The sequence below is a fragment of the Apium graveolens genome, chromosome 3 (assembly GCF_009905375.1).
Source record: "Apium graveolens cultivar Ventura chromosome 3, ASM990537v1, whole genome shotgun sequence".
Lineage (NCBI taxonomy): Eukaryota > Viridiplantae > Streptophyta > Magnoliopsida > Apiales > Apiaceae > Apium > Apium graveolens.
In genome coordinates this window covers 44,136,558-44,208,646 of record NC_133649.1, presented here as the reverse complement: position 1 = coordinate 44,208,646, position 72,089 = coordinate 44,136,558, and the positions used below count along the sequence as shown (strand labels likewise).

The 72,089-nt window shown below is 36.1% G+C and overlaps 1 non-coding gene across 1 annotated transcript; it reads left to right on the top strand.

The window, feature by feature from the left end:
• The first annotated feature begins 54,137 nt into the window (after positions 1 to 54,137).
• On the top strand, positions 54,138 to 54,244 carry LOC141715782 (small nucleolar RNA R71). The gene has a single exon (XR_012572532.1). It is a non-coding gene; the product is annotated as a small nucleolar RNA R71 (small nucleolar RNA).
• The last annotated feature ends 17,845 nt before the right edge of the window (positions 54,245 to 72,089 follow it).

Below are 72,089 nucleotides of genomic sequence, written 5' to 3'. Positions count from 1 at the left end.
TTACTAATTGGGGATCGGATTGTGGATCCGATAGAGCATCCTAACGCAGGACCGGATGATGTTCATATTGAGGATGTAGCGGTTGAGGATGTTGTCCTAGAAGGGATTGTTGCTGAGGAGGATCCCGTGGAGGATCCTGACAAGAATGAATAAAGGACCACTGAGGAATTGATGACCATGGTTAGGGATACTACCAGAGGTAGGATTGGCCAGTCACTACCGGAGGTTCGTTCAAGTTTGTAAAGATAGTAGCCCCTTTAACGCGGCTTACTCGTAAGACTGAGAAGTTCGAATGGACAGAGAAATACGAGAACAACTTTTAAAAACCAAAGCAAAGGTTGGTGACGTTGCCTATGTTGGCGTTGCCGGATGGAAAATGAGATTTTGTGAAGTGTAGTGACGCTTCGCATAAGGAATTAGGGTGCTTCATATACAGCACAACAAGGTAATCGCGTACGCGTCAAGACAATTAAGGGAATATAAAATTCGATATCCCCACCCATGAGCTTAGGCTCGTGGCAATAGTTTTGCCCTAAAGATTGGAGGCACTACTTATATGGAGAAAAGTGCGAGATTTACACAAGCCATAAGTGCTCTAGTACATTTTCACGCAGAAAGAGCTCAACATGCACCAAATGAGGTGGTTAGAGCTAATCAAGAATTATGATTGGGAGATTCTTTATCATTCAGGGAAAGCCAATGTGGTGGCTGATGCCCTTAGTAAAAAGGAGAGACTCAAGATAACAATGTCTTTGGGAAAGTTTATAAGAAATTTTGAGAAAATGGAAATAGAAGTGAAGGTAACCGGAGCCGGTACCGAAAAGCTGTTTGAGATTGCAATACAGACCGAATTTTTGGAAAAGAACATATTGTGCCAGAAAAAGTGATGAATGAAGGCAGAGAGTCAATGATTGGAGAAGAGATCCACACCGAGAAAGATGATAAGGGGATAGTGAGGTGTTCCTACAGAAATTGGGTTCCAAAAGTTCAAGAGCTTAAGGATGAGAACTTAGATGAGAGCCATAGTTTGAGGAATAAGATTTAGGGCAAACCCTAAATGTGATAGTCAGGGAGGTTGCCATCAAGAAAGAAAGAACCCATAACATAATAGAGTGGAAAACAAGGTTTTTAATGTATAAGATAACCCCGATTATGGGAGAAGGTTGAAACATTTCATACTAAGGAAACAGAAAGTCGAGTAAGGAAAGGAGACCCGAGATGGTACTCCTATACGACAATTTATGGACCTGTCTAGACAGAACTTAGACTATTATCCCCAACCACCACCCTGAGGAAACAATGCGGTGAGAAATTCTTTCAGGACCTTTAAGTCGCTAAGCTCTCAGAGTTCCAAGGAACAAGCTGACCCAGTCGAGGCAAGAGCCTGGCTAAAGGAAATACAGGAATCATTTGAGATTCTAAATGATTGACGAATCACAAAAGACTATTTTTGTCACTTACCCTCCTAAGAGAGAGGCCACCCGCTGGTGAAAGGCCAAGGAAGGTACGGAGCAAGAGATTATAATAAACTGATTTAAGTTCAGACAATTATTTTCAGGAAAGTACTTCCCAAGGTTATGGAGGTAGTGTAAAAGCTTTGGAGCTAGAACAAAAGCGGATGAGTATGATGAATTATGAATCTAAGTGGTAAAAGTTGTCAAGATTCGTTCTGAGGACACGAATCCAGAATGACGGGATGTTTGAAATCAATACTTATGTTGTGTTGGTTCATGAAATAAGGATAAGAGAAAGGAAAATAAAAAGAAATTGGAGTGGAAATGAATATAAAGGCAATAAAGTTTGAGGTATGATAAGAGAGTTAGGTATAAGGAAACCCTAAAGACTCGTAGCAATAGAAATAGAAAAGTATGCATTCGTCAAGATGAGGGTGATTCACCATGAGTTAAAATTGATGGTTGAGGGCATAAGAGATACATATATTTTATCCCCTGTAAGTTGGGAAGATTCGAGGAAACCTTGAGATAATTCGAAGGATAAATAATGAGACGCGGATAGACTGAGGAGACAAGAAAGTAAGAAATTAAGAAAATTGGATGAAGGAAGTGACCTTCAAGAATGTGAAGTGTAAGACCGGTGGCTTTATACCCAGAAAGGGAGACGCCAGGTATGAAAGATATCCCAACATTGAGGTGACTGTTGAGATAAACAACAAAAAATAAATAAGGAATTATTAAGAAGAAGTTCACGTTGAACACGACCAATATCTTTCAGAACATCCTTGTTATCGTTACCAAATTAGGCAAGAAAAGCGGATAACCGTTGTTATCTTTTGAAGGCCATATGGGTTGACCTCAGTTTGAATACAGATGTTATTGTGAAATTAGACATGTACTATCGAGGTGTGAATGATTGAATAAGACACCCTTATCAGGGATATATGACTTGATTTATCCATGGAAGGATGCATGTATTTTTTTTAAAGGTAGTAATTAAGGATAGAACATCGGTAACTTAAAATGAATCCTAGGGGAATGCATAAAGGTTGGCATTTCACCCTTAATAGGGACAGTATGAGTTTTGACAGTATGATTTGGAAAGGGTTAAGGTAACAACAACCTTTAAGAATCAGTGGAGAAATTTTTCAGAAGTATATAGACAATGGTTCTAGTATTAGTAAATGGTATTTTGATATGCCCTGTATATAGGGAATACAGGAGGAACGATTGGAGGATAACCTTAGAGGTTTTACAAGGAGAAAGGAAATATTCGAAATTCTCAAGAATAAAAATGTTGATAAAGGACATATGACATAATTATAATGATGCCAAGTGGGGCACGTGTTAAACCACGAGAAAGTATGGATCGAACCAGTAAAGGTCGAAATTGTTCAGGGCAATTAGGACCTAAGATAAAAGATGTTCTAAGTATGATTGAGAGTCAGTCGTGACAGTGATTAACCTCTAAAGATTGAGGCAATAACTTATGGAAAAATGGTGATATTTTTTTTTATTTACTCATCAGATATTAAAGAAAAGCATTTTCACATAAGCAGTGATTGAAATGAGGTAGAAAATTTATTTGGAGGTGGTTAAAATGACATTGACTATAAGGAAATTTTACTATCAGGAAAGGCCAAAGAGGTGGCCGACACTTTAAGTGTAAGAGGACAATTACAAGCGCTCGTGCCAGAGGAATACAGTGATAATGGTTGAAGCCATAAAGGTTGTATTATGGTTTGAAAGATTGACATTCCTTCTGATGACTGTGCAATACCCAACCGTAATAGCAGTTTGGTAAAGGTTTAATTTGTGTAATCGCCATGAGCGGGCTATTTATCTTAGAAGGTACTATCTTGAGAATGAGCCTGAACCATGTTTCAAAAAAAAAGGACTAAGCGAACCTTTGAGTTAAGTCTTCTAATTAAGGCATATGATTAAGAATGGTATTAACCTGCTATCGTTGCTTTGATTGAAACTCTTCTGCAATTTTATTTGCTTCATGTCATGTATGTATGTCAGGATCAGGAGTGTTCTTCATGAATCAGGAATGGTGATTATGTTACCTCCTTAGAAGGATTTGATACGACATGTATGGACTCCGTATGGTTAGATATTAAGATTTCATGGAACGTGAATTACGACAGTAGGTCAGTAGTGGACCATAGTAATGCAGCAATGATTCTGCGAGTAATGAGCTGGTTACAACCGTGAGAGTTGTATTGGAATGGATGTTGAGATTGGGTACCACTAATCGGGTCGTGGTAGTGTATAGGTTATCATTGATAGACTAGTTAAGTAGAGTATCTACCTATTGAATATTTATTTCCTCTTATGAAAAGAGAGTCGTATTACTATATGAGGAAGGTTGCGGTGCAAGCATAGAATTCTAGTAACGATGATGTCTAGAATGAGATCCCAGATTCGATTTTCGATATCGAGGGAGTTTCAAAGGTGATTGTGTATAAGCTCGAGGAAGAGCCTGGGTCCATAGAATGATGGACGGAATAGCAAAAATATTTAGGCATGTGAAATACGATGCTACAATACTTGATGTTGATATAAATACATATATGTTTTGTTCTCCTATGACAGACCTCTATAGTTCAGAGGTAGATTCCAAGCCAGATATTTTATGGCAATAATTTTTTTTTTTTACGTATATACAATTCTCTTCAGTTTGTTCTTTTCTCTTCTTTTCATTTCATATAAACTGAGAAGAACAACCCTTCTAGAAGGGGAGGTATTGCCGAATGACTATCTATCTGTGTGATAGAAGCCGAGTAGGATACCAGCTATTGTTTAATTGCTTGTCAAGTACTAAAGGCTGGCCACCTTCTGTACTAACTATGCGATATAACAAGTGTTCTTGATAATAGTGATCTCTCAACAAATTCCTTTACTTCTATATGATTGATCAAATTTTGGAAAATAGAAACAGCTGAAAAAGGAGTAATAAAGTTGTGGTAGTATTCGGAATGGAAACACATTCGTGATACTAAGGTTGACGTGGTTATTAAAAGGTTATAGAACGCTAACGAGCAAAAGTGTAACCAGTATAATATTATGTACGAAAGATAGTACTCTACGAACTGGAAAAGGATGGGTAGTGAGAAGCAAAAGCTATAATACTAGAAGCTATAATGAGAATCTGCGCAATAGACTTGAAAGAAATTGGAATGATCACTTAACGCGGATTGAGTTTTCTCACGATAATAAATCGTATGTCAGGTATCGAGATGTCGTCTTATGAGATTTTTGAGGGAAGACAATGTCGATCCCCCTTATGTTAGGATGAAGTTGTAGAGCGCAAGATGCTCGGACCCGCAGTAGTCCAAAGGACCAAGGATATAATAGACCTAATCAGAGGACGGCTGGTAGTAGCCCAAGATGGACATAAGAAGTATGTTGATTTGACATGAAAGGACAAGGAATAGGAAGTAGGGGACCTAGTGTTGTTATAGGTATTTCCTTGGAAAGGAAGGATGAGGTTCAGAAAGAAATGAAAGCTAAGTCCACGAATTATTGGACCCTTGGATATATTAAGACGTATTGGGAGGATAGAATATGAGCTAGCCCTAACCCCGAACATGTAGCAGGTCGTAACGTGTTTCACGTATCAATGTTAAAGAAGTGTAATTCAGATGCCAGATAAATAGGGGCATATGAGCGCATAGACATGCAACCCGACGTTACCTATATGGAGCAACCAGGAAGGGTTATAGAGTGAAAAGGAACAGGTGCTTAGGAGAAGGATTATCAAACTAGGCAGAGTTTGGTGGTGGGATCACAATGTGGGAAAATTTACTCGAGAGTTAGAAAGTGCAATGCTAAGAGAGTATCCCTATTCATTTTCTATCTGATTCCGGGACGGAATCCTTTTAAGGAGGGGAGACTGTAATAACCCCAATTTTTGGAAATTTTTGAAACCCTTATGAATAGTGTTTTTGCTGAATGGGAAAACTTTTCATGCCACACTATGTAGGGGTTCTGTTATGGATATTCTGAGATTTTATTAGTACTCTATATGGCATATAAGTGTATGTAAAGGTCGTCAGAATCCAATTCCGAACACTTTGATTTTTCCCGGAAATCCACTAGATACGAAAAGAATTGAGTATAAGGTAACAAGATAAGAAGGATTTAAATTAAAGGATTATAAGAAAGGTTAAGGGAACCTAAGTAATAAGATCCCGGGTATGATCCCTCAAACGATAAACGAAAATGAAAGTTAAGCGAACCGTATAACAGATCAGCGGTCATTAGGCAAACAATTAGGAAGTTAATCAAAGAGATTAGAGGGGATGATGTCATCCAACCAATGGGAAGAGGACAAAGAGGGAAGGATGACACCACATGATGACATAAGCATGACATAGGAGGGAAGGAAGTGTGGTTGAATTATAACCACACAAAATCAAGGTTAATTAGGTAATTAACCTAAAACAACTCAAAATTCAACCAACCAAGCAAACATTTCATTTTTCACCAAACAAAACACAAAAAAACTCCTCCATTTTCAAGGAAACTCTTGGCTTCTTTTTTTTAAAAATGAAGATCCAAGCTCCACCACTTACTATTTGGCAAGGTATTTATCTAACCTTCCCCATGGATAGTTACATACTTCCTATAAGTTTAAGCTTCTAATTCCAAGCCAATCTTTTTCTATAAATCAAGGAAGAAGATGGTGAATAGTACTTTCTTGAAATTAATTTTTGTGTTCTTGATTTCTTTGAAAGAACAAGCTTGTAGGAGGTTAGATTAAGGCTTCCATGGGCATTCCAAGGATCTTTCATGGATTAAAAGCTTCAAGGAAGGTATAAACTCCAAACCCTAGCTTTAGTTTTGAGTATTTAGGAATGGTTATGAGTATTATAGTATATGTGAAGCATGAAGCTTGTTTGTTTAGAGTTTGGGTTGTAGTGGTAGTGGTATGAATGTTGAATCTTGTTGATTTGTTAAAGGAATTAACTATAGTTTAAATTCATGATGAGAATAACATAAATAGGAAGAACTTTAGGTGTTGGGGCTGTTGGAGTGTGTTTTGGATGGATGTTGGTTGTATGATTGATTTGTGGTTGAATTGTGGTGGTTTTGGAATGGTTTAAATTTGGGAAATCGCGTAAACATAGCCGTCGTAATATCCGATTTACTTTAGACTGCTTTTGTTCATAACATCAGAACCCTTGAAATCACTGTTAGGTTTTGACCATTGCCATGTTTAGATAGTTCATATTACGAGCTTCGTTTTGATATGTAGTTCGTTTGATTCCAATGTACGGTTTAGGAGAAACGACCGTTTTAAGTAACGGCGTTTCGCGACCGAACCATTACCCCTCGCCTTACTTTGAAACCTTGGTTAAGGACCTTAAATGACTAATTGAGGTAAGAAACATTTATGTAAGGTGTAATAGGCAGTTGGTAAGACACTTGCGAAAGAATCCCCTTAAAACTCGTAATGGTTAATTTATTAAAAATGGTGGAGCCGAGGGTACTCGAGCGACTTAAGTAAATCGTTAAGCGCGAAAGCGAACGTTAGGACTCTAAATGGTTAAAGTCTAGTTTCTTAAGCGACCGGGGTTTAATTCCGACTTATGTTGTTGTTCATAGGTTATCGGACCCACTCTAAGCTTAAGTCTATCCGGGAGCACTCAGGCAAGTTTTCTACCCGTTATACTGTTGTTGTGATGTATACACTTGTATATGCATTATCTTGTAATAGATGCATGATGGTTATATTAGCAAATTCTTGTGATATATTGTAGCATGTGATATGGTACATATGCATGCCTGTTTCGTACTCTTGTCATATATATCTGTTGGTTAAGTTGATAATACCTATGCTAGAGAATAGCGGTAATTTGCATATACCCTTAGTATAGGGACCAAAGGTGAAAACATTTTCTAAAACCGGGAATCGAGGATCCCGAGTAGATTTTGTATATATATATATATTTATATATATATATATGGTTATAATTTCAAAACTATTAATCGAATAAAGGTTATTCGATAGCTTTATATTATTTATTGAATATTATTTCGAATATTCATCCGAGGACTTATGACTCCTTTAATATTATTAATTGAATATTATTTGAATATTCATTTGAGGATGTATGACTCCTTTATTTTATTTAATGAATATTATTTATAATATTCATTCGAGGTATTATGACTCTGCTTATTAGTTAATAATATTCTTTATTGTATTAAAGAATAATGTGTCGAAAATCAAACTTACTTTTTATTCAAATAAGATATTACTTTCGTATAAGTATATCTTTGATTATTTACTATTCATTTCAAGTATAAGTTTTCCAACTTCTACCTCAATTATTCTTTATGGGAATATTATTTAAATAATAATATTCAGATATTTCTTTTATATTGAGACTGATTTACTTTATTAAATCAGCATTATTCCAAACACTCTTTAAAGTGTTTTCGAGTCCTTAAAATGATTTTCAAAAGTTAGAGCGGATCCAAAAACTCATTTTTATATTTAAGATCCTCCTTTCGAAGGGGATTTAAATACTCGCTCAAAACCTGAGGGATCCGGCTCTGTGGTGTGTTTTATATTCGCAACAAGGTTGTTGTCTTGATAAAAGAATTTTTGATTACTTACCCAACACTCGGGAAGTAAAATTCTTGGAACAAGTTAATCCATTAACAGGCATCGCCTGGGAAATATCGGTAAGTTTTCCTTTCCAACTAGATATGACTTCTTGATGGAACCATATCAACAAGTTTCTACTTGGGGAAAGTGGGGACGAGCTTTACGTTTCAGAGTCATGGATTTCATCTGAACTAGGAGTGGCGTAAGTGGTCGAGTGGCGCCGGCCCAGCCTTATTATATTGGCCCAATTGGCCTGGAAGTTCCGCTAAGACGGTCCATTCCTTAGGAGTTCAGTGTTCGGTTGACAAGTAAATCCGACAGGTTCTCCTCTACATGTAGAAAATGGTGGGGTTGCACTACTACGACTGATCATCGTAAGTGGTCTTCCTGGCACGGCAAACTCCCGTAATGAGTTCATCATCCAATTGGATATTTCTGCAACACTACCCAGAGCACTTCGATAGAAAAGCTACTGTTGGGCGATTGTTGAGTGTGGGCAGGGTCAAGTTTTCAAAATGATGTTTGCATCAAATGAAGTATCTCGTAACTTCATTTTATTTTGATGATATTTTAAAAGATTTAATCTATTCAAATCTGGTCTTGTAGTCTCATCTATGTGATGAACTTTTGAAACTAATTATAACTTGAACGGTGGTAGTTCAAGTAGTATTTGGAAAAGATATAAGTATATTGGAGTATCTTGTAACTTCATCTTTTAACTTATATCTAGTTAATAGTTGTCTTATGAATGACAGAGACTTTCAGAAAAACGTTGAGACAAGGTTAGATATATGAGATCACCTTGCAACGATATTTTTATACAGTTATAAACTGGAACTTTGTGTATATTATGCATGGAAGAGGACTTCCAAGATTTTGAAAAGTATATATGTATATATACTGAATATTTTGCGACTTCATCGCATTAAGATATCAAACTTGGTTCATTTGTTTTGACCAAGACTTTCATGAGTACTATGAGAAGGCTCATATATTGTTAATCATATTATATATTATTTTGGTGGGCTTGTTGCTCACCCTTGCCTTCTTCTTTCATCACACAACATCAGATAGACAAGATGAACAGGACCAAGCTCCCGATTCGCAAGCGGTTAGAAAACGTTCTGCAGTCTTCTGGAAGCATTGATGCCGCTGTAGCTGAGGTAGGAACTACCAATAGGCTAGGCTTTCAACTTTTGATGTACCAGACTTATGTATAATATGAATTGTAATAATGGCAAAGAAAATGTAAATTTATTCAGAAACCCTTTTAAGGTGTATTGGCATATATTTGTGGAATAAAATGACTTGTGATTATTTTTTGGATATTCATCTCTGAGACTATAACTTGTGGTATGTGTGTTTATTGTGGGGTCACAGTACAGAGTAGTTGATTATTTATTAAGATTGGGTGTTATTAAGGGAAATGGAACTCGTGACAACCCGGATCCCCGACCCCGGATTTGGGGGTGTTACAATATCGATAAGTCATTTCTGCATATCGAGAATTATGAGATATCGACAAGGCAAATGAAGATATGAAGATTAGAGATATCGACAAGTTATTTCTACATGCAGAGATTTGAAAACCTCGACAAGCCAAGTTCACTTATAGAAAACTCAGAGATCTCAACAAGTCCATGTTACCTATTGAGAACTCAGAGATCTCGACACGTCAAAGTTATCTATCGAGAACTAGGAGACATCGACAAGTCAAAACACTTGTAGAGAACTAAGATATCTTAATAAGCCATTATACTTATCGAGATGTCAGTTCTCTATAACAACAACTGGAGATCTCGACATGAAGCTCAAGTACAGAATACAGACAAGTTAAATATTCAATATTATCATTCAACAAATGATCTAATTATTTAGATTAAAAAGTCTACAAAAGCAACTTGAAGAGTACAAGATCAAAGGCCAAGATTAACTAATAAAGGAAAGTCACAGATCTACAAGATATGCAAGGATTCACTAAGCCAGAAATGAAAAGCTTTAGAGATAACTTAAAGTAGGGTTTAGTACATCTTATTGCATGTTGTGTAATCCCGTGTTTACTAATCTATAAAGTAAACATTGGTCCTTTTCTTTTAATTTTGTATCAAACAGAGCTATTTTTCTTGAAAAACTCTCAAGAAAGAAGCTGAGTTCTTTACTTACAAAGAACCCAGGATTTGTAGCAAAACACTAGCTTGATTTTAATACAAAATTAAGTGAGTTTTGAAATATTATGTGCACTATTTTTTCACTTAACATAACATTACTGCATTTCTAATCTGCTTTGTTAACCAAGCAACAAACACTCAAAAAGCCTTAAAAATAACCAAAACACATTCACCCCCCTGTGTTGTATTCATTACCTAACTAGTGGTATCAGAGAAAAATCTAAAAGTAAACAGATGAAAATTCTTGGAAGAATGAATACACAGAAGATTAGCAGTATTAAGATACCAGCCTTGATAAGACTAACTACATATTATGGAAAAAGAAAATGATGTTGTTTCTAAGGATGACCAATTCCTTGCACATCTATTCTAAAGAATGGAACATTCACTCCTATAGAAAGGATTGAAAAATCTACAGATGGAGACATGGTCATCCCAGCACATTATGGTCCTAAAGATCCTTCTAAATACACAAAAACTGAAAAAGAAAAGGTATCTCTTGATAGTGTTCTGCAATTAATTCTGATAGAGTCACTTGACAATGTCATGTATAATATTATTGTCAATTATGATACAGCTAAACAGACCTGAGAGAAAATAGAAATTTTGTGTGAAGGAACTGAGGAAGTTAGATCTAACCAAATAAGATATTGGTGCCTCAGTATGAGGGTTTTATGGCTAAACCAAAGGAAAGTATAATTGATGTCTTTGAAAGATTCAATAAGCTGATTAATGACTTGCAGCTTAATGATAAATACTATGAAGCTGAGGAGGTTAACTTGAAATTTTTTTTCACCCTTCCTGACCATCTAAAACATAAGATTTCAGCCATAAGAGAAGGGAGAGACTTGAGCAGAATGACACTATAAATTTATATGGTATTTTAAAAACCTTTGAACTGGAAATGATCCAAAGAAAATCTTTAAGAGCTGGTCAAGGGCATATTATTAATGGATCAAGTACTCTAATTTTAATGATAGCCAGCCATATGATGATGAACAAGAAATCGAAACTCCGGTTGCTACAAGTAATGAGCAAAGAACAGGGAACCACATAAACAAGTTATTATTGAACTTGAAGAGGATGAATTATATACCTTGGATGAACTGGATGAGTTAGATCAGTCCATGTCTTACTTAGCAAGAAAATTCTCTATCATTAGAGTGAAGAAGCCAAAGTTCTTGAGAAAAAAGGGACAAACATCCAACAAGGACAACAGTTGGAAGACAAAGACACAGTACAACTCTGGCAGTAAAAATGGCTACAAAACATGATCTGTTGATAGGTCAAAGATCAGGTGCTTCAATTATGATGAATTGGGCAATTTTTCTAAAGAATGCAGGAAGCCTAAAAAGGTGAAAAAGGAGAAGGCCAATCTTGAATTGGAAGCAAAGTATGAGGCTCTTCTAAGAAAGAAACATGGTAAATATTATATTACAGAAGGAAAGAGTTGGGATGATTCAGATAATGATGATGATGAGGAAGTAGAAAACTATACACTCATGTCCATAGAGCAAGGAGAGTCATCCTCATCAAAAATACAGGTACCAACTCTTACCACTATTGATTTAAATGAAAGTCAATATAAGGTTACTGTTGAAAGGATGAGCATGGAAATGTTCCATATACATACTAGCATGATAGCAACTACTGAGGAGGTCAGTAGGTTATTAAAAGCTAATGAGAAGCTTGAGAGTGAGAAACAAGAGTTTGAGCTACTGCTTGTGGAGCTTGAGACAATCAAACAAGAGAATGAATATCTAAAGAACAAGCTGAAGTGTGCTAGTGAAATAGAAGCTGTGTTAAGAGAAAAGATAGTGAAGAATGAGGTGAAACTGAAGTCTTTCAGAAATGCATCCCAGCTAGTTGGTTAGTACCATGAGAGGAACAAACCATGTGCTAACATAGCTATTGGTTAGGATTATGATGCATTGAACAATAACAAGAAAGTTGAAGGTGACGAGGGAAAGACAACAATAAATGAAGATTTCCCAGCTATGCTGAGAAAGGTTGATTCACCACTGTTCAAAGCATGTGAAGTAAATTTCAGTGAAAATGAGTTGATCATAAAGCAAGAAATTGCTGATGAAGATAATGAGAAGAAATGCACAGAAACAACTCCAACTTCCAAAGCTGAAAAAAATCCCATGGTAAACCAAACTCCAAAGAAACTAATCAAGGAAGTTAAGGCTGAGAATGCAAGAAAGAAGAAGAAAAACATGAATGGGAAGGTTGGAATAAAAAAAGCAATAACTTTGTATTTGGTGCAGATGCTCTTAAGAAATAGTGTCAAAAATATGGTTCTACAAATTATCAAACTCACCTTTATAAAAAGGCTGTTAGTGAGCCAAGATTGGGAGCATGCAAGTATAATGAAGTAAAAGCTAATGATCCCTACTCATTTTGTGACAAGTTTGATTGCATACTGTTAGGAATGTATGTGCATTAGTTTGATGATATGTTTAACAAAATACTTAAGTAGAAATTTAGTGTCTGTAGCCTCAACGGATAAGACCACTTTGGCTATCCGTTGATGGTGTAGCTTTACTTAGAAATAAGTCTAGTGTTGTAGCATATTTCAGTCTCTGTATTTAAAATGTAATTCTTGGAAGTTGAGAGAAACTATGAGTCATGTTGACTACTAGATGATATGCAGATAGGAAGGCCAATTGTAAATACTTCATGCCTTGTAATTTTGTATAAGTGAAGTGGTATCAACGGATGACTTAAAGACCTTCAACGGATGAGAAGCTAAGCTTCAACGGATGTCTCTAAAGCTTCAACGGATAAAGTCATCAACGGATAACATCCTTCAACGGATGAGTGCATCAACGGATGAAAGCTTCAACGGATAACATCCTTCAATGGATGAGTGCATCAACGGATGAAAGCTTCAACGGATGTTCTGATGATTAGCCGTTGATAAGGGGTAGTTGTACCTACAAACAGAGGCACATGGGTTGTAGAGACAACTGAGATGTGGTAGCCGAATTTCAGGAACAACAGAAAAAGCAGCCGTTCTTCTTTAGTACAAAGATGCAATAGTCAACAAAGTACTGGAGTGAACAGGAAAAGAAGCAAGTGAAGATCTTATTTTATTATTGTATTTTATATTGTTCTTCACTTGTACACTTGGTAATATATAAACCAAGTAGAAGCTAGTAATTAGATGAGAGATTTTCCAGAGCTGTTTAGAAAAATATTGAGAGAAAATTCATCTAGTTTGTACTAGGATGCAGCTGTGATCAACATTGTTTAATCACAGATTTTCTAAAATACCATCTCTGGTGGAACAACAAATCCACCAGAAAAGTTTTTAAGGTCTGTTGTGTTCTTTACATTTGTGCTTGAATATGTATCTGTCTGTATTAGCTTAAAGCAATTCACACACTTGTTCTTCTTGAACACACAACTTTCATAAACTGCTCAAAACTTGAAAAAGTTTTGAGATTTACATTCAACCCCCCTTCTGTAAATCTCATTGTTAGTCCACTAGGAATAACAATTGGTATCAGAGCAGGCTCTTGACATACAAAGAGTTTAAAGATCTTGGAATCTAACAAAGATGAGTAAGAAGGATATTGGAGTAAAGATCCCAGTTCTTGACAAAGACAGTTATCACCATTGGAAGGTGAAAATGCACCTTCATCTACTCTCCCAAGATGAAGGTTATGTAAACTGCATTGAGAATGGTCCTCACATTCCCCACAAAGTAGCAACAGTTGCTACAGCCACAGTTGCTGTTGGTCAATCCATTCCAAAACCTAGAGCAGAATGGACAATGGAAGACACAGAAGAAGTCCACAAGGACAAGAAGGCTATGAACATTTTGTTTAATGGTCTTAACATGGATATGTTTGATAATGTGATAAATTGCACAACTGCCAAAGAGGTTTGGGACACAGTTCAACTACTGTGTGAAGGTAAAGAACAAGTGAAAGAAAACAAAATGCAGCTTCTCATTCAACAGTATGAATACTTTCATTTTGAAGAAAATGAATCTTTAAATGAAACATTCAATAGGTTCCAAAAGCTGTTGAATGGACTGAAGCTGTATGGAAGAGTGTACCAGGTGAAGGATTCAAATCTTAAATTTTTAAGATCCTTGCCAAAGGAATGGAAACCCATGACTGTCTCCTTAAGAAACTCTCAAGATTATAAGGACTTCACTCTTGAAAGATTGTATGGAATCTTGAAGACTTATGAACTAGAGCTGGAACAGGATGAGGTATTGGAGAAGGGGAGAAAGAAAGGAAGTTCAGTTGCATTGGTAGCTGAAGATGAGAGGAAATGCAGACAAGAAACTGCGAGATCTACATCAAACTCCAAAGATGGTATAAGAAATCAGGAATCAAGCAAGGGGAAAGAGCAAGTTGCTGAAAATGAAGACAACTCCAGCCAAGATGACTCAGATGGTATTGATGAGCATCTTGCATTTCTGTCCAGAAGATTTGCAAAGATGAAATTCAAGAAAAATACTAGAGCCACTAAACCTCACAAAAACACTGTGGACAAATCCAAGTTCAAGTGTTTCAATTGTGGTATAAGTGGACACTTTGCAGGTGAGTGCAGAAAGCCAACTTCTGAAAAGAAGAAATTTGAACAAGTAGATTACAAAAAGAAATATTTTGATCTACTCAAGCAAAAGGAGAGGGCTTTCATTACTCAAGAAAGGGACTGGGCAGCTAATGGAGATGAAGAGGATGAAGATGTGGAGTATGTCAACCTTGCTCTCATGGCTGATTCTGAAGAAAATGAAGTTAGTTCATCAAGCAATCAGGTAATCACTACTGACTTAACACAGCTTACTAAAGAAGAGTGCAATGATGCTTTTAATGACATGTCTACTGAATTGTATCATTTGCGTGTGTCTCTTAAATCTCTTGCTAAAGAAAATAGTAGGATTAAAGAGAACAATCTGTTTTTAAGTAATAGAAATGCTTTGTTAGAAGATAAGATGATTGACCTAGAGAAAACAAAGTTGCATTGTATATCTGTTGAAAATGAACTAGCTGAATCTGTTAAGAAAGTAGAAATACTTTCCAATCAATTAGAGAAAGAGCAAGAGGTGATTAAAGCCTGGAAGACATCTAGGGATGTAAGTGCTCAAATTGCTAAGGTCCAAGGAATTGAATCATTCTGTGAAACTGCCTGGGATAAAAATAAAAAGAAACTGGAATTAATTGATGGACTGTCAACGGATGTGGAATCAACGGATGATGAAAGTTATCCGTTGAAGGAAGAAAAGGAGCATCCGTTGAAGGTTCCTCAATCAAAACAGGCAGATGTTTCTAAAAGAGAGAATCTAAAGAAACTCAACAAAAAGTTTGGTTCAACTTCAAAGAACTTTGTCAAAGAAGAAGCAAGCACATCCAAAGATGTCAGTAAGGTGAATGTAGGGCACATGACCTTAGAACAGTTAAATAATAGGCTCAAGATGGTTGAGGATAAAAAGGAATCTAAAAGAAAATCCAACAGAAATGGGAAGGTAGGAGTTAATAAACACAACAATTACACACCTGATAGGTATGCTCCTAGAAAAAGCTGTGTGCATTGTAGTAGTGTTAATCATCTATCTGCTAATTGTAAATCCATTAAGAAGACTCCCATAACTGTACCCTCTTCTATGCCTAATATGTCTGCATCACCTCTGCATGCTATGCCTGTTATGTCTCAACAAAATCCTTATGCACATTTTGTAAACATGCCATATTTTAACAATCCTTATCTTGCTGCATTTAGTATGCCTCAAATGCCATACAATATGCCCATGTGGAATAACATGTTTGCACAATCAATGCCTAATAATTTTACAAATGTGCTAAATGATTCTGTGACTAACCCTACACCTCAACCAACTACATCTAAGACCAAGGTTGACTCAAACTTACCTAAGTCTAAAGATGCAGGAGGAATGAAGTCTAGGAGAAAGGCTAACAAGAATGGACCCAAGGAAACTTGGGTACCAAAATCAAATTGATTGATTTTATGGTGTGCAGGGAAATGGAAGAAATCTATGGTACTTGGACAGTGGTTGTTCAAGACACATGACAGGAGATTTCTCCCTGCTCACAGAGTTCAAGGAGAGAGCTGGCCCTAGCATAACCTTTGGAGATGACAGCAAAGGGTTTACTATGGGATATGGCTTGATTTCAACAAGGAATGTCATCATTAATGAAGTTGCATTAGTTGATGGTCTCAAGCACAATTTACTGAGCATCAGTCAACTATGTGATAGAGGGAATACAGTTTCCTTCAATTCTGAAGCCTGTGTTGTCACTAGTAAGAAAGACAACAAAGTGGTTCTAACTGGAGTTAGAAAAGGAAATGTGTACATAGCTGACTTCAACTCTACAGATGCAGAATCCATTACTTGTCTCTTCAGCAAAGCAAGCACAGTTGAAAGTTGGCTATGGCACAAGAAGCTATCTCACTTGAATTTCAAGACAATGAATGATCTAGTCAAAAAGGACTTAGTTAGAGGAATCCCTCTAGTTGAATTCTCAAGGGATGGTTTGTGTGATGCTTGTCAGAAAGGCAAACAAAGGAAAGCATCATTCAAAAAGAAGCTTGAAACAACAATTGATGAACCATTACAGCTGCTACATATGGATTTGTTTGGACCAGTCAATGTATTGTCTATTGCAAGAAAAAGATATTGCTTAGTGATTGTAGATGATTTCTCAAAGTTCTCATGGGTCTATTTTCTTGGATCAAAGGATGAAGCAAGTGAAATCATTATCAATCACATCAGGCAAGTCAACAATCATCCTGACTTGAAGGTTAGAAATATCAGGAGTGACAATGGAACTGAGTTCAAGAATTTGACATTAAGGCTGTTCTGTGAAGAAAATGGAATCATGCATGAGTTCTCAGCTCCAAGAACACCTCAGCAAAATGGGGTTGTTGAAAGAAAGAACAGATCTTTAATTGAAGCTGCCAGAACAATGCTTGAAGAATCAAAGTTACCAACATATTTCTGGGCTGAAGCTGTTAATTGTGCCTGCTTCACTCAGAATATTTCTTTGATCAATCAAGCTAAAGGCATGACTCCTTATCAGTTGTTCAAGAGAAGAAAACCAACTCTAAACTTTCTTCATGTCTTTGGATGTAAATGCTTTATACTGAGGAATCAATCTGACCATAAAGGGAAGTTTGATGCAAAGGCTGATGAAGGGATATTTGTTGGTTACTCAGCTGGAAAATCTTATAGGGTCTACAATCTAAGAACCAACATTGTTATGGAATCTGTGCATGTTGTGTTTGATGATAAAAAGATTGATGGACTAACAGATGAGGGACATAATGAGAGACTCAAATTTGACAACATTGAGATATATTGTGATGATAGTAAAGAGGAGACTGATGGAGATGACACTTCAAAAGGGATTCAAAACATGCCCTTGGATAATGCACAAAATACTGCATCCGTTGATAGAGGCAATGCAGTATCCGTTGAAAGACATAGTGCATCATCCGTTGAAGTACAAAATGAAGCATCCGTTGATCATAGTTCATCAACGGATAATCGATTTACATCATCAGTTGATAGAACTCCAAGTTCCCTGCAAAGGACCAACAACTCAGGGGGAGTTTCAACTAGTCAACACTCTGTCTCACATCATGACAATACTGAGGCCACCTCATCTAGAGCACATCTTCCACCACAAAGGAAATGGACCAAGAATCATCCCTTTGAACTGATCATTGGTGATGCATCATCTAAAGTGCAAACAAGAAAAGCCACTCAAGATGAATGTCTGTATAGTAGTTTTCTGTCTCAGGAGGAACCTAAGAAAGTGGAAGAAGCTCTATTGGATCCAGATTGGATATTAGCTATGCAGGAAGAGCTGAACCAATTTGAGAGAAACCAAGTATGGAAGCTGGTACCCAAACCAAAGAACAAGAGTCCTATTGACACAAAGTGGGTATTCAGAAACAAGATGGATGAAAATGGCATTATCATAAGGAATAAAGCCAGACTGGTTGCTAAAGGCTATTCTCAGCAAGAGGGAATAGATTTTGATGAAACATATGCTCCTGTTGCAAGACTTGAAGCCATCAGAATATTTCTAGCCCATGCAGCCCATGCCAATTTCAAAGTCTATCAAATGGATGTCAAGAGTGCATTTCTAAATGGGAAATTAGAGGAAGAAGTCTATGTAAGTCAACCTCCAGGATTTGAAGATCCAAATTTTCCAGACTATGTGTATTATCTGTTGAAAGCACTCTATGGACTGAAGCAAGCACCTAGAGCCTGGTATGAAACCTTATCAAAATTTCTTTTGGAGAATCACTTCACTAGAGGTACTGTTTGTTAGGTCACACTTTCACTGTAGAGGGGGTGAATACAGTGTTTATTACAATCAAATCAAACTTCAAGAACTTATGTAACAGAAAACAAACTTTATTTAAACAATAAACTCTGTTACAATCTGGAACTGTTATCTCTCAGTGATGAACAAAATATCACGAGAGCTGCTAGGGTTATAATAAATAATATTCTCGATAATGATAACACTTATAGTGTAAACCCTATGTCTGTGTTTATATACTACACAGTTACAAGATAATCGCTAATTGATATGGAATATAATTCTGCTTCCTAAAATATATCAATCAGATATCTTCTATTCCAAGTATTCCATTCTTCACAGAATTCCTTCTTCATGCATATCTCTTCTTATGTTTATCTTGATCTTCTTAACTTTAATCAGCTACTGTCCTTATCTGATCGTCCTTCAGCACTTAAGTTCTGATATCTATCTCCTGATAACATAAGTACTGATATCCCTTAAGTTCTGACTTCCAGTATAAGTACTGATCAGTTAAGTACTGATTTGTTCTGTTCAAATAAGATCTGAAATCTAAACATAAAACATATTAGCCATGACATTATCAAATATATCTAACAATCTCCCCCAACTTGTAAATTAACAAAATATACAAGTTTAACAGATATTTGATGATGTCAAAAACATTAAGTACAAATGCATGAGAAATAGACAAGATAACTACAACTTACAGTCCTTAAAGTTTTTACCAATTCAACTTCTGATAACAACTTCAATCTGTATAAATATCAGAATTTAAGCAGTTGTAGATCTTCGACTTGGCTTCATCATTTTCTGATCTCTCTGATGTCAGGAGTTGTTCTGAGATAATTCTTCAACAAACATTTCTCAGCATATCTGAGTTCATCAATCATTCTCCGTTTGACATCTTTAAGCTCTGCAGTATCTTCACCAGTTTGAAATATTGCAGCTCTGAGATCATTAATCTTTGCTTTTCTCAACTCCCGATCTAGTCTTATGACATAAGCTTTATTAGACTCTAGATTGAATTCAAGCCCCTTAATACCAAGATATGTTCTGATCTGTGCAGTATTAGGCTTCATATCAACAATATCACCATTGTGATTTCTGTACTTTGGAACATATCTGCTGTCAGACTTAACAGAATAAAGTCTTTTCTGTCTCTGAATCTGTTCCTTTAAATAGTTTGCAGCAGTCTCTGTTATTCTGTCATCCACTTGAAGTAAGAATAATACATGCTCCAATTCTTCAAAATACTTCAATGGAATGGCATTTTGTCTTATATGATAAACCCTACCATCTGTCATGAAATACAACATGATGTATTCTTTCAAGAAGATATGGTAAACCATCTGTACAGATTCTAGTTGATTCAATCTCTCAGGAGTTGCTCCAATACCTGGTTCACTCAAGGAAGTTGGATCATCGGTAGTGTTGTGTACTCTTCTTTCATCAGCACTTCCCAATCCAGTTTTATCTCTAGCTTCCTTTCCAGTAACTACTCTTGCTTCAAAACCACTTGAAGTAGTCTTCAAAGATTGAGTCTGTTTTGCTTTAGTGAATCCTGGTAGGAGCGTTTTAGATTTATTTTCTGATATCAAGTTAACTTGAGCACTGTCAGAGGTTACTTGCTTCTTCTGAATATCAGAACTTACAATTTCTTGACTCTGAACAACTTGAGCCATGTCAGAGGTTGTTTTAAGAACTCTTCTTGAAGTCAGAGCAAGATTATCTTTTCCATCAGTAATTTCTTCTTCCTCAGGAGGTACATAAGGCTTGATAGGTTCACCAACCTTTTCTTTACCCTTGGATCTTGGATCTATCTGTGGTTGTGATCTAGCCAAAGTTTCTTCAGTATGTATCCTTTCTTTGATCACAATGCCTTTAGGTTTTGGGAGTAACTTTTTACCAGAAGCTTCAGATTTAGATGTGACTTTCTCTGATTTAAGTCTGGCTTCTTCTTCCTTTAAACTTTCCAAGTCCATCCCTGGATTTTCTTGAAGAAATAACTGTCTTGACATTTCCTCATCAAGATCTAGAAGTTCATCAGAACTTATCCTTTTACCAGCAGCAGAACTTATTCTTTTCCCAGTATCAGAACTTGTTCTGTGACTAGCTTGTCTTGATGTAAACCTTCTACCTTGACTATGACCACCACCCATTCCAGAGTTTCCTTGGTCATCTTTTCCATCATCCTTTCCTTGCAGTGACTTGTTGGTTTTGCATTTGGACTTAATTACCTTCTCCCCCTTTTTGGCATCAGCAGGTAATAAAAGAGAGATAAGTAGTTCCACTGAGGTCTGGATTTCAGTAAGTTGCGATTGCTGAGAAGCTTGATTTGTCAGAATTTGATCAATCTGAGCTTGTTGCTTCTCTTGAGTTTTCTCAATATAAGCAACCCTGTCAATGGTAGGTTGGAAGAACTTTTTCTTATCAAGTTTCCAAACTTGTTCCTGTTTAATAAAGTTCTCCTGAATCTTGTGTAGCTCTGCATGAGTGTTGAAATGAAGACCTTGTAGATGTTTAGTACTCAATGCAGTGACTCTAAGCTGGGTTTTAAAATCATCAGAATGTAACATGTCATCAGCTTTAGTCAAGTGCTCAGCAAGATGTAAAGCATTTGGAACACATGAAACTGAGTTCCATTCCTTAGTCCACTCCTGACCTGCAGGAGTTTCACTCCAAGGTACTGGTGCATCCCTGATAACAAACTCCTTTAGCAGTTCAGACTTAGGAAGAGTCAGTAGAGGAGTATGTCCTGAAGGACCTGCTTCATCAGCATCTACAGTTGTAGCAGCTTCACCAGTATCTCCAACATTTGCAGCATCAGAACTTAAAGAATCAGTATCTTCTGATAAGACAACTGTATGAGTAGCAATGGAGGCTTCAACATCCTCTAATTGCTGATTTGATACTAAGTTCTGATCAACAGCCATATCCTGATGCTCACCTAAAATCTGATCATCATCTTGATGCAGAGAAGGTGTTAGTGATAACTCAGGAGTTTGAACAGCATCAGTAACAGGTGTTGTGGAAGGATTATTTGCTGTTGGAGCTTCTATGAAAAGTATTTCAGGCACAACCAAGTTCTGAATATCAATTTCAGCACTTGTGCCTGGATCAACAAGAGATATAGAAGGTGAATTAGCCTTGTCAGATACAGGTTCCTGAGATGGAGTTGATGGAGAAGAAGTGACTGGAGCAAATTCCTTGTCTTGTGAGATCAGAGATTCCAGATCCCCTTCCTTAGCTGCTTCCTCCTCATCATCTGAAACTGGCCTCTGTGCCCTCTGTTTCTTGTACTTCCTTGTTGATTTGGATTCCTTGGGAGTTGCAGGAACCGTCATACGTCTAAGCCTCTTGAGAAGCCTAGAACCCCCAATTGCAGAATCCTTCTGAGAAGTTGCCTTCTCAGCTTCATCTATCATAGGTTCTGAAGAGGGAATCTGATCCTCAGAATCTGATTCATCTCTCAAAGTAATCCTCCTCTTCTTCTGAGATGTTTGAGGAACAGTCTTTGTTCTCTTTGGCTTAGAGGATGTAGGCTTCACAGTAGGTGCTGAAGAAGAAGGTTGAGCAGTCTGTGAAGTGGAGAGATAGGATTTGAGATAAGTTCTGAGGGTAGGTTGAGTAGAATGAGAGGTAGGGACTGAGGTTGATGGATTTTGGTTATGGTGAGTTGGTTGAACATTTGAGTAAACAGATTTGTAAGTAGCAGGATCAGCATTTACCAGAATCTGTTTCACAGACTGAGGAATCTGTAATTGTCTCACCATTGATTTCTTTGTGTCAGCATTTATCAGGTCGTTAAAGTACCTTTTTGCAACCTTAAAAGGTGGGGTTTGAGTGCTGACTAACTGGGGTTCAGCAGTACAATACGTATAAATAAGTTGACAGAATCTAGCAAAATAAACAACATCTCGATCCTCTGTCATCCTATCCCCAATAAAACCAATTATTCCAGTTGCAAAATCAAAATGAGTTTGATGGATAATAGCATACCCGATGTGCTGACTCAGAATTGGGATGGCATCAAAATTTGAACACTTGTTGCCAAAAGCCTTGGTGATGCAATCGAAGAAGAAACTCCATTCTCTTCTGATATTAGCCCGTTTCAACTGTCCAAGTTTCGTCAGACTCTTTTCATATCCCAAATCAGTCATTAACCCCCGAAGTTCTGATTCCTCTGGTATAGAGAAGGTACAATCTTCTGGAAGATGTAATGCTCTTCGTACTGTACCAGGAGTGACTACATAGGATGAGTCACCCACTTGGAAGATAATACTGGGAGTTCCTCGTTTACCACCATCATCATAAACTCCAGTCCTCCAGAACCGCAGAACTTGTTGACTTGAAAATAATTCAGGCTGAGTTAAGGCGTACCCAACCTCACTATGTGCAAGAAGATCTTGCACAAAATGCAATTCAGATGGAGCTTCAACATGATCAAGAATTGCAGCATAGTTGTTTGGAACAAACTTTGCTCCATCAATGATGAAATCCTTTGGTGCCATGTGAAAAAATATTGAAATTCAAGTATGCCTGTTAGGTGTGTGAGATAATGTCTGTATGAAAAACCAACGTGAGAAAGAATGAGAAAGAGAGTAAAAGTAAGAAGAGAGATAAAGTATAAAGAAAGTAAAAGATTAAAGAAATCTTCTCTCTGTTGTTCTTATACTCGAAGAAAAATGTTACCGTTGGACACCTGTCAGACATGCAGTAATAACGGATAGTTACTGGGCTCGAGAAAACAGGAATGATTACTTATCCAGTTGCCTTGATTCAAGGAAAAACCATTTCAGTTATCAAGAGACACAGGTTTAATTCAAAATTGAATCTGTTAGCACTGATTGAATTGTTTTTCACTGCAACATTAATATTCTGAAAATGAATCATGTTAAAAATGACCGAGATAATTTCGATGAATAAGTGCTGACAAAGAATCAGAACTTAAATAAAGACAAAATTTAAATGGTCATCAGAATATCAAGCAGGATTTAACAACACAGATAAAATAACTCAGAGACAAAATCTTGAAGTAAAAACAGTTTTCATTAATATATCAAGTCAATACATATATGAAATAGAAATTACATCAATACAAGATTTTCCCTAAGCTTCTAATCCTAACGTCAACAGCTTTAGTCCTTGCTAAGAAGCCTGACAAAGCTGAGGATGAAGAAGAACAGGAAGAAGATGAGATTAAGTCATTCTCCTCTTCCTATCTTCGACAAACAAGATAGCGAGTCGAATGATTCGCTCTTGCTGACGGATAGCTTCCCGCCTTTCCTCCTCCAGGCGCTCCAGATGGCGATGGTAATCCATCTCGAAGAATAGAAGGTGAGCCAGCACCTCCTGTGGGACAGAGTCCCAGATCTCCTCAGGAATGGCTGTTATATGCCACTCCTGCTGCCACTCGGCACAACTGAGCTCCATTGTGAAGGTTTGTGTGTTCAAAAACATGTTGTATCGAACCATTGTGTTTTTGACAGAAGAAGGAGGATAAGTGTGTGAGAAGAATGTGATGGAAAGACTGATGTGAAGTGGTTGCATATATAGGCATGAGAATGCCAAGAGACACAAAGATATTGAATGCAGACAGGTAGAATTAATTCTACCTCGTCTCCCTAGACTTTGAAAAAGAATAACAGTCATTGGAAAAGGAATGTACACATGTAACAAGAGTGAACTGTTCAAGGACGAGTGCCATTATGTTTTAACCATAGACTATTAATCTTCCACTTCAACATTTCGAAATTAATCTGAGACTGTTACCAAATTTTACTCACAGATAAGTCAAGTAAAGGGTTAGACTGAGAAATCAGAACTTAGACCTATACCAGAACTTAACAGTTATCAGAACATAATGTCTTAACTCGAACAAGGAATATCTATCTTAGTAAATACTCATACAAGTTCTTAGTTATGAACGTCAGAACTTAATCATCAGAACGTGTAACTAGAACTTGTCCTCAGAATTTGTGCAGAAGTGACACAATGACTGTTTATCTAAAATAACATAGACCACCACAGAAATTTCATCATTCATATGGAGTGATGTGTGTGTGCATTAAGCTAAATAACAGACAAAGAGTAAAGTCTGATCTATTTCAGTACATCTTAGAAATAAGTCATAATTAAAATTTTGCTAAAGAGCTGTCATTATCCTGAAACCTACTGATAAATGAGTTCATGCATGAGTTCACCTCTACTGTTTTTGTGCTAATTTTATGCATCTTTTGAAATTCTATTTTACAGAGGCTTCTCAGTGTAAGTGAGTCACGACTGTTTATCAGAATTTATGCTATTATCAGAGTATTTCTCCAGTAATCATAGAGTGTGAAAAGTCACCAAGAAAATATTTTGCTTTTCTAATGCATATTTACTTAATACCAGCAATGCACTTGGGTCGTCCCTTTCACATTTTTACTCTAGATCTCAAAGGAGTACCTGATATTATTCTTTGATTATTGTTCTTCTTTTGATAAGTGAGGTTTATCAGCACTTAGTACATTCAGCAGTTTTACTAGAATCAGAACTTAAACAGATGAGTAGCATTATTCTAATTTGTGACTTAGTAATAAGATATACAAAGTAAACTTAACTAAGCTCAGTTATCAGAATTTGCTTGTGTCATAAGATTTCCACAGAAATAATTACTTCTTTCATGGGATCATTTGTTTATTGAAGACTAGTAGGTCAGTATCTAGCACAGTTATCCTCATAGGATTGAATAGTTACTGAAACAGACATATCACTTATCAGAGTTTAGAAACATATATCAGACAACAGTCAGTACTTAAAGACATTTATCAATTAATGCACAGAATATACAAAGAGATTAATTCTGTAAATACTGATCATAAAGTCTGATAACATAGAACAAGTTTAAGCAGATTTAGAGAAAGAACCTGAAATCATTCCAAGTTCATTTACCAATTTTGAAAAGGTAGCTTCACACAGTGGTTTTGTGAAGATATCTGCTACTTGTTGATCTGTGGGAACAAAATGCAATTCCACTGTACCTTCATCCACATGTTCCCTGATGAAATGGTACCTGATGCTGATGTGCTTTGTCATAGAGTGTTGAACTGGATTACCTGTCATAGCAATAGCACTTTGATTATCACAGTAAATAGGGATTTTGAAATACGTTAACCCATAATCTAGTAACTGATTCTTCATCCAGAGAATCTGTGCACAGCAGCTTCCTGCAGCAATATACTCTGCTTCTGTAGTTGATGTGGAAATTGACTTTTGTTTCTTGCTATACCAAGAAACCAACCTGCCTCCAAGAAATTGGCAGCTACCACTTGTGCTTTTCCTGTCAATTTTGCAACCTGCAAAATCTGCATCTGAGTAACCTATTAATTTAAAATCTGATTCTCTAGGATACCATAATCCTAGATCAGCTGTTCCTTTAAGATACTTAAAGATTCTTTTTACAGCTGTTAAGTGAGGTTCTCTTGGATCTGCTTGAAATCTTGCACAAAGACAGGTAGCAAACATGATATCTGGTCTACTAGCAGTTAGATAGAGAAGTGAGCCAATCATACCTCTGTAATCAGTAATATCTACTGAATTACCAGTATCCTTATCCAGTTTTGTTGCAGTGGCCATGGGAGTGGATGCACTTGAACAGTCTTGCATTCCAAATTTTTTCAGCAAGTTTCTGGTGTACTTAGATTGACAAATAAAAGTTCCTTCTTCACTCTGCTTGACTTGAAGGCCCAGAAAATAACTAAGTTCTCCCATCATACTCATCTGATATCTTGACTGCATTAGGTTGGCAAACTTTTTGCAAAGTTTGTCATTTGGAGACCCAAAAATAATATCATCAACATAAATCTGGATCAAAAGTAAGTCCTTGCCATGGTTGAGATAGAACAATGTTTTGTCAATAGTTCCTCTGTTGAATCCACTTTCCAGAAGAAACTGAGCTAAAGTCTCATACCATGCTCTAGGAGCTTGCTTAAGTCCATAAAGTGCTTTATCAAGCCTGTAGACATAATCTGGATGTTTGGAATCTACAAAGCCTGGAGGTTGTTCAACATATACTTCCTCTTCCAATTCTCCATTGAGAAAAGCACTTTTCACATCCATTTGAAAGACAGTAAACTTTTTGTGAGCAGCATAAGCCATGAATATCCTTATGGCTTCTAACCTAGCAACTGGAGCAAATGTTTCATCATAGTCAATTCCCTCCTGTTGAGAATATCCTTTTGCAACCAGCCTTGCCTTGTTCCTTACAATTATGCCATCACTGTCAGTTTTGTTTCTGAATACCCACTTTGTACCAACAACCGATCTATTCTTGGGTCTTGGCACTAAGGTCCAGACTTTGTTTCTTTCAAATTCATTCAACTCTTCCTGCATTGCTTGCACCCAATCAGCATCTTGAAGAGCTTCTTCCACTTTCTTTGGCTCAGACTGAGAGAGAAAAGAATTGTAAAGACATTCATTCGAAGTACCTGTTCTAGTTCTGACACCTGCCTCAGGATTTCCAATTATTAAATCAGGTGTATGTGATTTTGTCCACTTCCTTGCAGATGGAAGATTTTCTCTAGAACTGGATGCTCCCCCATGATTCATGCTGTCTTCGGTTTCATTTTCTGATGCTCCCCGTGAAACTATGCTCTCTGAGTTGGATCCTTCAGTATTTAGATTTTCAGCACTGTCAGTACTTGGCTTATCAGAACTTGACGAATCAGAATTTGAAGAGCCAGATGTATGTTCTGATGCTTCTTGAGATGTGATAATATCTTGAGTATGCTCCCCCTGCATTGGTGCATCTTCCTTTGACGTAGTCACCACAGTTTCAATAACATCAGAGTTTAATCCATCAGAATTTACAGTATCAGGACTTAGACTGTCAGGACTTGAGATATCAGAATATGAATCTTCATTTTCAAATCTCAGCTTATCATGATCAATGCAATCTTCAAGTCCAGTGATCTTCTTGTCATCAAAAGAGACATTGATAGATTCTATGACCACTTTTGTTCTCAAATTATAGACTCTGAAGGCTTTTGTAGAAAGTGGATATCCTACAAAGATTCCCTCATCAGCTTTTAGATCAAACTTGGATAGCTGTTCAGGATGAGTCTTGAGAACAAAACACTTACATCCAAATACATGAAAGTATTTGAGATTTGGCTTTTTGTTCTTCACCATCTCATATGGTGTTTTTCCATGCTTGTTAATGAGTGTTGCATTTTGAGTAAAACAAGCAGTCTGCACAGCTTCAGCCCAGAAATAGGTTGGAAGCTTTGCTTCTTCAAGCATTGTTCGTGCAGCTTCAATTAGAGTTCTATTCTTCCTTTCAACAACTCCATTTTGCTGTGGAGTTCCAGGAGCAGAAAATTCCTGCTTTATTCCATGATTTTTGCAGAACTCTTCCATTATCAAATTCTTGAATTCAGTGCCATTATCACTCCTCAAAATTTTCACAGAATCTTTGATCAATTTATCCAGATGTTTGACATGATCAATCAGGATAGATGCAGTTTCACTTTTTGTGTGCAAGAAATACACCCATGTGTATCTGGTGAACTCATCTACTATGACCAACGCATATTTCTTCTTTGCAATAGACATGACATTCACTGGACCAAATAGATCAACATGAAGTAGATAATAAGGCTCAAGAATTGATGATTCAGTTTTGCTCTTGAACGAAGATTTTCTTTGTTTAGCCTTCTGACATGAGTCACAAAGACCATCAGGAACAAATACTGATTTTGGCAGTCCTCTCACAAGATCTTTCTTGATCAGTTCATTTATCTTGTTGAAGTTTAAATGAGAGAGTTTCTTGTGCCAATTCCAGCTTTCTTCAGTTGAGGCTCTACTCACTAAACAGATTGCAGAACCATCAGAACTTGTTGAAAGCTTAGCTTCATAAATGTTACCACGCCTGAATCCCTTCAGAACAATTTTTCCTTTAGATTTACTAACTATTTCACAATGTTCTGCAAAGAAATCAACATGATAACCTCTGTCACAGATTTGACTTATACTCAGTAAGTTGTGTTTAAGTCCTGAGACCAGAGCTACATCTTTAATAATGACATTCCCAAGATTGATATTGCCATATCCCAAAGTTTTTCCAATGTTGCCATCTCCATAAGAAACACTTGGGCCAGCTTTCTCCACAAAGTCTGATAGCAGGGCCTTATTTCCAGTCATATGTCCTGAACATCCACTGTCCAGAACTAAAATATTTTTCCTGTTGCCCTGCAATCAAAAAGACCACTAATTATTAGTTTTAAGGACCCAGACTTGCTTGGATCCTTTGGCCTTTTTAGGTTTGTTAACATTTGCAGCGGATTTAACATCAGATTTTATGTTAACAGTTTTCTTATCAGAACTTATACTAGAAGGAACAACAGAAACTTTCTTTAAAGAAGGTTTTATTTGATAATAATCATAGTACAAACTATGATATTCCTTACAAGTATAAATGGAATGCCATAAACTACCACAATGAAAACAAGGATTTTGTGGTTTGTATCTAACAGACTGACTCTTAACTCCTGACTTTGTAGATAAGGAGTTAATATTCTTATTCTTCCTGCAAAAAGAAGCCAGATGGTTAGAACTTCCACAGTTATGACATGCTTTCCTAGGAGCATCAGGAACAGATTTATAGTTATTGCTTTTATTCACACCTTCCTTTCCATTCCTGTTTTTCCTAGGTGATTTTACCTTGTTTGCATTCTTAACATCTTTCAGCTTATGCTTAAGCTGCTTCTTTGTCATTAAGCCTATGTTAACTTCAGCTGTCTTTTCCTGTTTTAGTTTGTCAGAAGCTAATTCCTTTTTAACTTCTGATTTCTCATTTTCGGATTTTTCAGTTACAAACTTAACAGGTTTTAACTTCGGCTTTTGCTTATCAACAGGCTTAATTTCTACAGTTCCTTTTTTATTTTCTCCATAGCCTAAGCCCTCTTTCCAGTTTCCACTGCTTAGCAAATTTTGAGTTGTTTTGCCAGAGTTAGTCCAAGTTCTGATAATCTCTCTCTCCTTTTCTAACTCAGTTTTTAGAGATTCATTCATTTTTAGCACTTCATCCCTAACATAAAAAGCATCATCTCTATCCTGCTGAGTTTGATGAAACATGACTAACTCTTTTTCTAAGAAATCATTTCTTTTCCTAAAAGCAAGATTTTCAGAAGTTAATCTTTCACATGTTAAAGTTTGATCTCTATAACTAACAAACATGGTTTTAAGATATCTTCTCAACTCATTAATATCATCAGTATGAAAAGCATAAGTAGTCTGAGGTACCTTTGTTTCAGCAGCTTCAGAACTGCTCTCAGAACTTGATTTATCAGCATTTGCCATCAATGCATAGTTCTCCTCACTTTCAGAGTCTGAGGTGTCTGTCCAGCTTTTCTGCTTTGTGACAAGAGCTTTGCCTTTGTCATTCTTGGTCTTCTTGCAATCAGGAGATATGTGGCCTTTCTCACCACAATTATAACATTTAACATTAGCGTAATCTCCTCTGTCAGACTTTCCTCCTCTTCCTTCAGATCTTCTGAAATTCTTCTTATCAGAACTTATGCCTTTCCTGGAAAACTTCTTTCCCTTCCTGAACTTCCTGTATGCAATCTTTGTGATTCCTTTCACCATAAGAGCACACAGCTTCATCATCTCCTCATCAACATCAGTTTCAGGCAAGCTTTCAGAATCTGAGTCATCATCAATCTCAGAACTTGATGACTCAGTATCAGATTTTATGATAAGAGCTTTACCCTTATCTTTCTTTGAGGAAGGTGGTTTGGGGGATTCCTCTTCAACCTTGAGAGCAACTGTCCTTGACTTTCCTCCTTTCCTCTTGCTTCTTTGTTCCATCTCAAGTTCATGAGTCTTGAGCATTCCATAGATTTCATCAAGAGTTGTTTCATCAAGATTGTAGTTGTCTCTTATTGTTGTTGCCTTCAAATCCCAACATTCAGGAAGAGCTAACAGGAATTTGAGGTTTGTATCTTCAAGATCATACTCCTTATTTACTAATGACAAGTCATTCAAGAGTTTGACAAATCTATCATATACATCAGTCAATGACTCATTAGTCCTAGAGTCAAAGTGTTCATACTCTTGAGTGAGTATTGTCTTCCTGTTCTTCTTAACTGTTTCAGTTCCTTGACACCTTGTCTCCAGTGCATCCCATATCTCCTTAGCAGTCTTGCAGTTGATTACCCTGTTTGACATTACATTATCAATGGCACTATGCAATAAGTGACGTACCTTGGCATCCTTAGCAATAGATGCTATATCTTCAGCAGTGTAATCATTCTTTTCCTTTGGTACGGTCATTGCTGCTTCACCTGCAACTACAACAGCGAGCTTGGTAGGTTTGTGAGGCCCTTCCTTGATTCTATCAAGGTATTCTGGATCTGTTGCTTCCAGAAACATGGTCATCCTTACCTTCCATATGGGATATTCAGATGGTCTCAATATGGGAACTCTGATAGTCTCATATCGACTCTGAGTTGATGTCTTTGATGATTCCTCAGTTTTGGTAGGCTTAGTTGGAGTTTCTGTGTCAGACATGATTGTGTTTGGATCTTTAACTGTATGTGTGTTAACAGAAAGCTCTGATACCACTTGTTAGGTCACACTTTCACTGTAGAGGGGGTGAATACAGTGTTTATTACAATCAAATCAAACTTCAAGAACTTATGTAACAGAAAACAAACTTTATTTAAACAATAAACTCTGTTACAATCTGGAACTGTTATCTCTCAGTGATGAACAAAATATCACGAGAGCTGCTAGGGTTATAATAAATAATATTCTCGATAATGATAACACTTATAGTGTAAACCCTATGTCTGTGTTTATATACTACACAGTTACAAGATAATCGCTAATTGATATGGAATATAATTCTGCTTCCTAAAATATATCAATCAGATATCTTCTATTCCAAGTATTCCATTCTTCACAGAATTCCTTCTTCATGCATATCTCTTCTTATGTTTATCTTGATCTTCTTAACTTTAATAATCTACTGTCCTTATCTGATCGTCCTTCAGCACTTAAGTTCTGATATCTATCTCCTGATAACATAAGTACTGATATCCCTTAAGTTCTGACTTCCAGTATAAGTACTGATCAGTTAAGTACTGATTTGTTCTGTTCAAATAAGATCTGAAATCTAAACATAAAACATATTAGCCATGACATTATCAAATATATCTAACACTGTTGATAAAACTCTCTTCTTTAGGGATGTTAATGGCTCTAGTATACTTGTTCAAATTTATGTAGATGACATAATATTTGGCTCTATAGATGATAAACTTTGCAAAAAGTTTGCTAAGCTAATGCAAAGTAATTATGAAATGAGCCTAATGGGAGAACTAACCTATTTTCTTGGTTTACAAGTTAAACAAGTTAGTGATGGAATTTTCATTAGTCAAACTAAATATATTTATGATCTTTTAAAGAAGTTTGACTTAATGGAATGTTCATCTGCAAAAACTCCCATGGCCACTGCCACCAAACTTGAATTAAATAAGACTGAAAGGTCTGTGGATATTACAAGTTATAGAGGCATGGTTGGTTCACTTTTATATTTAACTGCTAGCAGACCAGATATAATGTTTGCTACATGTCTATGTGCTAGATTCCAAGCTGATCCTAGGGAGTCTCACTTAATTGCTATCAAAAGGATTTTCAGATATCTCAAGGGTACACCAAATTTAGGTATTTGGTATCCTAGAGAATCTGGCTTTGATCTAATTGGTTATTCAGATGCAGATTATGCAGGTTGCAAAATAGATAGGAAAAGTACAACAGGCTCCTGCCAATTCCTGGGAAACAAGCTTGTATCATGGTTTAGCAAAAAGCAAAATTCAGTCTCTACTTCTACAGCTGAGGCTGAATACATTGCTGCTGGAAGTTGCTGTTCTCAAGTGTTATGGATGAGGAACCAACTCCTTGACTATGGACTTCATGTTGATAGAATTCCTATCTTTTGTGACAACACAAGTGCCATAGCCATAACAGAGAATCCTGTGCAGCACTCAAGGACCAAGCACATTGATATCAAGTACCACTTCATTAGGGAGCATGTCATGAATGGTACAGTGGAACTACATTTTGTTCCAAGTGAACAACAAATTGCTGACATATTTACCAAGCCACTTGATGAATCAACATTCACAAGATTGGTAAGTGAGCTAGGTATGCTTAATTACTCTTAAAATTAATGTCTTTATTGCAATTTGAATTGAAGCCTGAAATATATTAGTTGCTAAGAACAAATTTGACTTTTAACATAGTTTATTCCATCAACGGATGTTCCCTATCCGTTGAAAGTCAAAATTGCTCTATCAACGGATAGTCATTATCCGTTGAAAGACAAATACATTTCTGGAATTTTTATCCGTCAACGGATAAAACTGAAGTACCTTTCAACGGATGACAATTTGCCTTATCTGTTGAAATGTCACATCAATCGATTCAGGTGTTTAACAGCCGTTGATTCTATTCTCTTAACCGTTGATACTCATACATACATCTGTATGTATTGGTTTTAAAGGTAGTTTTTAGAATACTTACAGTTTATTCTTAAACGGCTGAAATTCACTAACGCATATTTATTGATAAATCTTTCTTTTATATTTTTGTTTATTAATTTGAGAAAGCATATAAGTCCTTCTGATTGTTCATTTTTACTTTACGCTTTCTTGAAATTTCAAGCATTTACCATTTTCTCTCTGCAAAAACTTCAAGTTATTCTCTGCAATTTCTACTCACAACAATGGCACCAGTCGTGAAGATTATGTCTCAATCTGGGTTCATCTATGAAAAGAACAATTTCATAGCTTTGGTAGAAAAGAATGAAGCCCACTCAGACTATCACAAAATGATGGACTTCATCAAAAACTGTAAACTTAGCTATGCAATGCTGGAAGCCCCAACAATTTTCTGTGAAGTAGTTGAGGAGATTTGGACAACTGCTGAGTTCAACTCCATGGATATGACTATCTCCTTCACTCTCAAAGGTAAAACTCACTGTATTAACTGTGATGATTTACAAGCATGTTTTAAATTGCCTGAGAACAATGCCATGACACCACTCACTGATAGTGATGTATCCAGCATGTTAGATTCCATAGGTTATTCTCTTAACTCTGCTAATTTAGGGAGTATTAGAAGAAAAGGCCTTAGGAAAGAATGGAGTTTCCTTGGGGATGCCTTTATAAAGGTTTTCTCTGGGAAAATTAGTAATTTTGATGCCATAACTTCATCTCTGGTTAATATGCTCTATATGCTTGTTTCTGATAGGTATTTTAACTTTAGCAACTATGTGATGCTAGAATTAGGTACTAGATTAGGTAACAAAGCTAATAGACCAAATAACATCTATTATGCTAGATTCTTTATGTTATTGGCTAACCATGTTGCTGAAGGTTTAGTCATAATCAATGAGAATAATAAACTCAAGTGCTGGGCACAAGAGAAAAGAGTTCTTGCAGACTTGATGAGAATGGATCTTAACAGCAGTGTGCCATTGGTATATTTACCAATCATGAATGCACCTCAGGTAGGTGAGGTAATTGCTTCTACAACTCCTACTTCTTCCAACCCCTCTATTTCTTTATCTTCTAGTGTGGCCATGAAATCTGTGATGCCCCAACAGATTTCTACCAAGGTCACCAAAACTAAACTTTCAAAATCAAAGACAAAGAAAACCACCTCTGTTGTTTCTCAAAAGACAACAGTTGTAACACCAACTATTAACCCTGAGGTGAGTGAACAGGGTGTGAGTGGTGAGGGGAGGGGTGAACATCAAAGAAACCCCCAGGATAAGGAAGGAAAGTTGAGTGCTTCCCAAGCTAGCCAAGCCACAGTTTCTCAAAAAGCTGTGGTGGTTGAAAAGGTATCTAGCACATCCCTAGTAGCATCCTCCCAAAAGGATGTTACTATTGAAAATAGTTCCAAACCAGGAACACAGAACAAACGAGGGAGGGACACTAAAGCCAAACACTCACCAACAAAAGCCTTTATTAGAAGAAAGAAGGCTAGAACCCAATCTTCTACACAGGGTGCACACACTGCACAGATACATCCATCTGTATCTATGCCTTCTCAAACTCAGTTTGATGTGACTCCAATAAATGTGGAGTCACAGCCCCATTCTCTCACAATAATCACACATCAATCACCAAACACTTCATCACCATCTCTGGATGTGGATATGTTATTCCCATCAATTCCTGATTCTCCCTCTTTACAACTCAGGGAGAAGCCCCACTCAAATACAGGTGATCATCATCTCTTAGATGATTTGTTGGATCACCCGCAAATTCTTTCAGATATAATTGAAGGATCTGTGTCACCACATCTCAAATCAATCTACACAGATTCAACAGTTATATCACTTTCAATTTCAACTTCTTTTCCTTCTTCAACGGATATCACTCATCCGTTGACAAGTGGTTGTTCTTCAACGGATAAGCTTAACAGCAGTTATCCGTTGATAACATCAGTTTCATCTTCAACGGATATTCCACATCCGTTGACAGTCTCTACACAAATAACTGAATTAATCCCAAGTGTAGAAGACATGAATACTGTGCAATCACTCTTAGGATTGAGGGAAGGGAGTGACAATTTGAGTGAGAGGCTGGGTTGCTCCCAGGCAAAAGGAGAGATTGAGAGCTCAAAAATGCATGCTATTTCTTCCAGCATGGCAAAAGTAAGTGAGTGGAGTACCACCTTAGTAGGTGAAGGTGAGGGAGTGAGTTGTGTGAGCCAGGGGGAGCCCCTGATGCAAGAACATAGAGAAAAAGAGAGAAAAGCAGGTACAGTAGATACAAGGGTGGAACCAGCCATTGCTAATGAGTCAATGATTGTGGATGATGCTGAAAAGGAAAGACAATTTCAGCAACATTACAAAGCTGTAATTGATAACATTTCCTTGGATGCTGACACTTTTACTCATCCTGTGACAGCCTATCAACTGTTGGCTGCTCAGGGCAATGAGAAGGCAGAAAGGTCACTACATCTAGTGCACACAACAGAATCTCTTCAAAGGGATAAAGCTGCCATTAACAAAATGCCTTCTACAGCTGGTGAGCCATCTGAGGAATTTGGAGCAAATTCTGATGATGATGACTCTATTTCTTTTGATGGAAGCATGAACTTAGGGGGAGATGAAGGCCCTAGTTCAATTCCAAATCTACCTGAATGGGCCTTGACTAAGGAGTATAGATCAGGGGAATTCAATGTCTCTTTAGTCAAACAAATCAACACTATTCAACAGGCCATTCAGAATACTTCACATGCAAGTATCAAGGCTATCCTTCAAGCTCACCTGGACTCACTGCATCTCATGAAGCTGCAGCAAGTGAAGCAGAATCTGAGTATGGATGATCTCAGGAAGGATATTGCTGACTTGAAAACCTATACTTCAGAAAAATTGGATTCAGTCATGCCCTATGGTACATTGCAGGACTTGGTTTTGAGATTGAAGAAAGAATCTGTTACTGAAAAACGGTTGGCCAAGTTAGAAGACAGAGTTCAAGTTATTGAAGATTCTGTGGCCACCATTCTTCACAATCAACAATCTCAAACCAGTCTCCTAATGCAGCTGGCAAAAGCACAAGGCTTGACCCCTCTCCTTGATGATAACAAAAAGGGGGAGAGTAAAAGGGAAGGGGAAGGAGAGCCATCTACAAAAGTCAACATATCTAAAGTGCTAGTTCCTGCCATCACTACTTCTCAAATCATTCAAATCAAGGGCAAGCCTGATGGAATTGATTTGATTCAGCTAGCAGCAGCTGAAATTCAAGTGAAAGAGCAAAGGAGGAGAATTGATGAAAGGTTGCAACTGTTGTTTGGTTCTACACAAGACAAATCAACATCTGTGAAATACAGCACAAAAATTGAACCAATCAACATGGAGCTCATGCCAGTAGGGAGTCATAAGGATGGAGAAGCTTCTTCCAAAGAACTACAAGCTATAATTCTCAAGCCCAATGAAAGATCCAATAAGGACTCAACAAAGAATCCTTTAAAAGAAGTGGACTTTCCTCCTCCAAAAGCTGATGAGAACAAGATTTTAGGCAGGAGTATTGCTTATCTCAAAAAGACCATGGATGAGGCTGTAAGGAGAAATAGAGCTATTATCATTAGAGAGGGAAAGAGCATATGTGTGATGCAAGGACATCCCAAATTCTCAATAGCCAAGAAGGAAGAAGCCAAGCAATTAAAAGCTGACAAAAGAGCACAAGCAAAGCTTGAACAACAGCTAAAGTCAAGTCTAGTTGAAAAAGAAAAAGGGATTGAAGTCAGGGGTGAAGACAAGACTACAAACCTAGATGAGGTTTTAGGGAGTATATTTGGTGAGAGTGTGGAAGAAAGAGAGGAATGGCAGAAGGGAAACAGAAGGAAGGCCAAGGCACATAGAAGGAGTGGAGATAACACTGAAGTAACCAAATCTATATCTAAACCACTACCTTCCATACCTGAACCCCTTGTTGCTGATCTCACAATAAACATCCATGGTGAACCAATCATTCCAAAAGAGGAACCTATTGATTGGGACACTATCAAATTGCCTACCTTTCTAACCACTCTTCCACTACCAAAGAAACAGAAAAGAAAACCAAAATCTACACCTCCCATAACCTCTAAGAAATTCACTCAAAAACAAAAACCTAAGCCTAAGTCACCCATTTCTAAAGATGATTATGTTCACATCTGTGACATAAAAGAAATCTCAGACATTGAACTCTATCTGGATGAGCTGGAGGATGTAAGGGGAATAGCTGCCTACAGACAGCTACCAGAGAGATTAGTGTTCAGATATAAAGGAGCTGGGGAAAGAACATGGCCTCTCCACAGGATTCTGGATGAAGGCTACTCTACCTTGATTAGAGTCTTTTCAGCTATACAAAAGGATTCTGGCTTTACCAGAACTGCCAAGACTGAAATTCTCAACAAGATAGCCAATATAAGGAAAACTTGGAGGGAGCCCAATGCTTTACCCAGGACTTTACTCATTCAAGAAAGGGAAATGAAAATTCACAAATCACCTCATTGGTTGATGGAATTTAAAGATGATAAAGGAGTCAGAAGATTTTTCAGACTTGAAGACCAACTCAAGATTGCCAGCAATGAAACTCTCAAAGAAATGCAATCTAAGTTGGATGTCAGTGTTGAAGATGAAGCTGAATTCTTCAGACAACTCCAACTCCAAATTGAGGAAAATGACAAAAGGCTAGGAAAGAAAACCAGGGAACAAAGAAGAAAAAGATGATTTGCCTAGACTAAAGGAGTGTCCTTGGAAACACTGTAAATCTTCAATTACCTCCTAGTACATACACTTTTGCAGCATTTTTAAATTTCTACTTAGTTTTAATTCATATATCTGTTAAGTGTTTTGTTATCATCAAGTTAACCCTGAATTTATGCCTACAATTCTTATAGACATAAATAGGGGGAGATTGTTAGGAATGTATGTTCATTAGTTTGATGATATGTTTAACAAAATACTTAAGTAGAAATTTAGTGTCTGTAGCCTCAACGGATAAGACCACTTTGGCTATCCGTTGATGGTGTAGCTTTACTTAGAAATAAGTCTAGTGTTGTAGCATATTTCAGTCTCTGTATTTAAAATGTAATTCTTGGAAGTTGAGAGAAACTATGAGTCATGTTGACTACTAGATGATATGCAGATAGGAAGGCCAATTGTAAATACTTCATGCCTTGTAATTTTGTATAAGTGAAGTGGTATCAACGGATGACTTAAAGACCTTCAACGGATGAGAAGCTAAGCTTCAACGGATGTCTCTAAAGCTTCAACGGATAAAGTCATCAACGGATAACATCCTTCAACGGATGAGTGCATCAACGGATGAAAGCTTCAACGGATAACATCCTTCAACGGATGAGTGCATCAACGGATGAAAGCTTCAACGGATGTTCTGATGATTAGCCGTTGATAAGGGGTAGTTGTACCTACAAACAGAGGCACATGGGTTGATAGAGACAACTGAGATGTGGTAGCCGAATTTCAGGAACAACAGAAAAAGCAGCCGTTCTTCTTTAGTACAAAGATGCAATAGTCAACAAAGTACTGGAGTGAACAGGAAAAGAAGCAAGTGAAGATCTTATTTTATTACTGTATTTTATATTGTTCTTCACTTGTACACTTGGTAATATATAAACCAAGTAGAAGCTAGTAATTAGATGAGAGATTTTCCAGAGCTGTTTAGAAAAATATTGAGAGAAAATTCATCTAGTTTGTACTAGGATGCAGCTGTGATCAACATTGTTTAATCACAGATTTTCTAAAATACCATCTCTGGTGGAACAACAAATCCACCAGAAAAGTTTTTAAGGTCTGTTGTGTTCTTTACATTTGTGCTTGAATATATATCTGTCTGTATTAGCTTAAAGCAATTCACACACTTGTTCTTCTTGAACACACAACTTTCATAAACTGCTCAAAACTTGAAAAAGTTTTGAGATTTACATTCAACCCCCCTTCTGTAAATCTCATTGTTAGTCCACTAGGAATAACACATACCTTGCAACATGAAAATAATGACAAGTTGCCACAAGCTGGGAGTAGATCTTAAGGAAGTCAATATTGAGTCCTCAGCTAAAAAGGAAAATGCACATCAATTAATGAACTCTATTCTTTCTGAATCATCAAATTCTACTTCTACCAAATCTGTTAACAAGAAGAGAGTACCCAACACTGCTTGGGTTGCTAAACACACTCCATCCTCATTGTGTGCAGGGCAAAGTGAAGAAGGTCATATGGATCATAGACAGTGGATGCTCAAGATATATGATAGGTGATATGGCCATGCTATCATAATTTGAGGAGATGGCTGGCCTATTAGTGACTTTGGAGACAACAATAAAGGTTTCATAATGGGATATGGAAAGATAATTTCTGGAAATGTTGTAATTGAAGATGTAGCACTGGTAGTTGGTCTTGAGGTGAATCTCCTAAGTGTTAGCCAATTTACAGATAGAGGATTCAATATTTTATTTGACAAAGGAGAATGCCTAATTAACAGCAAAAAGACTGGTGAAACTGCTTTGAAGTAGCAAGAAAAGGAAGCTTATTTGTTGCAGACCTGGACTCAGTAAATGAGGATGGAATTTGTTGCTTCTACACCAAGGCATCTGAAGAACAAAGCAAGTTGTGGCATAAAAAGCTCTTTCACTTGAATTATAAGGAAATCAATATTCTAGTAAAAAAAGAGTTAGTGAGAGACATGCCAAATCTGGAGTTTGCTCAGAATGAGATCTCTGAGGCTTGTCAAAAAGAAAAAATGAAAAATAAAGTCACAAGAGTAAAGCAGTGAATTCTATAAGTGCACATTTGTAACTTATTCACATGGACTTATTTGGACCAGTAAATGTATTATCAATTTCAAGAAAAAAGTATGCACTTGTGATGGTGGATGACTACTCAAGGTACACATGGGTAGAGTTTATGCATTCTAAAGATGAGACTCCACATATCATAATTGAACATATCAAGAAGATTGAGAAGCAGGCTGAAGACCAGAATTGTGTGAAAAGATTGAGGAGTGACAATGGCAAAGAATTCAGAAATGTAACTTTAACTGAATTTCTCCTCGTCGCTACCTGAAAGGTCAGATGTAATAATAACAGGCAAAGTAGATGCATCACCTAAAAATGCATACCTCAAATGTTCAGGTGAACGCTTAAGCTCAAGAGTATGAGCTTCCTCAATAGATGGCTTATGGCACTTAGGAGCTTTGTTCAACTCCTTCATTCCCAGAGATTCAAAAGGCATATCAATCTTCCCCTTATAGGGAGAAGCATTCGAAAATTGCAATTGTTCGTCCCCTTTATCATCTTCACTATCGGAATTCCCCAACAAGGCCTTCTCTAAGGCATCAAACCTTAGAAATTGATCAAGTTCTGAAGTAACCACAGAATCGACCAACTCCACTTTTAAGCACTCCTCATTTTCTGTAGGGAACTTCATGGCATTGAACACATTAAAAGTTACATCCTGATCCATCACTCGCATGATGAGCTCACCTTTTTGCACACCTATCAAGGTTCGGCCAGTAGCCAAGAAAGGTCTTCCCAATATTATGGGAATCTTCTTATCCTCCTCAAAATCAAGAATTACAAAATTAGCAGGGAAGATGAGTTTATCTACCTTGACCAAGACATCATCCACAATACCTCGCGGATATGTAATAAAACAGTCGGCCAACTACAAAGTCATATAAGTAAGCTTTGGATCATACAAGTTCAAATTCTTGAAGATTGACAAAGGCATCAGATTGATGCTAGCTCCCCAAGTCACATAGACACTTGTCAAATGACACCTTTCCAATGGTGCATGGAATAGTGAAGCTTCCAGGATCTTTAAGCTTCGGAGGCAACTTCTGTTGCAGTATAGCACTGTATTCCTCCGTGAGAGCAACGGTCTCTAAGTCATCAAGCTTCACCTTACTAGAGAGAATACCTTTCATGAACTTCACATAACTAGGCATTTGTTCAAGAGTTTCAGCGAAAGGTATGTTGATGTGAAGTTTCTTGAACACCTCCAAAAACTTCCTGAACTGCTTATCCAGCTTTTTCTTCTGCAGCCTCTTAGGAAAGGGAGGTGGAGGATAGATTTGTTTCTCCCCTGTATTACCTTCAGGAGGAGTGTGCTCAACAGTAGTCTTCCCTGGTTCCACTTTTGCTTCCTTCTGCACTTCTTCTTCTTCTGCCATAACTTCAGATTCTGGAATTCTTGCTTTTTCAGGATTCGTAACCTTACCAGACCTCAATATTATTGCCTTTACATGCTCCTTAGCTTCCTTCTTGCCTGGCACTTCAGTATCGCTTGGGAGCATGCCAGGTTAATGATTCAATTATATGTTAGCAATTTCCCTAATCTAATTCTCCAAGGTCTTGATAGACACAGCTTGACTCTTGCACATGAGCCTCAACTCCTCCAATTCAGATTTTTCATTAGCTTGCGGTAGCTGCTGAAGTTGAAGTTGTTGCCTAGGGGCATATTGCGGTTGCTGAAAACTAGAAGGGTTGTACTTGTGACGCCCTCCAAACCCAGGTCAGAAGTTTGGGGTTCACAACATACACACTCAATATATAAATACCTGCTTATGAAAGTAATATATGTAAAGACCCTTATTACCATAACCATGGATCGCAGCAGGTTAAAGTATGAAAATAAGCCACAACCTTAACTTTTATTACATCGTACCAAATCCCAACTAGTTCCGCTTACAACTGATAATGATATCATCCTTACAATCTTACATAATTCATCTACTTTATAAAGCTCCTGCTAACTCGTTCCAACTTATCCTGAAATCCTAGCTCGCACACTGGATTGGAATCCTCGTTATCAACCATTTCCTTTTTCAACTGTAAAATAACATAACAGATTTGCAAGAGTGAGCTAACTAGCTCAGCAAGTCATCGTAGCAATAATTGAGGTTCAATAATGATCAGTTGAAATGATTCATAAGAATCAAGTTTCTAGCTAAGCAATGAATAAAATTGGATATTCTTTTCATTTTTAAAAACCAAGGTTAGTCTGCTGATCAGTCACGCACAAACCCCGAGCAAGGCTCCCAGCTTTGCTCTATATACTGGATTCAAGGCACGCATTGGCCTAATATGACCATGAATCTGGTCTGACCACGAATCTGGTCTGACCATGAATCTGGTCCTCATTTATAAAACCATCCAATTCTAAAACAATTCAATAGGATAACCATTGCAATTCAATAAAACAGAATCATAATCAACATTGATAAAACATTTATCTCAGAATATAAAACATTTCACAGTTATCACCAGGGTATATCAAGGTGTAAATATGAAGAAAGGCTTTAAGCCTGATGAAAAATCAAGTATCGGAAGAACAATGGTTCAATGATAATACAGGGTATTGACCTTTGATGTGATAGGGTAATCCAAGGTGTATAAGTTTTTGCATGCTCAAGAAATTCTGTTAAAATACTAGGTTTATGGGGTGTATGTATTTAGGAAGTAGTATCGTATATGTCTGGCTTGTATCTGAGAATTCAACAATTAATGGTTTATGAAGAATAAGGCTTATGGCTCAAGATCAACAAGAATCAAGGTTCAAGGTTAAATAGTTTAAAGTGCTTGTAATATAAAACAAGATTTATTTTGAATAATAAGAACATGTTATGAGAAAGTTAATAAATATTCGCAATATATCTCGAAGAAAGGTTCAGAAGGACTTGCCTTATCATAGATGATTTTCAACTTTACTTGTACTCATCTAATAATTCTACTCATCAATCAATTTCCTTCTTTTCTATGCCTTGCTTCTATTCGTCAATCACTTGCCTTCTCTTTCTATGCTTCAATTCTATCTACGGATCATTAACTTTCTCTTTCTATGCCTTGCTTACTCTGCTAGGCATCATAAACATCTATCCATACTCAATCTCATACTATTCTAATCATCACATAGACGTCACAAGTTTTTATCTACCCTTCGTTTTACCCAAATCCGATTTACGGATTGAAAATTACAGCAAAAACAGTCAAATAATACACAAACAATCATTTTATACAGCAATCAGGTCACATATAACACATAGCATGTAAGATATTCAATCCAAATAATTTTCCAAAGAAGATTCGGGGTCAAAATAATTTTCCACGTATTTAATACGAATTTTTGAACATTTTTCGGAATTAAAATTGGACTCTGAATCATTTTATAATTAAATAATAGGGTTCAAACACCCGAGTTTGACTTTAAAATAATTTTATAATAATTATCGAGCTTTGAAAATAATTTAAAATAATATTTTAAAGCTCAAAACTATTTTTCGGAATTTTTTAAACCAAAAATAGATAATTAAATCCAATTAAATAAACAACTAAAATTAATTAATAACTAATTAAATTAACTGATCAATTAATATTTAAATTAATTGACTAATTAAATAATTAATTATCAACTAAAATTAATTAATTAAATAATTTAGATTTATTTTTAAATAAAAATGATTTTCAGAATAATAATTAATGAATTTTCGAGTTTGAAATAATTAAAACTGATTTTCTGAAAATAAATTAAATATAAATATGATTTCTGAGAATAATTAAAACAGAAATCTTAATTTTGTAAATTTTAAAACTAAAGTACTGATTTTGCAAGACAGGGAAACTTCAGGGGGTCAAACTGCAGTTTGCCCCTGTCGTCTTCCCCATCCACAGCTTCGGTGGCCGGCCGCCATTAACGGCGGCCACCAAGCTCTCCGGCCACCTTTAGAACAACCCAGAACTTAGCCAAAACAACAGGGTTGCATAATTACTCGTCCAGAAACTCAATTACACAATCAAATCGTGCAATAAATCAACCGTTTGGCCGGAAAACTCGTCGGAACATTTCCGCCGCCGCTAACCTCATTTTTCCGATCTGCTCGAACAACACTCTATAAATCAAACAAAAATTACGACTCGATTCCTGAGAATCTCCTGAATGCATTGGTGGTCACGGTTTTCACCCAGACTCAACAGAATAGAAACCCTAATTTCGAATAATTAAAATTCAACATAAACCCTAGTTCTTCATGCAGAGAATGAAACATCAATTTCTATGTGTTATTGAACTCAATTTTTGACATATAATATACCAAATTGACCAGGAATAAAAGATCTACACGATTATGCCATCAAATCATATCAAAAACATCAAGAACAAAAATTCATAATTTAATCCATAATTAATTCGAATTTAAATAATTAAATCAGAATAATACCTTGATTTATAGGCAAAACAGATGGTTGATTCAGAAAGAGGATTTCGAGAGCTTCATTTTGATATATTGCACGACCGAATCGGAGTTCGATAACGCCTTCGTTTGTGCGATTGATTTTCGAGAATACGGTGTTTTCATAAAATTTTCTCTGGTTTTTCAGGGTTTGTACTGTCTGGTTATGATTTTACGTGTGAAAATGAAATAAGAAAGGGCTATTTATATTTACGGAATATTAGTACGTTCTGGATCGTGTTGGATCGATAAATACGTTTGTTTTGGATAAACATTATCCTTTTCGGATAAACACTATCCTGTTTTGGATAAGCACTATCCTGTTTTGGATAAGCATTATCCTATTTTGGATAAACGTTATCCTATTTCGGATAATTATCAAGATCGGGCTTTTATAAAACGATTGTACGAAGATAATGTTATCGAAAAGGGTTAATATACCTAGACTTTATCACATATGAACATTCAAATAATATCACCAATCATCAAATAATTCACCAAAAATTACATAATAATCATTTATTGATAAAAATAATTACACGTCATGTTCCGGATATTACATCCTCCCCCCTTAAAAGGATTCTGTCCTCAGAATCGCACTAAGGATCAGATAATGATATATTCCAGTATCTCACTTTATCTCACTTCCATTTTTTTTCTCAGGTTGATCTTTCAACCTTACCACTTTCATAAACTTTTACTCGCAGTATTACTCATTACTCCACAGCCTCTTGCTGACACCATATTCTATTAGTTGCTCCTATAACTTAACTCAAGTCTCCATAATGGAGCTTAATTACTTTTCGTGAATATACACATATAAACACCCTATGAACCATGTATACGTGTGGCGGTGAAGCCAACTAACTTACACTTATCTTCTCTATTTTACTATTACCAAAAGGACCAGCATAACGTCATTTAATTTTCTTTTCATCTAATTCTAGAAATTCGTGCTCATGAACGTTTCCAATAGTTACTGGTTGCTGAATCTCATTCTCACATGTTTCTCTATTGAATTCACCTAGTTTGTAATCGCTTCCAATCGCATTTGAGGCTCTTTATTCGTTCTCTTAATCTTCTCATCCACGTGCGAATGATATACTAAAACCAAGGCGTATTCGATTTCTAACGTTCTCGAAATTATATTAGAGTAAAAATTAATGAGAAAATCTTGATTGGATACGATTGGCGCACAGCCGTAACATCATACCTTAATTTTCTTGAATCACAATTGAGTAGATTTGCCGAGCGAAATTCTCTTACTACTTAGAAGAAAGTATACTAATCTGGAGGCATCACCGGCATATTCTAACTCTTATTATCATTTTTGGTTTTAGGGAGTTCTCATATGAACTGACTGCAATGCTCTTCCTTGACGTCTAGTCACATATAATGCTTATTCTTCCTTTGTGCCACACTATCAGAAAGTCTTCCTTGGAAATCATGTCTCGTATCATATTCTCGGAGTAGTTTGAATCCCTTGCATTATCGTAGCCAAATTCTTACCTTTTAGTTCTTCCTTACTTACTGTCCGTTCATCTAGGAGTGGTATATACTATTCTGGTTCGACATAATTTCATCGTATTCTGAATACTCCTGTCAAATCTCAAATCAAGTAATATCAATCGTTTACAATCAATTTCTGGATCTGACGACGTACCATCATCTCTTCAAGCAACAACTAACCTACTTATTGGACAAACTTTGGTTCTCAGGTGACTTCACTACGACGTTTCCTGGAAAAATATATTCATCTAGTCTTTGACGTCCCGCCTTAACTCTTGGGTCGGCATAACATTCATTCACATATTTCCTCCCATTTCCTCTTCATGTCTAGTCACTAGATATCTTCTTTTAGCCCTCGGTACTTGATCGTTCTCCTAGGGTGCCTTCCCTATCTCAGTTTACCAATGTTTCCTAAATTTTTCACCTTACTTCTGTCCCTGATGTTACCCATATTTTACCTATAAAGTTTCTTTATCATCCTTTTGATTCCACTTTCCTTCCTATTTTTATTCTTCATTTTCATAGCTCATTCACAACTGAACTCCTAATATTAATACTCATTTTGATGTCATATCAAATTAGATATCAATACGAACTTTGATGCTCACAACATCCCATACTGAAGTAAACATAAATCATCTATATTAATACCACTTTTGATATTTAACACCAACCTAAGTATCAATATCAATCAGAAACTGAACTAAAACTGTATCCCACCTTTTATCCAGAACAGAAGTACTTGATAAATCATTTATTATATGATTAGCAAAACAATTCAGAAACAAGACACCCTTTGATAAAACTTTATTGCAGATGATAGAATCTCTTTGATTGGCTAATAAAATCCATATTGGTGTATGTACTACTATCTTCTTTATTCCACCTCCCTTCTTCATTTCCTTCCTTACTTCTCTTTGCTCTATTTTAAAATTTCCATTCCTAAAAACATCCTTCTCTCCTGCCCATACAAATAACTTTCTATCTCCCTTATCCATTACTAAGGGCATATTCATCCAACTAAAGCCTTACACGCTTGCAGTAACTTCTGAACTCTACTGGTGTCCTTACCTCCCCCAAATTCCTCATTGCTTTGATTTCGGATTTGAAAGTCACATCAAAATTTGACTTAATCTAATTGGAAACGATTTCCATCTAACTGACCATTAAATGGTAAAATTAACCAATTAACTCATTTAATTGATCAATTGCACCAAGTGATGACTAGCTAAATTAAATCAAAGACCAATTATATATAGTCGGATTGGCTGTGACAACCTCTTTCAAGAACTGAGATCACAATCATTTGGAGTATTAACATGAATATTGATAACACACGGAAATATAATTTCTATCATGAAAAGTAGGGTATTTTTCGATAATTTAGGCAGCATCTCCTTTATATTATTGACTACCAGCCGGACTCAAGCCGACACCAATAATTAGTCAAACAACCAACAATCAACTCACAAGTAGACCAATCAACTTCCATCTTTTAAACTCACCATTTCACCATCACATATAATACTAGCCAGTACAACCCATATTTTAGTTCAACTTAAGATTATAGCGAACAGTTCTTATTATATCATATCCTTTCTCATATCCTTTGATTATAACCGAATGTCACTACTGAGTACTATTATAAATTATTCCAAAATTCTTCTAGTTCATATCTCAATTCAAGCTTTCTCATTAACAATTCGTCTATCCTTAACAATATACACTTGTTCTTATTAGTTAACTCCTTTAACTTCTGATAACCAACACATGGTCTCAACCAACACTCTCATAATCTTGTGAATGAATTCCTTTGGCTTAAAAGCATCACTTCTTAAAAAAATCCTTTCAGTTGAATCACCATATCTTCATCTCCCCTTATGTCTTTTCCTACTGAACTTCTTTCACTGGCTCATTTACGAGTATCAGATTTACCATAACTCATTTACTTAAGTAGGAAAACCCAACTGTTCCTTGGAGAACACCTTTGAAGTTTATTCGTAACTAGAATTTCTTCGATCTTAAATCTTCATGACAATTATCTCCCGCATGCTTGAGGTATGCTTCATCTTCACAATATTTAATTGATTATCTGGTTACTACTAAAAATTTCTTCATTCGCTTCTGCTGTCCAATCAATCATTTGCCTTATCCAATATACGCAACTTTACTTTCTTATTTCTCTAGTAAATTTTCTCATACGGTTTGTTAACTACTTTAAGTCACGCCAACATCTCATATTTACATCGTATCATGTATACAGATTTCCGTATCTGATTTGATGTCCTCGTAACAACCATGTCGTTGGTATAAGGGTTCTTCTCTACACGCAAATATTCCCCATTTATCAGCTTGCAATTGTCCATACTTATCATATAACTCCATCGGCTACATGGGTTCATTTCACTTCCCTTTTAAAACATTCAAGGAATAGACCTTACACAAGAAGGGAATTTGTGTATATGATTCTGATTGGAAACTTTTGTAAGGGATAAGAGTGCAAGGAAACAATCAGAAGGATCCATAAACCAACAAAGTATGATTGAAGAAAAATGAATGAATGATGATTTATATAGGAATGAGACAACCATATTTGTACTCAAGATGGCCAGTCTTTTATACTATATGGCACACAGTACATGATTAGATGGCGTCCCACCCGACTTTTTGTCATTTCGACAAAGCATTACATCATAAAACTGCTTGTCCCAATAGGATTATTATGAAGAATGATATCTTTGGTTGACATCCACATTTCATCTGTTTAGAGCTTCAACGTTTGTCTGATCAATAGATCCCATACCGAGTCGTATATCAACTTTGGAAAGTTCTCAAAAATGCTTTCTTGAATTGATCATTAGAATAATTTCCCATTTATTAGGTCTTGTATCTTTAACGTCACGCTTCCACGTTCAATATTTCTATAATTCGACCCCATTTGCATTCTTTATGAGATTTACAATCACAACTTCCAAATTCTGCTTACATTACGGATCATATCCACTCCCTTTCTAATAACATTCTTCCTTTAGAAAATCTGAAGATTTCCTTAATCTTCTTTGCTCGTACTTGGCTTCTCGTAAATCGACATATTCTTTGAACTCTAATCGTCTCAGAACTTGAATAAACAACTTCTCCGTACATTGGTCCTGTTGTTAAACTTATCGAACAATATTTGCACTCTTTTGCTAGGAACAATCAAATCTTCTCCAATATAGTGGGTCCACTTGGCCTTCTAAATGAACCATACTAACGTTTAGGACAAGTATTCTCCTGGATAATCTGAATCTTATAACAAACAACAAACTCAAGTAGTAGTTTGACAACCAAGTTTTAAAACTTGTTTTTTTTCCAAGGACTTTTAAAAAAATATTGTTATGAAAATCTCTTTTGAAAACTGTTTAAAATTTTAAAAATTATACACCTGATCGTCATTACTATATGAGTTGGTTATCATCCTTCAGTACCAAGTATCAAATTAGATAAACACTCAGATAACAATTCATTCATTTCCATATACCCTCTACCTATAATTGGGTCCATTTTGCCTTTATTGGTCAACAAAAACTCCATTTACCGTTGCCTACTATCTTATTCATAACTTCACTTCTAGTCTTCTATCTTGTAATATTCCCATCATTATCTCTTACGATTACTAAGTTTAACAAATCTACCCAAAAATCATCAGATTTATTTTATAATATAAGGTCGATTTATATCACATTATTTCTATTCGTATCATGTTTGATCATAACATTATCATCTAATTTTTCAAGAAAACTCTAGATTTACAATCCTCTCAAATTTCTTTAAAAATCCATCTAGCTTACTCCACAAGATAATTGTGGGGGGGGGGGGGTATACCAGAATTAGCATATGGGGAATTCTCGAATAGATAGTCTCGCATCAATGGATGAGATAAGAACTTGAAAAGGTGCAATTGCCCCAACAGGATGTGACATTGCTAACACCAGTGGACGAGCAGGGCATAGATCAGCTGAAGGTCCTCCAACTGACGGCTCCGAGTGATCAGATGGTACCGAAATAAAAGAGTATGCCATTGCCGCTATCTGAAAAATCGCGTCGCTAGATAAGGATCTCGAATCTCATCACAGATCACCCTAAAACCTACTATTTAATCACACTCAACCTCTCGACGTTCTATTTTTCTATTTTATAATACTAATCTTAAATTTCTACCCATTCCCGACAATCTAGGCTTGTTTCAGGGACTTATAACCTGTTGCTCTGATACCAAACCTGTGATGCCCTCCAAACCCGGGTCAGAAGTTTGGGGTTCACAACACACACACACACACACTCAATATATAAATACCTGCTTATGAAAGAAATATTTGCAAAGACCCTTATTACCATAACCATGGATCGCAACAGGTTAAAGTATGAAAACAAGCCACAACCTTAACTTTTATTACATCGTACCAAATCCAAACTAGTTCCGCATACAACTGATAATGATATCATCCTTACAATCTTACATAATTCATCTACTTTATAAAGCTCCTGCTAACTCGTTCCAACTTATCTTGAAATCCTAGCTCGCACACTGGACTGGGAATCCTCGTTATCAACTATTTCATTTTTTAACTGTAAAATAACATAACAGATTTGCAAGAGTGAGCTAACTAGCTCAGCAAGTCATAATAGCAATAAATGAGGTTCAATAATGATCAGTTGAAATGATTCATAAGAATCAAGTTTCTAGATAAGCAATGAATAAAATTGGATATTCTTTTCATTTTTAAAAACCAAGGTTATGCTGATGATCAATCACGAACTAACCCCGAGCAAGGCTCCCGGTTTTGCTCTATATATTGGATCCAAGGAATGCATTGGCCTAATATGACCACGAATCTGGTCCTCATTTATAAAACCATCCAATTCTAAAACAATTCAATAGGATAACCATTGTAATTCAATAAAACAGAATCATAATCAACACTGATAAAACATTTATCTCAGAATATAAAACATTTCATAGTTATCACCAGGGTATATGAAGGTGTAAATATGAAGAAAGGCTTTAAGCCTGATGAAAAATCAAGTATCGGAAGAACAATGGTTCAATGATAATACAGGGTATTGACCTTCAATGTGATAGGGTATTCTAGGGTGTATAAGTTTTTGCATGCTCAAGAAATTCTGTTAAAATACTAGGTTTATGGGGTGTATGTATTTATGAAGTAGTATCATATATGTCTGGCTTGTATCTGAGAATTCAATAATTAATGGTTTATGAAGAATAAGGCTTATGGCTCAAGATCAACAAGAATCAAGGTTCAAGGTTAAATAGTTTAAAGTGCTTGTAATATAAAACAAGATTTATTTTGAATAATAACAACATGTTATGAGAAAGTTCATAAATATTCGCAATATATCTCGAAGAAAGGTTCAGAAGGACTTGCCTTATCATAGATGATTTCCAACTTTACTTGTACTCATCTAACAATTCTACTCATCAATCAATTTCCTTCTTTTCTATGCCTTGCTTCTATTCGTCAATCACTTGCCTTCTCTTTCTATGCTTCAATTCTATCTACGGATCATTAACTTTCTCTTTCTATGCCTTGCTTACTCTGCTAGGCATCATAATCATCTATCCATACTCAATCTTATACTATTCTAATCATCACATAGCCGTCACAAGTTTTATCTACCCTTCGTTTTACCCAAATCCGATTTACGGATTGAAAGTTACAGCAAAAACAGTCAAATAATACACAAACAATCCTTTTATACAGCAATCAGGTCACATATAACACATAGCATGTAAGATATTCAATCCAAATAATTTTCCAAAGAAGATACGGGGTCAAAATAATTTTCCAAGTATTTAATACAAATTTTTGAACATTTTTCGGAATTAAAATTGGACTCCGAATCATTTTATAATTAAATAATAGGGTTCAAACACCCGAGTTTGAATTTAAAATAATTTTATAATAATTATCGAGCTTTGAAAATAATTTAAAATAATATTTTAAAGCTCGAAACTATTTTTCAGAATTTTTAAACCAAAAATAGATAATTAAATCCAATTAAATAAACAACTAAAATTAGTTAATAACTAATTAAATTAACTGATCAATTAATATTTAAATTAATTGACTAATTAAATAATTAATTATCAACTAAAATTAATTAATTAAATAATTAAGATTTATTTTTAAATAAAAATGATTTTTATAATAATAATTAATGAATTTTCGAGTTTGAAATAATTAAAACTGATTTTCTGAAAATAAATTAAATATAAATATGATTTCTGAGAACAATTAAAACGGAAATCTTAATTTTGTAAATTTAAAAAACTAAAGTACTGATTTTGCAAGACAGGGAAACTTCAGGGAGTCAAACTGCAGTTTGCCCCTGTCGTCTTCCCCGTCCACAGCTCCGGTGCCCGGCCGCCATTAACGGCGGCCACCAAGCTCTCCGGCCACCTTTAGAACAACCCAAAACTCAGCCAAAATAACAGGGTTGTATAATTACTCGTCCAAAAACTCAATTACACAATCAAATCATGCAATAAATCAACCGTTTGGCCGGAAAACTCGTCGGAACATTTCCACCGCCGCTAACCTCATTTTTCCGATCTGCTCGAACAACACTCTATAAATCAAACAAAAATTACGACTCGATTCCTGAGAATCTCCTGAATGCATTGGTGGTCACGGTTTTCACCCAGACTCAACAGAATAGAAACCCCTAATTTCGAATTAATAAAATTCAAGAACATAAACCCTAGTTCTTCATGCAGAGAATCAAACATCAATTTCTATGTGTTATTGAACTCAATTTTTGACATATAATATACCAAATTGACCAGGAAGAAAAGATCTACACGATTATGCCATCAAATCATATGAAAAACATCAAGAACAAAAATTCATAAACAGATGGTTGATTAAGAAAGAAGATTTCGAGAGCTTCGTTTTGATATATTGCACGCCCGAATCGGAGTTCGATAACGCCTTCGTTTGTGCGATTGATTTTCAAGAATACGGTGTTTTAATAAAATTTTCTCTGGTTTTTCAGGGTTTGTACTGTCTGGTTATGATTTTACGCGTGAAAATGAAATAAGAAAGGGCTATTTATATTTACGGAATATTAGTACGTTCTGGATCGTGTTGGATCGATAAATACGTTTGTTTTGGATAAACATTATCCTTTTCGGATAAACACTATCCTGTTTTGGATAAGCACTATCCTGTTTTGGATAAGCACTATCCTATTTTGGATAAACGTTATCCTATTTCGAATAATTATCAAGACCGGGCTTTTATAAAACGATTGTACGAAGATAATGTTATCGAAAAGGGTTAGCGTATCGAAAATATTGTGTCGGACCACGCACAGGTCAAACAGTAATCCGGATCGAAAAAGTCAAAGCATGGAAAATGTCCGGAATTACCAGATTAGGTTAGGAAGGAGTTTTCGGAAGAGTTTCGGGTTATAAAAATATAAAAACGGTTACGGTTGGACGATTCCCGGCTTTATAAAATAATTTTGTAATTATTCAGAAAATAGTTAATAAATTCATAAATCAATATAAAACCATATAATAATCCAAAAATTACTAGAAAAATATCTTAATTCTCTATATTTTATTCTGGACATAATAAAATTAACATACCTAGACTTTACCACATATGAACATTCAAATAATATCACCAATCATCAAATAATTCACCAAAAATCACATAATAATCATTTATTGATAAAAATAATTACACGTCATGTCCCGGATATTACAGTACTGCTTTGCCGTGTATGGCTGATAAAATTGTTGCACCGCATTCTGATTGTTACTCCAGCTGAAGTTTAGATGATTGCAGTTATTTTGATGATAAGTGGTTGGAGCTTGTTGATGTGATCTCTGAAAGTTGCTCACAAATTGAGCTGATTCGCTAGAAATAGCACACTGCTCTATTTCATGCGCTCCCTCACAAAGCTCACACATACTAGAGATTTGATTAACTCCATAATTCGCCAAAGAGTCCACTTTCATCGTCAATGCTTTAAGTTGGACAGCTATAGCAGTTGCTGCATCCAACTCCAGAATTTCTGCTACCTTGCCCTGAGTTAGCCTCTGAGAAGGATTATGGTATTCATTAGCAGCCATCCGTTCGATCAATTCATTAGTTTTAGTGTAGCTTTTAGCCCACAGGGCTCCTCCTGATGCTGCATGAAGCATAGGTCTAGACTGAGTGCCCAAACCATTGTAGAAATAGTTTATAACCATCCAATCAGGCATGCCATGGTGTGGGCACTTTCTTAGCATCTCCTTATATCGATCCCAAGCCTCACACAGAGATTCTCCAGTTTGCTGAGCAAACTGAGTAAGAGCATTCCTGATTACAGCAGTCATCGCCATCAGAATGAATTTAGTGAGAAACTTTTGAGCAAGATCCTCCCATGTGGTGATAGACCCCGGTGGTAGAGAATGTAACCAGCACTTTGCTTTATCCCTCAGAGAGAATGGGAAGAGTCGCAACTTGATAGCATCTTCAGTCACCCCATTGAACTTGAAAGTGTCGCAGATCTCGATGAAATCCCTGATGTGCATGTTGGGGTCTTCTGTAGGGGAACCCCCAAATTGAACCGAGTTCTGTATCATCTGAATCATGCTTGACTTGATCTCAAAAGTGTTGTCCGAGATGGCTGGTCTGATGATGCTCGATTGAATATCATTGATCTTAGGCTGAAAATAGTCCATCAGAGCCTTAGGATTTTATGCTTGGTCTCCCATCACTACAAGAGCTGGTTCCTCGACTTTCTCTGATTTTGCTACTTTCTCTTCATCCTCAAAAACTTCCCTTCGAATCACTACAGCTTCTTCCTCGACTTGATCCAGAGTTCTCTTACGAGCCTGCGAACGCGTATACATACACGCTCGCCAGAAGACCTGAAACACGATAAAGAAAAAGAGTAGGTAAGTTACAATGTCCGAGTAAATGAAATTTAATGATCACTGATTACAAACACATAAACTAAAAGTTAACACTGCAATCCCTGATAGCGGCGCCAAAAACTTGTTAGTCGCTAAACAAGCGCTAAAATTCACGCAAGTATACGCGTTCGCAAGTAATATAGAATTATTTCTATTTCATTCCCACAGGGACTGTTTTAGATTAACCTTGTGATTTATGCACTTATGCAACAATGATATGGCTATTATTCAATGCTAAGACGAATAAAAAACTGAGTTTTGATTATACTACGATTAACTAATGAGAATGGTACTAAAGAACATTAACTAAAGAGAGTAAAGAGAGTTGAATAATATATAACATAAATATGGGATTCTAACTTCATTAAGTACTTCATTCAATAGCCTTTTCATTCTTAATCTTAGCATGTAATGGTGATGACACTAATCAGAGAACACGAAACTGATAAACGCCAACTTTCATTATACGAGTACCAGACATCCACAAAAGAGATAAAAGCTGAATAGACACCAATTATATTGAGACCCTATATGTCTATTAAATTTGACAATATAACGGTTTAATGCACAAGTTATCTATCATGATTACATAGGGCAAGTAAGATGGTTAAAAGTACCTACGAATCATGCATAATAATAACACATGAACCTATACTAGCATGGCAAGTTTTAAATCCTTAAATTCATTTTCGCTTCATTAAGAATTAACACACTATCTTATAAGTTCGCGACGCTCATAAGACGAATAAGCACAACCAATACTAGGTTATCATACAATCACCAATATCATACAATCACCACACACTAAGGCATCGAAACAAATTAACTAAAGAAATCCATAAATAAATCCGATAGAACCCCACGATAACGATTAGCCCATAATCGGACTCATCATCAATGTGGGTTCCGATGAAAGCATGGTATAATAAACGTAGTCTTTATACTTAATAAAACCAAGTACGAAAAATAATTAAAGGTTCAAGAATAAGAAAACTAGCATCCAACGTTACAACTTAAATAAAGAATCATAAGAATAAACTAGATCTTCTTCGCTTTTGTTGAATTATGCTTTCCGGTCTTCTTTACTCCTTATCATTAGCTTTTGTACGTCTCTCCTTATGCAAAACGTCTTTATTTATGTATATATATGCTATAGAATTGACCAGGGCTTCAAACTCTCAAAATCCTAATAGAAACAGAATTCTGCTACCCCGACCTGGCACGGCCGCGCGCTTGACCAGCGCGGGCGCGCTGGGTTTCTGTTCTTTGGGCGCGGCCGCGCGCTATCACAGCGCGGGCGCGCTGACTCCTTGTATAAAATTCTGACTTCCTCTTTTCCTCGCTGATTTGAGTTTGTTTTCCATGAGCTTATATTCCAACACCATCCTAACATCCAATTAGCACTAAAACCATGTTAATTCACCTGATTACCTGGAGAATGCCTGGAAATGCAAAAATACTAGAAAACACATTAAAACACCAACAACTTGAGTACAAATACACCAATTCAAAGCTTTACGGAGCGTAATAAAGTGTCATAAATGCCACTCAATAGAAACCAGCCTTGCTTTATTTCTTGTAATAATGCTTCACTTTCAGTCTTGTTTCTGAACATATACTTTGTACCAACTGATGATCTGTTCTTTGGTCTTGGTACCAATGTCTAGACTTTGTTCCTTTAAAATTCATTCAACTCCTCTTGCATTATTATGATCTAGTAGGCATATTGAAGAGCTTCTTCTACTTTCTTGGGTTCAATTTGAGATATAAAAGAATGATAAAGACATTCATTTTGAGTGGTTGTTCTGGTCTTTACACCACTATCAGGATTTCCAATGATTAAGTTAGGTGTGTGACTCAGCCCATTTTCTTGCAGAAGGAAGTTGAAATCTTGAAGTAGATACTCACCTTTGATCCATGAAGTCTCTAGTTTCATTTTGCCTTGTACCACAAATATTTCAGAAGCTCCCCTTGAATCAGTATTTCTAGTACTATCAGTATTTGCTTCATCAGTATTTGAGGAATCAGAGTCTGATGGAGTTGTTAGGCCCTTAATCAACTATTGAGGGGGGAGGTGAATACAGTTAATAAAATCAATTCGAAAAAACTTCAACAGAATCAACAATTTTTATATTATCAGATAAAAACTTATTACACACATACTCTCTCGAAAGTATGAACAAATATCCTTGAGAGCTACTAGGTTACGCGAAGGATATAATAATATCGCAATGCATATAGCATGAACCTAATTTTTGCTTTATATAGAGCACAGCTACACAATGTATAAGGAATCCTATTCTATTAACAGCAAGGAAACTTAATACAATGCTTCTGAGATAAATTCCTTCACCGCCTTGAGTTCCTGTTTCCTTTCCTTATCGAAGATCAACTGATGTGATAAATATTGATTACATCATCCGTTGACATCATCATCTGCTGATATCATTATCTGTTGATATCATCATCCATTGACATCATCATCATATGTTGATATAAATTCTGATGTGAACTTCTGATAGTTTCTGCTTGATATCATCAATCGCTCCTAACAATCTCCCCCAACTTGTTCATTATGGAAATATGGACAAGTTCCAATTGATGATGTCAAAACTATATAGATGCAGGAATCAAGTATGCATATTCAATCTTACTTCAGTGAATATCAGACTTTACTCTTCATTCTGAACTGCTTCTTTAACTTGAGCAATGTTAGAGGTTAATTTCAGTTCATCAGCCCAGTCAACTCCATAAATCTTCCTTCTTCGGTGAGCTTGGCAAATTTCTTCTTTTTCATATTTTTCTTTAGTATAATAAGTTTGAACTACTATATAGATTGGATCTATCAGTATTTGGGATTTAGTTTCCTTAGATACTGATTTCTTCTTTACAATAGCTTTCGATTTAGACTTTGAAATCTTTGACTTCTCTCCTAGCTTCTTGTTAGCAGTTACCATAACTTGTGATCTGAGAGATCTTTCATCTTCTGCCTGACTGATTTCCCTTATAACTATACCTCTAGTTGGTCTATTAGAAGGATCATCTTTATAAAGTACTTGAGAAATAACAACAATATTAGCATTTGCTGTCTTCATGGAATTCTTGAAGTCTTCTTCCATTTTCCTTAGCTGTTCAAGATCAACTCAAGGATTTTCTCTTGCAAGTATTCTTCTACTCACCTCAGAGTCAAATAATTGAATCTTTGGATCCTTGTAGAATAGAATTGTCTTTCTTCCTTTAACTTTCAGAGTTTGAAGATATTGACTTGCTTTAGCACCAGCTTCTATCTCCAGAATACATTGGTCTTCATTAGCAGCAGTTGTGACTTGTGAAGATTGTTGCATATTTGTAGTCACAGTCAATTCTTCCACCCTTCATTCATTCCTCTTACTCTCTCAACCTTGTCTAGATTGAAATCTAGTGATTGTTTTTGATGAGCTCTTCACATCTTCTCATTTTAATTTCCTTATGTTCCCCCTTATTACCTCCCTCGTGATTTTTATCATTAGTATTTGTCAATGTCAACTGTATGCATTTAGATTTAACAATTTTCTCCCCCTTTTTGGCATCATCACCAAGCAATAGAGAAAGAAACAGCTCCATTGAATTTTGTACTTCTGTAAGTTGATCGGATATTTGAGCTTGTTTAGCTTCCAATCTAGCTTGATTGGCTTCAATTGCAGTTTGCCTGACAACTATTGGTGCAATTTGTTTCTGAATTTCCTGATGAGTAGTAAGCTTTGAAGCAATCAACGAGTCTTTGATCTGATTGATTTGAGTAGTAGTTGCTTCTTGAGCTGCGTGTAAGGATCTGACAACTAAAGTTGATGCTTTCAGATGATTCAGCATATCAGGATTTGTATTCTTCTGTTCTACTATTTCCAGATATGCAACAACTTGTGTTCTGGAAATAGGGTACGTATCATCTTTCCAATGAGCATTTCAGAGATTATCAAAATAATCCTGCTTCTTCTTAGCATCTAACTCTTTCAGCTTCTGTCGTCTCACATGCATAGGCATATCTTCATGGAAGAAAAGATCATCCTCAGGATCTATAATTGCATTAGAAATATTAGCTTCTTCACCATCATTAGATTCTTCAATAACAACTGGATTTTGCATTAATTGCTAAACTTCATCACCGGCTTCATTATGCAGAATATAATTAGAAATTGGTGCAGTACGTGATCCAGTAGCTTCGGAAGCTTCCACACCTTCAGCAGTTAACTCCACATCTTTAAGTATTGGAGATAAATGAACTAGAGCTTCGAGATTAACTTTCAGGGGGTATTTCTGTTTTATAAAAACTTTTCATAAAAAGGATTTGATTTAAAGGCTAAATAAGTTGTTTGATTCTTTACAAAAAATGCCTCCCAGAAGAAATACTCGTTCTACCAACCAGAATGAAGAAACCAAAAACAACAAAAACCAAGACAACAATAACCAGAATGTAAATCCAGGTCCCATAGACCCAACAGTAGCCCAGATTCTCCAGATCTTGGCTAAACAAACAATCAACCTGACTCAACAGCAGCAAAGACAGACCAATCCTTGGGTAACTTTTAAGACTTTTCAGGCGATGAATCCACCAGAATTCAAAGGTTCTTTAGATCCGATTGAAGAGAGAGTTTGGTTAACGGAGATAAAGAAGTCATTTTCTTTGGTTAAGGTGAGAGAGGAATAGAAAGTTAAGTTTGCAAGTTAGTATTTGAAGAATGAAGCCACCTACTGGTGGGAGACTGTTAAGACATTGGAAGGTACGGATGTTATTACATGGGAAAGATTCAAGGAGTTCTTTCTAGAGAATTATTTTCCTTAGTTTAGTCAGGATCAAATGGAATTGAAGTTTCTAGAGTTAAAGCGGGGAAATATGTCAGTAGCGGACTATGAGAGTAAGTTCGACGAATTGTCAAGGTTTGTACCATCGTATGTGGATACTGATAGGAAAAAATCTAAGAGATTCCAACAAGGTCTTAAGCCATGGATCAGAGGGAATTTAGCTATCTTTGAATTGGACATGTATGCAGGAGTTGTACAGAAGGCCATGATTGTAGAGACGGAGACTGAAATGTCACATAAGAAGAAGGAGAGTAAGAAGAGGAAGTTTGAGGGAAATGAGGGACAGCATAAACAGGGATGTTTCTAAATTTTAACCAGAAGAAAGGCAAGTTTTATTCAGGGAGAAATTTTAATTTTAGGAAGCAAAATACAGGCGACGGGGGACAAGGCAACCGTCCGGACACTGGGAACCAGCCAAACCAACAAAGGCTAGCTCTGCCAGATTGCCAGGTATGTGAAAAGAAACGTGTAGGAGTTTGTAACAAGTTGAATGTGGTTTATTATAGATGTAAGGGCACTATTCAAGGGAATGCCATAATCAGCCAGCCAGAGAGCCAGTAAATAAGGATCAGCATATCCGAAATCCAGCAGTCAAGGTTCCAGATATTGGATTTACATGTTTTAAGTGCGGAAATCCAAGACACATAGCAAGGGATTACAAGACATCAGCCCCAGTTAGTAATGCATTGAGAATCATAAGATCCACTACAGTAGTGATTGAGCCTCCAAGAGCTAGAGTTTTTGACATGTCTTTGAAGGACGTTATCGAGGACACTGATGTTGTGGCAGGTACGCTTACTGTGAATTCTTTATGTGCCAAAGTGTTAGTAGATTCGGGAGCAACTCGATCGTTTATTTCCCAAGATTTGTTAATAAGTTAGAGTGTCCAGTTGAATGGTTAAATGAAATAATGACTGTGGAATTAGCAAATCAAGAATGTGTATATGTTAATCAAGTATGTGTGAACTGTGAGATTGAGAATTCTGGTAATAATTTGTGTGTGGATCTGTTACCATTTAAGTTAGGAGAGTTTGATGTTATTTTAGGAATGGATTGGCTATCTAAGCACGATGCTCAGATAGGAATTAGTGAAGCAGTTACAAGAATTGTTAGAGAAAGAAGTGATTAGACCTAGTGTGTCCCCGTGGGGTGCAATGGTATTATTTGTCAAAAAGAATGACAGAAGCGTGAGATTATGCATCGACTATCGGGAGCTCAATAAGCTTACAATCAAGAATCGATGATCTGTTCGACTAGATGAAGGGAGCCAAGTATTTTTTTAAGATTGACTTGAGATCCGTATATCACTAATTGAAGATTAAAATAAAAGATATACCGAAGACAGCTTTCAGAGCAAGGTATGGTCATTATGAATTCTTGGTGATGTCTTTTGGATTAACCAATGCCCCAGCATCGTTTATGGACTAGATAAACAGAATTTTCAAGGAATATTTGGACAAGTTTGTCATTGTGTTTATAGACGATATTTTGACTTACTTGAAATCAGCAAAAGACCATGCGGAGCATTTAAGGATATCTTTGGAAATTTTGAGGAAGGAAAAGTTGTATGATAAATTCTCAAAGTGTGAATTTTGGCTATAGTAAGTTCAGTTCTTTGGGCACATAGTCGGTAATGAAGGGATCAAAGTGGACCCGACAAAGTTTGAAGCTATTACAAATTGGGAAAGGCCAAAAACACCAACAGAAGTGAGAAGTTTCTTTCGATTAGTAGGATATTATCAACGATTTGTTCAAGATTTCTCAAAGATTACAACGCCTTTGACGAAGCTTACCAGGAAAAATGAGAAGTTCATATGGAACGAGAAGTGTGAAGAAAGTTTTCAAGAATTGAAGAAAAGATTGATCACGACACCTGTTTTGTCACTTCCAGATGATCAAGAAAATTTTGTAATCTATAATGATGCTTCTTGTAAGGGATTAGGTTATGTTTTGATGCAGTACGATAAGGTTATTGCATATGCTTTTGTCCACAGAATTATATCACTTGCGTGCTACATTTAAGTCCCTCACCAAGGAAAATGCTAAAATTAAAGAAAACAGTTTGTTTTTAAGTGAGAGGAATAATGTGCTAGAGTCTCAGATTATTGAATTTGAGAAATTGAGAATTGAGTGTAAGATTGCTAAGGATGATTTAACTGAGTCCTTGAAGAAAGAAGAGATTTTAAAGAAGCAGCTTGATCGAGAACAGGAAGTGATTAAGGCATGGAAATCATCAAGATGTCCATGCTCAAATCACTAAAGTTCAAGGTATTGAGTCCTTTTATGATGCAGCCTGGAAGAAGAGTAAGGAGAAGCTGGAATCCAATTTGGTTGAAGGGTTGTTGACAGATGTGGACTCGACGGATAATGAAAATCATCCGTCGGATAATCAAAAGAATTATCCGTCAAGTGACAAGGAGCCATATCCGTCGGCTGTGAGTAAATAGTGAGCAAAGCTAAGCTAGCCAAGCTGAATGAGAAATATGGATCAGTTTCTAAGAACTTTATTCCAGGAGAATCTAGTCAAGTTAAGAAGGAGAAAAAGTTAATGTTGGTCATCTGTCTATCAAGCAATTGAATGTCATATTAGAAAAGATTGAGGTTAATACAAAAACTAAAAAGAAAAACAATAGAAATGGGAAAGTAGGAATTACCAAATATAACAACTACACACCTGATAAATATGCACCAAGAAAAATATGTGTTAAGTTTGGTAGTGTTAATCACTTGTCTGTTAATTGCAAACTTTCCATGACTACTCCTATGTCTACACCTCTCTCTTTTCCCAACATGACTGCTATACCTACCATGCCATTGAATGCTATGTCTACTCAGAATATGAATGCACAATTTGCTAATATGCCATTTGCACCTAATCCTTATTATGATGCATTTAGTATGCCTCAAATGCCATTTAGCATGCCTTACTGGAATAACATATTTGTAAACAACATGCATTTTCCTGTTAATCAAAATGTGCATGACATTTATGTTCTAATGACTGGTTTCAAAGGTCCAACTCAAATGACTAGGGATGAATCAGAAATTCCCAAGTCAAATGAGATCAAACCTAAGAAACCAAAAAAGAAAGCTAACAAGACAGGACCCAAGGAAACTTGGGTACCAAAATCAACTTGATTTGATTTTGATGTGTGCAGGGAATCAGAAAGAATCTTTGGTATCTGGACAGTGGTTGCTCAAGGCACATGACTGGAGATTCTACCGTGCTCACTGAGTTCAAGAAAAGAGCTGGCCCAAGTATTACTTTTGGAGATAACAGCAAGGGTTATACTGTGGGATATGGTTTGATTTCAAAAGACAGTGTCATCATTAAAGAGGTTGCCCTAGTGGATGGTCTCAAGCACAATTTGTTGAGTATCAGCCAGCTTTGTGATAAGGGTAATTCAGTAACCTTCAATTCAGAAGCCTGTTATGACAAACAAAAAGAGCAACAAAGTGGTTCTCACTGGAGTGAGAAAAGGAAATGTGTACCTAGCTGACTTCAACTCATCAAATGCAGAATTTGTTATTTGTCTTCTCAGTAAAGCAAGTCAAGATGAAAGTTGGCTATGGCACAAGAAGCTGTCTCATCTAAACTTCAAAATCATGAATGAGCTTGTCAAAAAAGAACTGGTTAGAGGCATTCCTCAAGTGGAGTTTACTAAGGATGGATTGTGTGATGCCTGCCAAAAAGGAAAGCAGATTAAAGCATCATTCAGGAAGAATCTTGATTCAACAATTGAAGAACCTTTACAATTGTTACACATGGTTTTTTTGGACCAGTCAATATGTTGACCATCTCAAGGAAAAGATTTTGCCTAGTAATTGTAGATGATTTCTCAAAGTTCTATTGGACATATTTCCTAAAGTCTAAAGATGAAGCTGGTGAAATCATCAACAATCACATAAGGCAAGTCAACAATCATCCTGATTTTAAAGTAAGAAGAATCAGGAGTGATAATAAAACTGATGTTCAAGAATTCTGTGATGAGATCATTTTATGAAGAAAATGGGATTATGCATGAGTTTTCTGCAGCAAGAACTCCACAACAAAATGGAGTAGTGGAAAGAAAGAACATATCTCTTAATTAAGCTGCAAGGACAATGCTTGAAGAATCAAAGTTACCAACATATTTCTGGGCTGAAGCTGTGAATATATACTGCTTGCTACACTCAAAATATTTCTTTGGTTAATCAAGCAAAGTGCATGACACACTATCAATTGTTCAAGAATAGGAAGCCAACTCTAAACTTTCTTCATGTCTTTGGCTACAAATGTTATACCTTAAGGAATTAAATTGATCAACATGAGAAGTTTGATGGTAAAGCAGATGAAGGAATTTTTGTTGGATATGCCATGGGAAAGGCATATAGAGTCTACAATCTAAGAACCAACATTGTTATGGAATCAGTACATGTTGTGTTTGATGACAAAAAGATTGAAGGACTGCAAGATGGAGATTTCCATGAAAGCCTCAAGTTTGATAATGTGGAGATGGTTAGTGATGACAGTGATGATGAAAGTGATCAAGAAATAGTGAATAAGGATAATACAGAAAAATCTACAACTAATGAAGCACATAATTCAACATCTGTCGAGTTATAAAATGCATCATCCGTCGGGAGACAATCTTCCTTATCTGTCGGGAGACAATCAGCTTCATCCATCGGGACACAAAGTGCATCATCCGTCGGAACATTAAGAGAAGCTGAAAGTCAGAATAGATCACCTACAGAATGTTCCCCTTTCTCAAATCAAAGATTCACAAACTCAGGGGGAGTTTCTCACAATCAAAACTGTGGCGCCCTCCAAACCCGGGTCAGAAGTTTGGGGTCCACACATACACACACCTTATTTATAACCTGCTTATAATAATAATAAAGATAATAATAATATACAGTGACCCTACTTACCAACTACCACGGACTGCAACAGGTTAAAGTATGTCCACAAGCCACACACACACACTTATGTTACAAACGTCCAAATCCCAACTATTCAAACTTAGAACTGAACATTAAACATTATTACAAACTTTTACAAACTTAAACTATCTCAAAAGCTGTCGGCTAGCTTAACTCGATCAACCTGGACACCTAGCTCTCGCACTGGATTGGGGATCCTCGCTACCAACTGGTTCCTTCTTAATATGAAAAGAACATAAACAACATCACACAAATGAGCTAACTAGCTCAGCAAGGCACAATGACAAGACTGAGAATAATGTTCATCAAGTGAAAAGGATTAAGGTATCAAGTGAACAATGATTAATGATTTAGAATTGGATATTATATTTTTATTCTAAAAACCAAGGTTAGGCTGCTGATCAGTCACGCACTAACCCCGAGTAAGGCACACAACTCTGCTCTAATTACTGGATCCAAGGCACACATTGGCCTAACTTGACCACCAATCTGATCTGACCACGAATCTGGTCCACAATTTTATAAAACAATCTAATTCTAACATAATAACAGAATAAACAATGTAAAGCAATAAACAAAATCATAAGCAACATTGGATATTCAATAATGAAATGGTTTCAATCTTCACAAATGATCAATATGTCAATTTCAAAGAATGGCTGTTAGGTAATGAAAGAATTGGATAACAAAGGAATCAAAGTTTCAAGGTTGCAAGGATTTGGTCTTTCAAAGCATAAGGTACAATGGTTTGAGTATGTAAGCAATTTGAGTCAGTGTTTGGCATTTAGTTTGTATGTATTTGTGGAGTAGTATCGTATATCTGTGATTCGTATTCGGGTATACAACAATCAATGGTTCAGAAAGAATAAGGTTTACGGCTCAAAGATCAACAACTGGAATCAAGGTTTAGGGTTCAGTGCTTTAGAGCACTTGCAATATAAAATAGGACTATCATGTTGTTAGAAAAGATAAAGAAGTGCCAAGAAGAAGTGATGGATCAGGACATAAATCGTTTGGTAGGTGAAGAATTGTGCACGCAAAAGGACGATCAAGGTATTCTTAGGTTTTCTTCTAGAATTTGGATTCCACCAGTAACGGAGTTGAAGAATGAAATTTTACAGGAAGCTCATAACTCGAGGTATTCAATCCATCCAGGGAGTACCAAAATTTACAGAGATTTAAAGGAAAATTATTGGTGGCCAGATATGAAGAGGGAAATTGCGGAATGGGTTAGCAGATGTTATACATGTCAGAGAGTTAAAGCAGAGCATCAGAGACCAAGTGGATTGCTACAGCCATTGGAGATTCCAGAATGGAAGTGGGAACATATTGCCATGGATTTCATAGTTGGATTACCTAGGACAAGGGCTAATCATGATGCCATCTGGGTTATAGTGGATAGACTTACCAAGTCAGCTCATTTTCTTCCTATAAATGGAAGATTTTCACTCGACAAGATGGTCCATATGTACTGGAAGGAAATTGTAGTTCATCATGGAGTTCCTATGTCTATTGTATCTGATCGAGATCCAAGATTTAATTCAAGATTTTGGAAAAGTTTTCAAGAATGTTTGGGAACGAGACTGAATATGAGTACAACATACCATCCACAAATCGACGGCCAGAGTGAAAGAACGATCTAGACAATTGAAGACATGTTACGTGTCTGTGCTATTGATTTCAAAGGAAGTTGGGACGAGCATTTACCTGTGGTAGAATTTGCTTACAATAACAGTTATCACGCTAGTGTTGGGATTGCCACCCTACGAAGCCCTTTATGGACGCAAATGTAGATCTCCAGTATATTGGGACGAAGTAGGAGAACGCAAAATACTTGGACCTGAATTAGTACAACAAACAAAGGAAGTTGTTGAAGTTATCCAGAAGAGATTGATAGCAGCACAAGACCGTCAAAGAAAGTATGCAGATCAATCAAGGAAAGATATGGAATTCGAAGAAGGAAGCTTGGTATTACTGAAAGTATCACCGTGGAAGAGATTGATGAGATTTGGAAAGAAAGGAAAGCTGAGCCCAAGATATGTCGGACCTTTTGAGATTCTAAAGCGCGTTGGCAAAGCAGCTTACGAGTTAGCGTTACCTCCGCACATGAAACACATTCACAATGTTTTTCACGTATCAATGCTTAAGAAGTATAATCTAGACTCCAGGCATGTAACAGAATATGAGCCAATAGAGCTTCAGGCAGATTTGTCATATGTAGAGAGTCCGATAAAGATTCTAGAGGAAAGAGAGAAAGTATTTAGAAATAAAGTGGTAAAGTTAGTAAGAGTATTGTGGAGAAACCCAAAGGTTGAAGAGTCAACCTGGGAGTTAGAAAGTGATATGAAGGAAAAGTACCCTCATTTGTTTTCTTAGGATATTCTGAGGACAGAATCCTTTTAAGGGGGAAGGATGTAATATCCGAGATATATCGTGTAATTATTCTGTTAATAAATAACTGTTATATATGTGTTCAGTATCTTTTTCTGTGAATTATTTGTTAAGTGTTGAATGTGTTTGGATGTTTGAAAATAATATTAAATGAGTATTTTAATTTTTATATGTCGAAAATAAAATATAGATAATTGTCATATCTTCCTGATTATTTTTATGTTGATTTATGATTTTATAAGAAATATATGGATTTTATAAAATCTTTTTCCGAGTATTTAAAAACTATTTTATACATTCGGGAACCAACCGACGTCATTCGTTTTTATGTTTTTATAACCCGAAACTCTTCCGAGAACTCCTTTCTAATCTAATTGCAATATTCCGAGTATTTTCCATGTTTCGACTTTTTCGATCCGGCATACGGTTTGTCCTGCGCGGGTCCCGGCGCAATATTTTCGATACATTATTCGTTTCGGTAAATCAAAAAAACTCGTATTTTTGATAAACGGGAACTTTTTATTAAACTATCACAATTATCACCTCGTAATACGTGTAACCAGGCGCTGAGACCAAGACCGCAGTACAAATTGTACTGATTTGGATATTTATCCCAAAAATCGGTACTGTTTGGATCAATTTTTACAAATAAATGTACCATTTTATATCTGGAATGATCCAACGGGATACTAATTTTCCATAATTATAAATAGCCATTACCGTATTTTATTTCATACCAGAAATCATTTGCAAACAGTATTTACAGAGTTTTTACAGAGAAAATACTATAATTATACACGGTTCTTCGTAATCAAACACAAATTCGGAGGCGTTACCGATATCGGATTAAGGCGTGCATATACTCGAATCGAAGCCTGAAAAATTTCCTATCTGATTCAGCCATCAATCTCAACCCACAATCAAAGGTTATTTTCCTATAAACTGTTTTATATTCGAATTATTAAGAATTAAAAGTGTGAATTTTTGTCCGAGTTATTGTTTGGATGATTTAATGCTTGCATGTTGTAGATCTTTTCTTCCTGATCATTTTGGTATGTCATATGATCGATTTGGAGTTCAATAACATGTTCAAATTAGGGTTTGATTCTCGAATTTTATAATTAGGCTTTATATTCGTTTGAATGTTCTTTATTAAAATTGGGGTTTCTTATTTAGGGATTACCAGATGTTCTAAAGGGGTGGGTTTTGTTCCCCTTGAAATTTGCAATCTATTGATATATAGCACGTTATCAGACGATTCCTGGATCGAAAGGAGTTGTCGTTTGAAATTTCACCGGTTTTTATATAAACTCGCCGGTGGGGAGTTTTTGTTTCGATCGTTTCGATCAATTTCGGATGTGTTTGCAGATTATGTTTACAAAATTGAATTGCATATGGTTTATTCTTGAATTCTGGAGTGTTTCACGGCCACTCGAGGCCTCTGTCACGTTTCCTGCGAGCTCGGTGTCGCCGGCAATGGCGACGCCGGCGACATGGTGAAGAAGGTGGTCAAACTACAGTTTGACCCCTGTAGTTTGATCAACCTTACAGTTTAGTCCCTGTATTTTTATAAGTTTTAAAAATAAGATTTTTGTTTACAAAACTTGTAAAAATAGTATTTCTGTTTTATTAATTTTCAAAAATAGGATTTCTTTTATAAAAATTATTTTAAAAATTGTTTTTAATTTCCAAAAAATTCCAAAAATTATTATTTTAATTCTAAAAATTGTTTTTAATTAAAAAATAAATCTGAATTAATTAGTTAATTAATTTCAGTTAATATTTAATTGATTAATTGGTCAATTAATTCGAATATTTATTGATTAATTGATTTAATTAATTATTAATTGATTTTAATTAATTATTTAATTAGATTTAATTATTTAAAAAAAATGATTTAAAAATTCCGAAAAATAGTTTCGAGCTTTAAAATATTATTTTAAATTGTTTTCAGGGCTCGATAATTATTATAAAATTATTTTAAAGCCAGATTTGGCCAACCGAACCCTGTTTATTACTCTGAAATTGATCCAACGACCCGTTTTAATTCCGAAAAATGTTTCAAAAATCATTTTAAATACCCGAAAGCCTGTTTATGACCCGAGACTCCTTTATAAATGATATATCATTGATTGTTTGGTGTGTTATATGCTATATGTGTGACTTGTTGATTAACTGTCGGTCTATATGTTCAGTGTTTACTTGTTTATAGCATAACTTTCAATCCGTTAATCGGATTTGGGTGAAACGAGGGGTAGATAGAAGTGTATGTCGAATAGAATCGTATAAGCAGAGTATTGATAGATGCTTATGATATGTGAGCAGAAGAGGCAAGGCATAGGGAAGAGAAACAGATAGTCGAGGAATAGACGGTTGTGGTTGGAAGTTAGTGCAGTATAGCAAGCTAGTACCAGGAAAGTGTTCTGAACTTTCTCGAGATATATTGTAGTTGATTGATAATCCTGTTATATATTGCAAGTGCTCTAAAGCACTGAGCCCTAAACCCTGATTCCAGATATTGATCTTGAGCCGTAAACCTAATTCTTTCTAAACCATTGATTGTTGTATACCCAAATACGAACCTCAAAAATATGATATTACTCCACAAATACATACAAACTAAATACCAAACACTGAACCAGATTACTTACATATTCAAACCATTGTATCTTATGCTTTGAAAGACCAAATCCTTGAAACCTTGAAACATTGGTTCCTTTGTTATCCAATTCTTTTATTACCTAACAGCCAAGTTGTAACACCCCCAGATCCGGGGTCGGGGATCCGGGTCGTCACGAGTTCCATTTTCCTTAATAACATCCAATCTTAATAATTACTCAACTACTCTGCACTGTGACCCCACAATAAACACACACACCACACGTTATAGTCTCAGAGATGAACATCCAAAATAATAATCACAAGTCCTTATATTCCACAATTATCTGCCAATACACCTTAAAAGGTTTTCTGACTAAATTTACATTTCTTTGCCATTATTATAATTCATAAATATACATAAATCTGGTACATCAGAAGTTGAAAGCCTAGCCTATTGGTAGTTCCTACCTCAGCTACGGCGGCATCAGTGCTTCTAGAAAACTGCGGAACGTCTCCTAACCTCTTGCGAACCGGAGCTTGGTCCGGTTCATCTTATCTATCTGATGTTGTGTGATGAAAGAAGAAAGCAAGGGTGAGCAGCAAGCCCACCAAAATAATATGTATAATGATTAACAATATACGAGCCTTCTCATAGTACTCATGAAAGTCTTGGTCAAAAGAAATGAACCAAGTTGATATCTTAATGCGATGAAGTCGCAAAATATTCAGTATATATATATACATATATACTTTTCAAAATATTGGAAGTCCTCTTCCATGCATAATACACACAGAGTTCCAGTGTATAACTGTATAAAAATACCGTTGCAAGGTGATCTCATATATCTAACCTTGTCTCAACATTTTTCTGAAAATCTTTGTCATGCATAAGATAATTATTTACTAGATATAAGTTTAAAAGATAAAGTTACAAGATACTCCAATATACTTATATCTTTCCGAATACCACTTGAACTACCACCGTTCGAGTTATAATTAGTTTCAAAAGTTCATCACATAGATGAGAATACAAGATAAGACTTGAATAGATTCAATCTTTGAAATATTATTGAATGAAATGAAGTTACGAGATACTTCATTAAGTCCCGATATATATATATCCATATATATATCTCTCATACATTTCCTGAAAACCTCTGTCATGTAAAGTATGAACAGAGTTGCAATATCCAATGAATTTTGGAAAGGAAAAGAATTTTGGCATAAACCAGATATCTTGCTGATCAGGCAAAGATACCAATAAGTAACCTTTTCTACTAGTAGATGGATGAATCCCCCACCGGTCATCACCCTGGCCACATAAGGACCTTGTGCTGGACCGCCACCCGGCCTCTTACGCGTTGATGGACTGCCACCCAGCCACTTACACTTTGATAGACCGTACCCCGGCCTGTCGCTTATGCCGACTCAATTAGATGGGCTTACTTCCCGAACATTGGGCAAGTAATCAATTCATTTATCAAAACTGCAACCTTGTTGCGAATATAAAATACTCCCTAGAGCCGGATCCCTCAGGTTTTGAGCGAATATTTAAATCCCCTTAAAAGGAAGATCTTAAATATAAAAATGAGTTTTGGGATCCGCTCTAACTTTTAAAAATCATTTTGAAGACTCGAAAACAGTTTAAAGAGTGTTTGGAGTTAAAACTGATTTAATGAAATAAATCTGTCCCGATATATTAGAAAATATCTGAATATTATTATTTAAATAATATTCCCATAAAGAATAATCTTTATAAAAATAATTGAAGTAGAAGTATTAAAACTTATACTTGAAATGAGTATTAAATAACCAAAGATATACTTATATGAAAGTACTATCTTTATTTGAATAATCGAAAATAAGTTTGATTATCGAAACATTATTCTTTAATAAAATAAAGAATATATCTCAGCAAATAATCGGAGTCATAGATCCTCAAATGAATATTCCAAATAATATTCATTAAATAATATAAACTGAGTCATAAGCCCTCGAATGAATATTCAAATATTATTCAAATAATAAAATAAAAGGAGTCATAAGTCCTCGAATGAATATTCGAATAATATTTATTAAATAAAATAAAGTTATCGAATAAACCTTATTCGATTAATAGTTTTAAAAACTATATCAATATATATACATAAATATATATTATACTCGGGAGCCTCGCCTCCCGGTTTAGAAATATGTTCACCTTTTATCCCCTATACTAAGGGTAAACTCAAATACCGCTTATCTCTAGCATAGGTATTATGCAACTATAAGCATTTGAACCAACAGATATATAAATCAAGAATATGAAACAGGCATGCATATATACCATATCACATGCTACAATATATCGCAAGAATTTGCTAATAACAAATATGCATTTATCACAAGATCATGCATATACACATATACATCACAACAACAGTTATACGGGTAGAAAACTTGCCTGAGCGACTTGGGGTGATAAAAGGCTCGGGACGAGTCTGGTAACCTATAAATA